The sequence below is a fragment of the Trachinotus anak genome, unplaced genomic scaffold, assembly GCF_046630095.1.
Source record: "Trachinotus anak isolate AG129_WGS33_773 ecotype Australia unplaced genomic scaffold, CSIRO_AGI_Tana_v1 ptg000010l, whole genome shotgun sequence".
Lineage (NCBI taxonomy): Eukaryota > Metazoa > Chordata > Actinopteri > Carangiformes > Carangidae > Trachinotus > Trachinotus anak.
Genome location: NW_027273861.1, coordinates 1,570,484 through 1,641,918, shown reverse-complemented (window position 1 = coordinate 1,641,918; position 71,435 = coordinate 1,570,484). Strand labels below are relative to the sequence as shown.

General features: G+C 41.6%; 4 protein-coding genes across 14 annotated transcripts in view; 2 read left to right on the top strand and 2 right to left on the bottom strand.

Annotated features, from left to right (window-relative positions):
* The window catches only part of LOC139626499 (uncharacterized), a 17,913-nt gene extending 8,675 nt beyond the window's left edge, over positions 1-9,238 (top strand). The window contains exons 4-5 of the mRNA XM_071486828.1: positions 768-1,073; positions 7,653-9,238. Coding sequence (XP_071342929.1) covers positions 768-1,073; positions 7,653-7,802 — 456 coding nt within the window. The 3' untranslated portion in view covers positions 7,803-9,238. The remainder of the gene's footprint in view (positions 1-767; positions 1,074-7,652) is intronic.
* Positions 9,239-10,912: 1,674 nt separating this feature from the next.
* Positions 10,913-36,110, bottom strand: LOC139626476 (transcription initiation factor TFIID subunit 4-like). 4 transcript variants are annotated; one of them, XM_071486792.1, is made up of 15 exons: positions 35,045-36,101; positions 34,587-34,708; positions 33,965-34,075; positions 30,408-30,536; positions 24,408-24,530; positions 22,633-22,722; positions 22,229-22,378; positions 21,015-21,147; positions 19,885-19,969; positions 19,497-19,657; positions 18,942-19,072; positions 18,068-18,193; positions 17,919-17,975; positions 13,674-13,781; positions 10,915-11,419 (listed from the first exon to the last, which is right to left on the bottom strand). In XM_071486792.1, the coding sequence occupies exons 1-15, from the start codon at positions 35,526-35,528 to the stop codon at positions 11,294-11,296; spliced, it is 2,136 nt and encodes a 711-aa protein (XP_071342893.1). In that variant the 5' UTR covers positions 35,529-36,101; the 3' UTR covers positions 10,915-11,293. The 4 variants fall into 4 exon arrangements, with proteins under 4 accessions (XP_071342894.1, XP_071342895.1, XP_071342896.1 ...); XM_071486793.1 differs by lacking the exon at positions 22,229-22,378 and having other exon boundaries at positions 10,913-11,419; positions 35,045-36,108; XM_071486794.1 differs by lacking the exons at positions 22,229-22,378; positions 22,633-22,722 and having other exon boundaries at positions 10,913-11,419; positions 35,045-36,110.
* Positions 36,111-37,396: 1,286 nt separating this feature from the next.
* On the bottom strand, positions 37,397-43,305 carry ddx10 (DEAD (Asp-Glu-Ala-Asp) box polypeptide 10). The gene is made up of 2 exons (XM_071486791.1): positions 41,256-43,305; positions 37,397-40,117 (listed from the first exon to the last, which is right to left on the bottom strand). Exons 1-2 carry the CDS (start codon positions 42,603-42,605, stop codon positions 38,927-38,929), a joined length of 2,541 nt encoding a protein of 846 aa, XP_071342892.1. The 5' UTR covers positions 42,606-43,305; the 3' UTR covers positions 37,397-38,926.
* A 2,093-nt stretch (positions 43,306-45,398) lies between these two features.
* The window catches only part of szt2 (SZT2 subunit of KICSTOR complex), a 114,036-nt gene continuing 87,999 nt past the window's right edge, over positions 45,399-71,435 (top strand). For 4 of the 8 annotated variants that reach the window (XM_071486786.1, XM_071486785.1, XM_071486788.1 and 1 more), the window contains exons 1-23: positions 45,402-45,652; positions 49,168-49,293; positions 53,856-54,029; positions 56,189-56,359; positions 56,440-56,562; positions 57,270-57,432; positions 58,313-58,419; positions 58,850-59,060; positions 61,343-61,513; positions 61,613-61,844; positions 61,955-62,084; positions 62,625-62,770; positions 62,977-63,129; positions 63,790-63,904; positions 64,867-65,072; positions 65,479-65,715; positions 67,129-67,207; positions 67,314-67,402; positions 68,214-68,382; positions 68,524-68,641; positions 69,513-69,626; positions 69,870-70,073; positions 70,215-70,312. In XM_071486786.1, coding sequence (XP_071342887.1) covers positions 45,629-45,652; positions 49,168-49,293; positions 53,856-54,029; positions 56,189-56,359; positions 56,440-56,562; positions 57,270-57,432; positions 58,313-58,419; positions 58,850-59,060; positions 61,343-61,513; positions 61,613-61,844; positions 61,955-62,084; positions 62,625-62,770; positions 62,977-63,129; positions 63,790-63,904; positions 64,867-65,072; positions 65,479-65,715; positions 67,129-67,207; positions 67,314-67,402; positions 68,214-68,382; positions 68,524-68,641; positions 69,513-69,626; positions 69,870-70,073; positions 70,215-70,312 — 3,360 coding nt within the window. In that variant the 5' untranslated portion in view covers positions 45,402-45,628. Of the gene's footprint in view, positions 45,653-49,167; positions 49,294-53,855; positions 54,030-56,188; positions 56,360-56,439; positions 56,563-57,269; positions 57,433-58,312; positions 58,420-58,849; positions 59,061-61,342; positions 61,514-61,612; positions 61,845-61,954; positions 62,085-62,624; positions 62,771-62,976; positions 63,130-63,789; positions 63,905-64,866; positions 65,073-65,478; positions 65,716-67,128; positions 67,208-67,313; positions 67,403-68,213; positions 68,383-68,523; positions 68,642-69,512; positions 69,627-69,869; positions 70,074-70,214; positions 70,313-71,435 lie in introns of all 8 variants that reach the window. The other 4 variants (XM_071486790.1, XM_071486787.1, XR_011692304.1 and 1 more) reach the window with 3 other exon arrangements.

Below are 71,435 nucleotides of genomic sequence, written 5' to 3'. Positions count from 1 at the left end.
ATTAACAGTATTTACAGAAACTGAATAGCTGAATAGTTGCACTAAGGAAATGGTTGTCTACAAGTTCTAGTAATTCACAGACACTGAAAACCACCTCTTTGCTTGTAGAAAAAATGAAAATGACTGCAGGCTATTTTGTTGGTTTCAGCAACTCTTACTTCCACTAAGAGGCACTAAGGTATCCGTAAAGTATTCACAGTGCTTCACTTTTTCCACATTTTGTCATGTTACAGCCTTATTCCAAAATTGATTAAATTCATTTTTTACTTCAAAATTCTACACACAATATCCCATAATGACAAAGTGAAAAAAGTTTGCTTGTAATTTTTGCAATTATATTAAAAATAAAAAACAAAAAAATCACATATACATAAGTATTCACAGCCTTTGCCATGACACTCAAAATTGAGCTCATATGCATCCTGTTTCCACTGATTATCCTTCAGATGTTTCTACAACTTGATTGGAGTCCACCTGTGATAAATTCAGTTGATTGGACATGATTTGGGAAGGCACACACCTGTCTATATAAGGTCCCATAGTTGACAGTGCATGTCAGAGCACAAACCAAGCCATGAAGTCCAAAGAATTGTCTGTAGACCTCCGAGACAGGATTGTATCGAGGCACAGATCTGGGGAAGGGTACAGAAAAATTCCTGCAGCATTGAAGGTCCCAATGAGCACAGTGGCCTCCATCATCCGTAAATGGAAGAAGTTTGGAACCACCAGGATATATATGGTGTGCGTGTGTGTGTGTGTGTTTGCAGGAATACGCCCTGCTATATGAAGAGGCCAGGTTCTTCCAGCTGGCTCCTCTGCAGGCTGAGCTGGAGCGCTGGAGGACTGAGCAGCAATGTGGGAGTGTGTATCAGGAATGTGAGTGTGTCATTGTTCATGTGGCTCCGGAGCTCGGGGAGAGGATCAGTGTGAGCGCCCACCGGGACATTATTGAGGAGGTTTTCCCTGAGGTCAGAGACATCATGTCCAGCTCCCTGAAAACCAGCTGCAACCAGGACTCCACACACATCATTCGCTTCCCACTCAATGGCTACTGCCACCTCAACTCTGTGCAGGTACAACACACACGCAGGATTCAGCTTTAAACTCAAGACCACAATTAACCTGGAAACAGACAAGACTGACCTGTTTTCTTAGCATCACCTCCACATTTTTGTTATTTAGATCTTACATCTTTAGATGTTAGCCCCTCAGTGACATACAAAAAAACATAGGCTCAAGTCACAGTGCAGACAAAACAAGATGGAATAACATTTGCGAGTCATTAGGCTATGCTAGGGACCAGGGTTTGTGTTAAGGAAACATCTAAAAGCCAAGAGGATCTCTGCACTACAGGAGAAAATTAGAAACATTATTGGGATAAGTTACAATATGTAACTTCTCCCGATTAAAATGTATAAAAATAACTAGGGCTGTGACACCTATGTTATACATACAGTATGTTGTTGAGTTGTGTTCTTACATCATCCCAAATGTTTCCATCAATTCTCAAACCAGAGCAATAGTGATTTTAATCACGGTAACAGTCTGTTTCATTTGGTTGCCTGCCAATGATGTCATGTCCCTCATACACATGCATCAGCATTGTAGTTCCAAAAAAAGCATTGTGGTTGCCTGCCAGAAGCTCAAAATGGACTTTTATCCTGTCTTAAGACAAATTTTAAGATCTATTTTAACCAGATGAAGGATTTCTGTACGTCTGGATTTACGTTATCAGAGAAAACAGCCAGGCAAATGGCATCTCAGGTCCCATCCACTCATGGATGTCCATGCAACCACCACAAGATAGTTGGCGAATCACTGATTTCTCTAGTGAAGGTGCTTTATTCAATGTTTCTTTTAACCCCCTAGGCCATTAGTTATGGAAGGGGCGACACCTCGGCTGATTGGCTGCCAGTAAAGATGAGAGATGAGAGAGAGATGTATTGAAGAGTCCCAGCTGGGACTTGCCTGTAAAGTGAATTAGCATCAATGTGGTGTGCATCCTAACCACTCAGCTGTTGGATCAGCTCTCTATTAGATTTAATCCCCTGGTCTGTTTGTTATGATAAGGAAGACTTCTCTGTGGGTAATTCATAAGTTCATTCATAAGTTCATAAATTCATAAATTATCAGTTAGTTAATTAGATTAGCTCCCAACCCTTCACTGATGTCCTGTGTCCACCATACAGCGTCAGCCAAACACTGACTTTAAATGTGAAACTGTTTCAGCGCCTTTAATGGTTATAATAGGTCTGTTTATTGTGGAGAGGAGGAGACCTCTGTAGATAATTCAGCTGTAGGTAAAAACCTCCTGAACCACTAACACTGAAGGAATCCAAACCAGGAGAGCCTTACAACAATGGTGGTGAAAAAAACAACTCCCATGATCCCACGCTATTTCATGACGTCACCCAACACCATCTTTTGTTATTGTTTTGATTGAGAGACCCCTAGCAACAGAAGTTACATACTGTGCATTTAATAGTCATAACATCATAAAATTAAAATATAAAACTCAAGAGTTTGGAGGTTTATTAGTAGTGCCTTTCAACAGCAAGACAGAGAAAGTGTTTTACATGAGACAAAAAGGTAGAAACACAGTCAGACAGTCAGTCAGTCAGTGACAGTGAAAAGAGGCTGGACAGTTTTTTGTACCAGGCTGCAAATTCTGATGATGTTTATTTCTGCTGTAAAGTTTGACATTTTCACATGGGAGTCTATGAGGACTGACTCACTGTTGGAGCCAGACTCTAGTTGTCATTAGAGGAACTGCGGCTTTTAGAACTAAAGTGTTGGCTTCATTTTTCAGCCCTGGGGGTTGATGCTTGGTTCTCCTGCACACTTGAAACGGGAGGGGCGAGGAGAGGGGTAGTCAGTTGCATCCTCACCACTAGATGGTACTAAATTGTCCACACTGGGCCTTTAAGATGCAGTATCAATAATGGCCACCGGCTGTCCACTCCAAACAAAGTTTGTTTCTACACATATCTATTAAAACATGATAACTTCTCTCTTTAAATACAATCCAATAAATCTTTTTCTGTAAAATATTAATCTACATTTGTCTAAAGGGTGTTGAGTTGTGTCAAAACATATATTTTTGAGATCAGTAAACAACAATCCCAGGAACATACTTCAATATCATGATTTATAAGATACTATGACAACATTGTTTGTTTTCAACACCTCCCTTTCACCATCCATGAAATGCTTGATGGGAAAATGTTTTTTGTGTAAAATATTAAGGTAGCTGGCCAAATATACTGAACATGTTGACCGTTTAACAATAACTTTTTTGTGTGGAGACACATTTCATCAGTTTGTCTCAGAGGAAATCTCAAGTGAGACAGAGAGACAGAGGACTCCGGAGGGCAAACTGAGATAATGTCACCATGCTCACTTCAGTAGGAGGGGGAGGGAGAGAGAAACAAATGGACTACTTCTGAAGTAGTTTCTGTGTGTGAGATGGATTTTACCCAGAGAAAAGGAAGACTGAACCTGGGCCCCGGGTCCTTGAGCTCAGCTATTATTAGCAGCACATTTAAATATACACACATAAGAGCTTCAGGGTACCAGGTACATCACAGAAGTTCAATTAATCAATTACTGGGTATTCTTCTTTCTCATGCACATCACACGACACAACCAAAACCATCTGTTTTATTATGCACTGCTGCAGACAGGATCACTGGGGCCAGCCTACCCTCTACCTGTGACATTAACATCTGCAGGTGCAGGAACAAGATTCATGAAGTGGGAATCACCAGAGGCCCCATGATACGATATTATCACAATAGTTAAGTTATGATTTCAGGAGTGGGGACAGGGACAAGTTTAAAGAGTCCAAGTACAGGTTTAGCAAAGCGGTGAGAGAAGCTAAACGACTGTACTCTGAGAAACTTCAGCTCCAGTTCTCAGCCAATGACTCTGCTTCTGTCTGGAAAGGGCTCAGACAGATCACTAACTACAAACCTAAACCCCCCCACTCCATTAATGACTTCCGTCTGGCCAACGATCTGAATGAGTTCTACTGCCGCTTTGAAAGACAGTGGGACAAGCCTGACACTAACCTCCACATCAGAGCCACATCAGAACCCCCCTCCTCCCCTACCAAAGGAACATCTCTCTCTATCCTGGAGAGAGATGTCAACAGGCTTTTTAAGAAGCAGAACCCCCGCAAAGCAGCCGGTCCTGACTCTGTCTCTCCATCATCCCTGAAGCACTGTGCTGATCAGTTGTCTCCAGTGTTCACAGACATCTTCAACACCTCACTGGAGACCTGCCACGTGCCAGCCTGCTTCAAATCCTCCACCATCATCCCTGTCCCCAAAAAACCAAGGCCCACAGGACTAAATGACTATAGACCCATTGCCCTGACCTCTGTGGTCATGAAATCATTTGAGCGTCTTGTCCTGTCCCACCTCAAATCCATCACTGACCCACTCCTGGACCCCCTGCAGTTCGCCTACAGAGCCAACAGGTCTGTAGACGACGCCGTCAACATGGCTCTCCACTTCATCCTCCAGCACCTGGACTCCTCAGGGACCTATGCCAGGATCCTGTTTGTGGACTTCAGCTCTGCCTTCAACACCATCATCCCGGCTCTGCTGCAGGACAAGCTCTCCCAGCTGAGCGTGCCTGACTCCACCTGCAGGTGGATCACCGACTTCCTGTCTGACAGGAGGCAGCACGTGAAGCTAGGAAAGCACGTGTCTGACTCCCAGACCATCAGCACTGGATCCCCACAAGGCTGCGTTCTTTCTCCTCTGCTCTTCTCCCTGTACACCAACACCTGCACCTCCAGCCATCAGTCTGTCAAGCTCCTGAAGTTTGCAGACGACACCACTCTCATTGGACTCATCTCTGATGGCGATGAGTCTGCCTACAGGTGGGAGACTGAGCGTCTGGTGACCTGGTGCAGGCAGAACAACCTAGAGCTAAACGCTCTGAAGACAGTGGAAATGATAGTGGACTTCAGGAAGAGCCCAGCCCCACCCACCCCCATCACCCTGTGTGACTCCCCCGTGGCTACCGTGGAGCATTTTCGCTTCTTGGGAACCACCATCACACAGGATCTCAAATGGGAGCTAAACATCAGCTCCCTCATCAAAAAAGCTCAGCAGAGGATGTATTTCCTGAGGCAATTGAAGAAGTTCAACCTGCCAAGGACTATGATGGTGAACTTCTACACCTCCATCATCGAGTCCATCCTCACCTCCTCCATCACCATCTGGTACGCTGCTGCCACGGAGAGGGACAATAACAGACTGCAGCGTATCATCCACTCTGCTGAGAAGGTGATTGGCTGCAATCTTCCGTCCCTCCAGGACCTGTACGCCTCAAGGGCTCTGAGGCGTGCAGGGAAGATTGTAGCTGACTCCTCCCACCCTGGACACAAACTCTTTGAGACACTCCCCTCTGGCAGGAGGCTGCGGTCCTTCAGGACCAAAACCTCTCGCCACAAAAATAGCTTCTTCCCATCTGCTATTAGCCTCATCAACAAGGCTAGAGAGCCCCACTGTTGCTGATCAATTGCACCAATCACCAGAAAAAATTCCTTGTATGTGAAAACATACTTGGCAATAAAACTGATTCTGATTCTGATTCTGATTCTGATGATATGATATTGGCTTTGCAATAACATATATGAGGGTATATTGTGATTTATTACCTTTTTCCAACTGCAAATTATGTCACCAACAGAAAACCCTGTCTGTTTTCATCTAAGTAGATTAAGTTCTCATCCTGTTTATCTTACTTCAATCAAACTGTACTCTTTGTATTACAATCTAGTGTAATTTAACTGAATGCAAATGTTTGTGGACTTGGACTACAGTACTGTTAGGAGTATTTTGAACAATGCATCTTGTGCAAAGGAAATTTATGCAGCAGTTAGCAGTCACACATGAATCCACTGCCCGTGTCGACCCCGTGTCATAAGGAATACAGCACTTTCTGCAGTACTTAAACTTTCCTCATCGCTAAGCTTCACTTCCCAGCAGACCTTAGGCACAGTTGTGTCCATGAATAAACATCGCAATGGAGTCACATACCTGGGTACCAGTGTAACAAAAGTGTGTACAGTGTTGGTTGGTTTTCGGTGGAGCTGATTTAACGGTATCTCTGGGTGGTGGCTTGTGAGGTGAGCCCTCAAATTCATAGTACTTCCATAGTATTTAACTTTCATTCTACAGTCCCTGTAAATCTCATGTAGCATTTCTATCTCCTTTGTCACTTCTTTGTAAAAGAAATCCAAAATAAGTCCATATATTTCATTTAAACACACACAGCGCTTTTCTTTCTGCAATGCCTCCATATTTATTTTACCAACTTCTCCAGCATGCTGACCATCACCTCTGCTGAACTCACCAGAAAAAATCTCAACATCACCATCTAGTGGACTGAAAAAGCAATTGATTTCATTTTTCTGGTACTAAAAACTAAAATTTATATTTGCAATTTATATAATAAAAGATCGATACATGGCTTCCGTGAATCGATACAATATTGTCTCGCAAAATATCGCAACAGCTGCAGAGCCGCAACAGCTTTGACAAATACTATGCTGAATCAATTTTTCCCCCACCTCTATGCACATCACTGAAAATTTACTGTGCAACACTGAGGAGTTAAAGCAGGGGGTGGGGTGTTCAGGAATTACATTATTCACATTTTGAAAATCATAACAACTTTAGCATCCAAACACAGAGTTTAATTCCTTCCTAATGAAAAATGAAGCTTGAAATATGTTCACGTTTTGGGGAATGTCATTACTGTTTTCCTCATTCATTATATATCATTTCACCTACCTACAACAAATCAGCTGTTAATCAGAATGTTTTTATAACCTGGCCTGCCTGATTCAAAGAAAGGCTACTGTGATTCCTGCTGACTGTCACCTAAAGCCCTGGAAGCTCGATCCTGATGATGCTGCTGCTCCATAAAAAGTCTTTGTTCTTTCTTTTGACAGCTTGTGTTAGTGCCTCCTACACAGAAATTCACTTCCTGTCCATCTGCAGTGGCATGACGTCATATGCAAACTGTTGATTTTGGTTTGGTCCATTCGCAAACTGAAAGTGTTGTCCCTCCATTTCTTTAATCTGAAAGGCTGTTGCTTTGTGAAATGTTGTGTTTTGACCCTCAGGGCCATCGTAGTTAAGTTTCCTATGCTCCTGTATCTGAGCCATTTCTCTTTTCCCAATGTGAAAACTATGAAGGTTTCTGTTTTCTGAACTCTGTGACTTGCTGCTCTGATTAATGACAGACTGAATGAATTTCCTCTGACGTTCTTCACTATGAAACACTGCAGGAACCCAGAACTGTCAGAAATATTTGTCAGCCATTTTTATGAGACTATAACTTATTTAAAGTCACATTGATGGTTCAAGTGTTTTGTTTGTGGAAATATGAGAGCTCCTGTTGAAACAGCCAATGTGTTGCTTTCAGCCTGTTCACAGGCCTCAGTATCTACCACTGACACCAAAGAGCACATTTTTAAAAACCTCCACAGACTGACTTCAAACTGATCATGAATGTTGAACATGCTCCATCTCCTCCCACGTCAACACTCTGCTGGAGAAAGTCTCTAAATATTTAGCTCAAGGGCTCCTTGTCAAATCTCACTCTGGTGTGTTTGGTTTGTGTGACTGCAGGTGTTGGAGCGGTTACAGCACAGAGGCTTCTGGATCACAGCTTCCTGTGGCGGTGGAGTGGACTCTTCTCAGTTCAGTGAATACATTCTATGGAGGGAGGGCAAACACCCCCCAACCCTCACATGGATCAAACAGGAAGTCATAGACTGATCTCTGTCAAACACATATCAACAGCTTCACTTCAGCGTCAACAAAGTGAGCAGACATGAACACTGAATCTCTTACACAAGATGTTGGTGTATCTTCTGTGACAGGAGAATCATTGCAGTAATAATAGATTCATCAGAGCAGAGACTGCAGGGGATCATAGGAAGTGTCCTCGTTCTGATGACATGAAATAGTGGTTAGTCTTTAGGGCTGAACAGTGTGGATACAATCTTTTATACGTCTGAATAAAAACAGACACATTATTCATTACAGTACAGATACTATGTGTTAAAGTGAAATTATGCAGCAGTCAGTCAAAAAACAAGTAAAATCCACTAATAAATCAAGGTGCTTCATGATATTGATGTGAACATCCAGTAAAACAGTCCTGCTCAGTGACTCCCAGCAGGGCCAACATTGGCCCAAACCCTCAGAACTATTAAAGCTAGAGCCACCACAGTATAAACAATAGTCATGCGTACAAAATCTCTAACAATTGACAAATTTCTGTTGCTTAATGCTTCATATATTTTCATATTACCCAACCAGTGTCAACAGATTTTTTTTTACCTAAACTGTCAAGAAAACTGATCATGTGTGTTTGATGCCAAAAACACATGTAGCATATGTGTAATTTTCATGGACAATGACCTCCAGCGTTCATGTGAATTATGACTTGTCTGTCAGAAGCGAAGGGAGCAGTGTGACATTACTGTTCTGCTGACTATGGTTTATTTTAAAAGACAGTGATAAATGACATATTTTGAGTTTGAGTTTAGATTTCAACATACACATTTGAGCTGATATGGATCCACATCAGTGTTCACAGACAACTGCTCTGACTGCTCAGTATCTGCTCTAATGTCCATATTGACAAGGTCAGACTGCTCATCAACAGCACAAAATACTGTTTACATTTCAGACATAAGTGAGGTCTACAAACTGGACTGAAAACAATCTTTTTCAAGTCAAAAGTCCTGGTTGTAATGAACTGTATATATTAAATCCAGCTGTGAATAAGCTGTGGTGTATAAATCATGAGGGGTGAGTCTCCTTTGCATGTACCATTTGTAATATCTACAGAGACCATCGGTTACTTTTACGTGGAGCAAGTGTGAAATATTTGCATTTGGTAAATTGAAACATTCGAGCACAAACACTGAGCTCTCTTGTGAATAAGTACCACTACATAATTAAATATTTGGCATGCATTTTCTTTATTGTGGACACACATTTTCTCTCCTCATTCTGTTTGATAAATAAAGGCAGAAGAAGAATGTAAACTGCAATATTTTACAAACATGTTTTATAGGACCAATTGGAGGTTAGAGTCATGGAGTAGCAACCCCAGTCAGCATTGTTTATTTCTACATCATCTTTTCTTTGTTTTGTATAATTACTGTAAGATAATTTCAGGATGAATAAACAGGAGCTCATGAGCAAGTTTTGTTCAGTCCGTCTCTCAATGCTCTCTGACCTCCCTGCTCTGTTGTGGCTCTCCGCTCCAATCACTACTGAAGATGTAAATGTTTAAACACACCTCACAAATATGTAGTTTTACTTTTTGAAGAAGATTAGTGATTTCCTGAAACAGCTGTTTTTTTAAACAAACAGGAAGAAATAGTGCATTTGTTGGGAACTACTTTCAGTGGTGGATGATTCCATATTTGGTGCTCTTGTGAGTACTTCCAGCTGCAGGGAGTATGTATGTGGTTTTGAGTCAGAATAAATGACTTCTTAAATTAATTATTAGGAAATACCATATATACAGTGCTCCACTGCACATATGTTAATCGTTACAAATTACTAAACAGCATGTGCAGCTCAGCAACTCGGGTCAGGTCTGTGAGGGTTGAGTGATGACGGCCAGTGAGCCCAGGCCAGGCACACGAAGGGGACAGGAAAAAGTTGGAGGGAGTTTTTCACTGTCTTCTAGCCCACCAATCGCAGTGGCCAGCCAATCAATGTGCTATACATAGCTCTTCAATAAATTAAGATTTTACCCTCTTGAAATATTATTCAAATGTATGTGTATGAAAAACACTGTTTGTGTTATTATGGGAAGTGTATAAACACTTTCAGACCATTATGACACTGTGGTGAGACCAAACTTTGGGTCCCTGTGGGTTTTGTTTCTCACTGTTGTTGTGCATCTTCAAGCATCTTCAAGGTAACAAGTTCACAGTCACCTGCAGTGGACAAAACATTACCTTCAACACATAAACAGCAGAGCATTCCCTTTGTACCACAACCACAGGCACTACGTTAGCCATTAGCAGTTATTCTTCTGTACTGGCTGAGTTGGATACTTCCTGCCTGCACCTGCTCTCTCATCAACAGGTGTGTCTTTGTCGAGACTTCTTATTGGCTCCCCCCTCCACCAGCCTCCTCCTCTCTACTTCAATACAGTAGCAGCTGAGTGGATTGTTGGAGCAGGCGGAGCGCAGCCTGTCAGTGTGTTAGTCAGTCTGGATGTCTGTGTTGACAGGTCTCAAATCATAGCTGGTCTCCTCTGAGGATAACTAAAAAAAACTGGAAGAAAACACTTTCTGATAACCTTCTCTCACACAGCCATCACAGTCATGAAATCATGATCTTGTGAACTGTGATGACCTTACAAAGGTGTTAAATCATGAGCCTTATGTGGTTATATGAACCACACCGAGGCTGCTGTTAAAATAATTCAGCTTTTGGTTATTAGCTGTCCTCATCATGTTAAAATGCTAGCAGGAATAATGTTCACCATATTCATGAGCTTAGTTGATTAGCATGCTAACATTCGCTGACTTGCAAATTAGCACGAAACGCAAAGCTGTGGCTGCAGTTGGGTCTCCAGGACGACTGAGGTTCCAGCCTCTGCTGACAGAGCCTGAAACTTCACTCTTTTTACTGCGACCTTGACTGTGCAGAAAGCCCAATGTTTTATTCACTTTTCACCTGGTAATGATGCTACATGAAAACTCATCATTGGCTAAATCCTTAGCCCGGGGGGACCAGTGTGTGTACAACATTTCATGGCACATTCAACAGTGACGCATTTTGGTCCATTGGACAGTCAGGCTGACCAACCACCATCAGCTTCTCTCGTTGTTAAAACAAGCACAAACACTAGGATGTGATGAATTCACAACTTTTTTAATGGTCCAACAAAAATGCAGAATAATGAAAAACTCAAAATCCAGTTGAGAACCAAACCTCAGAACAGTTTCAGAGCTGTTGATAGAGCAGCAAACAGCTGAGTTTCTTCTGTTCTTATCTTTAACATCCTCCTCACAGATTCATTACTTCTGCACAAGAAGATCTTTCTTCTCAAAGAAACACAACCAGCATCAAAACCAAAACTATCAAAGACTCACTGATCAGCAGTATACCACACACAGAGATATTTGATGGAGCTGAAACAAAGTGCAAAAAACTTTAACCAAAAAAAAAAAAAAAAAAAAAAAAAATCCCAAACCTGGAAGACACAAACTGATTCGGATGAATTGCAGTAATCAGAGCATTGCTCTGTACAGAGTGAGTGAGTGACGTAGCAACGGGTCCAGCTCCATACACACCAGCAGATCCCTCAGCATCACCCGAGTGACTCTGTGGAGCCCCATTCTGGACAGCAGTGACACCTGAGAAAGACAGACAGACAGACAGACAGAGTATAAACATGAGACAGTGAGGCACTGTCAGTGTGTGTGCAGGGTGCAGCAGTGAGACTGCTCTGACACTGTTACAGTTTCCTGTGAGGCAGAAACTTGAATGGGTGATGGGTGTTACAGCTGTTTGTGTTCTTGGTGTTGTGTAAGTCCTTTTCCTCTCCTGTATCCTTTATAGCTCCGCCCACCCCTCCATGTGGTTAACCTGTCCTGGGAATGAAGTGCTTCAAAACTCGGGTGCCAGCATCAAAAGGGGGAGGCTTCTAGCATGGGGCATTGTGTTGCTGCTGTGTTCTGATTTTGTGTCTTAAATAGTCTTGATTTGGTGTCATGGTTTGTAGTGTATATTTATGTTAATAAATTCTGTGGTCTTGGTTGTTTCAGAGGTGTCTTCTATGGTTGATTTTGGTCACTGGGCCACCCAAGGGTGGGGGTAACATCAAGTATTACACACTTTTCAACATAAAATCAACCAATTTAGAACCCATCAAACTTTTTTCTCAGTGTAAAGATACAATGTAAGAATAAAAAAAATAATTATTGTGGTTATTGTGTAATTTTACTGCTTAAGCCTAGACAAAGTGTTCAAGCCCAATAACCTGTGTCACTACTTCTCTGGCCGAGTTCCTGTCATTTGCAGTTACACATTGTGAGGAGTTACAAAGACAGATGAGAGGAGCTTTTCTCATACCATCACTCCTTCATCCCTCTGTCATTAGTGTGGGGTACAGCCTGTGAGGAGGCACAGGAAGCCCTGTGGCTGTGAGAGGCAGCCGGCTCTACTGGGTAATGGAGTTCAAAGGCAGTGAGAAATGTACTCAGTTAACATCTTTAAACCTACAGTCCACAGGGCCACGACTTAAACACACATGCATTTATACAGTCAATCAGCTAAACCTACAGTTGTATTACCTCAGGAGTTGGAGCTGGGAATGATGTCACACCTGAGCTGACCTTGTTCCAGTACAAGCTTGTTATTGTTGTTGCTTGTTGTTGCTGCTGTGAGCAACACATTGATGTGTTAGTCACAGGTGACATTGATGACATTGATGATGACTTACTGTAGCAACATGTAGCAACATGTCCAAAGACAGAGGGTGAACAGTTCTGTGTAAGACTGATTATTGAGGCAGAATAAGGCAGAATGAACAGTGTGTTACTAAAGCTTTCGTTGTGTTGATGCACAGAGCGGCCATCTTGATTTTGAGGTCAGGGTTGGTGAGATTCTTCTGACTTTCTGGGGCAGGAGGCGTTCCACTTGAAATTCCTGCCTGGGAAATTGTGACTTTCTAGTTCAAAGTGGTGAGCTGTGGCCTAAGTCAGAGAGGCTGCTCTTTACAGACACTCGTTCTGTCAACTTGTGGTCAGATGAATTCTGATTTCTTTATTTACTGTCCATGGTTGGTGCTGCAAAATCATGTTGTTTTATTTTGCCTCAGTATTCGGTGTTAAGATTGCGTGTGGTGTTTTACATTTTCTTTCTGTACCTGTTGCAGATAAGTTTTTTTATTTATGGCTGTTTTTTTATTTGGAACAGTAATATGTTGGTTTTGTCTGTCAACTGGCTTCATGAGTCTTGGTGAGATCAGTTAACAGTTGCTTGAACAAGCTTATATTAGAAACAGGCCTTTGGTCATAATTTCCCCTGTTTTATATCTGATCTTATTTTCTAATCTGCCCCTATTGTGAATCACAATCTCATCACTTTGCTGACCTGTCGTCCTGATGCACACAGTATACAGCTCTCATTCATCAGGACACCAGAGTCATGTGATCCCCACCACTCTGCTGCGTTAACTGCTTTCACTCACTAACTCCAAACTGTTCTGTTCACTGTGACATATTTTTATTGGGTCGATAAAAAAATACTTCCTGCACAGATGTTTCACATTAAAACCCTCCATGCAGTTCAGCAGACACCATCTCCAGGTAGGGTTTCAATTTGAAATACCTGCTGGAAGCATTGGGTTTCATTGCGGTCCACAGCTGAATCACAGTATGATGATGCTGATGTTAAAAAGTATTTATGAATGGTTTATTACTATTAGGCTTCTCCACCATCAGCTGAATAAGATTAAGGCTTCCTAACAAGATACTGAATATCAACTAAAGACATTAATTTATGAACTTGTCAATTAGAAAAAAAAAAAAAGAAGAAGTACCTGTTTCTCCAGGTGCTTCTCTGGTTGTGTTTTTACCATAGAACTGAGACAGCAGTTGCACCCACCTGGCTTTCAGTCTGCTCCAGAAGTCTCTTTCTGCGAGGCCCAATGGCAGCCAGGGCGGCCAGGTTGGCCTCTCTTTGCTGGAGTTGAGCTTCTTCTATCTGTTGTAACTGTAGAGAAGAAGAATTAGTCTGAATGTTGTGAATGGTGTGAGCTTCACAGATTCTCACACATTTCATTCCTTCACTCATCCTAGAAATCAACCTGAGTGAGTCTTTTATATACTGTGCAGGTTATAGACTGTGCAGGTTAGAGCAACAGACTGAAGTGTGGGGTGGTTAGCTTTGCTTAGTGTAAAGACTGGAAACATTTGGAAACCGTCCTGGTTCTTGGCTTCTCTGGAAGGAGAAGCAGGCCTTTAATTCAAACCGCTTCTAATTTCATGTCTCAGATAGTATGCTCCCTGATTTAATTAGCTGTCCATACTTCCTCCATGTTCACCTTGTCTTGATCAAGTCCATTTTAATGACCATCTTCAGAGTACTGATTCCATTGGTACAACAGAATCATGTCAAACTCACCACTCTGCTGCTCTCAGTTTGTCTTTTTATTGTGAGAAATCTATACATGTATCCCTCAATATATTCATCCCACCCTGACTGCAATTTTAACAAAGAGGATGGTACTGAAGTAGTGATTGTGTTGGGCTGTCTAGATAGACAAGTATATCATCTGTTCATCTTTCTACTCATTTTAAATGCTTTGTTGTGACTTATTCCTTGTGTCAGCACCTCAATAATAACTGCAAAGAAAAGGAGGCTTAAAGGCCAGTCATGTCTGGTGAAAATGAACAGTAACAGCAACAGGAGGTTAGTTATTGCAGTTTGGCTGCTGATCTGGATGCTCCCCGACACATCAGCAGTTGTGAAACACATCATGGAGGAGATTGAGGTACTTAAGATTATTCTTCTGTCAGTCATAACTCAGTCAAATCTATGTACAGAGCCACAACACCTATACTGAATTTTAAGATTCAGTGTAATTTGTCCTGTGGATCATAACATCATCTCCCATCATGAATAAATGTCCAGTACTCTGCTTAGAAATCACAGAAAGAAGATGCTTGTCTGACTGCAGGACTCACCTCACAATCACCAGGTACTAACAGGAAGTGTGAAACAGCTCATTCAACATATTTTAATGGTTGCAACTGAACTTGCCAAAATATAAACACATAAAGGCTAAACAACAGGGCTTAAGCTACAGGCCAGAGCTCAATGTACTGAACCCATGGTCATGTACACATCTGTGTAAATCCCTCAGTCTTCTGCGAGGTGAAGTTCCAAAACCTCAGCATGACAATCCTCTAAACAGAAGTCAGAGGGAAATCCCACTTGAACTAATTCTTACTCATGCACTGCACAGATTTTTTAGGCATCTGCCTTTCTTCAATGTGCAAACTAGCAACAGTGTTACAACCAATCACAGGTTGAATTATCAAGTGCAACAAAGTGGCCTATCAGCGGACTCATATCCCAAATACACAATACCAAGATGATAAGATGAACAAAATTGAACAAAAATTAAATGATGAAACAAAATGTGACAATTTGCGATTTTCTTTCAATTTCACAGGGTTTGCTTGGGGGCTGGTCAGAAATTGTTGGTTGAGGTTCTCTGTTTGGATTCATGACATCAGAATTTCAAAAGCCCCATTCAGAGTTAAAAGAAGTTAACCAGAGTTATCCTTTAACCCTTAAGTCAGAGGATGTGTTCTGCTGTGTGACCCTACATCATAATGTGTTCACAGTTCCGGACCCTTAACACTGCCACAGTTTCCCTAGCATTAGGAGAAAAAGGTTCACTGAATCATCAAGTTTATGTGTTAAAGCTGGTTCTCTTTCCTGAACACACATTTCATTACTGGCTTCAACCTGAGAAACGCAATAAGCACCACACCTACTCAAGATCTGAATGTGTGTGTGTAGGTACAGACTTGGCAGAGTGTAGTGAGTGTATGGTGCAGTGGTTGGAGTGTGTGTGGGTGGCAGCAGCAGCACGGCATGTAAGTGAACAGATTGTTCGTTTGTTGCTGTGGAGAAACTTCTGGGAGCGTGATGGCTGGGAGCCACACAGCAGCCTCAGAGGGAGGACAAGCCCTGCATAGTGGTACCGCCTCCATAAATAGCCACACTGCTTCCACTTCCTTTCATTTCCTCAAACTGGTCTGCCGGCAAAAAACATTACGCACACCATCACATTACTAAGTGAACAATTAGCATGAAAAATAGCAGGGATTTCAAGAATTTCCAAACAACACTTCTTGGGAGTGTACATTGTCCCATAGAAGTGAAAAATGCTACTGCCATTGAAAAATAAATTATGTTTGTGAGGGCCTAATGTTGGTCTATCTGTCTGTGACTACCCATTTCCACTGTGTGAGGTCACTCATACAGACAAGGTACCAAAAATGTCGATACAGATTTGCAACAACGTCTACCTCCTCTCTTCATGAAGGTGCTGATTAAGCTGCGTTCGTGGTGCTGTTGAATTGTATTATTTTATACTCTGTGGTGTTTCTGTTATTTTGTCCACCCCATTCAGATCAATGATGGTCAGCAAGAGACATTCCTCTCTGCTACCTGGAGTTTAGAGATGGAGTTTTTGTTTTGCGTTCTAACTCGTAGGGTTCTCCAATCTCAGTAAAGACAGACCAGTGTTGGCGCCATGGTCTGACTGGGAAAGAAATTCAGATTTAGACTTATCTGCTGTGACTGGCTGAACGAATGACACAGACAGAGCCAGTAAAGACACTGATTGAGTCTGTAAAGACACTGACAGAACCATTAAAGACACTGACACAGCAAATGAGGATCCTGACGGAGCCGGTACAAACTGTATAAACTTTGATGGTGAACCATAATCTTACAGCATTCTGTGCTCAGGACACCATTACTCCACTATATCTACTGTATATACTGACAATAACACACTAATCTGGCTTCCTGGTACAGGTCCCTGTTCAGGCTCCTTTAACTTTCAGGTGTGTTCCAGACCTGAATATTGTAGTGAAGACTGCCCTCATAATGAGTCAATGACGATGGGTTTAAGTACAGTTTAAAAAAAAAAAAAAAAGAGGTTGGAGGAGAACACAGAAAATTAAAGATACTATTGAAGGAATGGAAGTTTATGCAATTGTTGTTATTGTGTGTCAATGTTAATTTGGCATAGTTTACTTGTTATGGTCCGTGATAGATTAGAGGCATGGCAGTCTTGTGCTGCTATAGATCAAAACTGGTGAGAGTCAATCGCTTACAAAAAAGAATGCATCAGGTAGGTATACTCCTGTTGGTATCCTGTGGCATCCTGAGCTGAAATGAAATGCATTCCCTTTTGTGAGAGACTGATGTCAGCCAGTTTAAATAAAAAAATTAAATCAGCACCACGAGCGTATGTTAAGAACAAAGCCAGTTCAACTCTTTATTTTTCCTTCTAATTTTTTTGAGAAATAAATCTGTCACTGAGGAAATAAATATTACTTAAACATTTTTAAGCCCTTGTTATTCAGTTTTTCATTCTAAGGAAAGAACCTAGGCCTAGAACAGATGGTTTTCCTCCCCAAAGGACATCGCTCAGCCCCTGAGAGGTAAACTCCAGTGCATCCACACTATGGCAACACCACTGATGACCTTAGCACACACACACACACACACACACACACACACACACACACACACACACACACACACACACACACACACACACACACACACACACAGAGAGAGCCTGTATAGATATAGGGACCCCTCCCCGGGCCGACCAGGTGCTTGATCCCGGTGAAGGCCTTATAACTGTTAGGTTTCTTTTGGTTAGGGGTACAAATCCTGATAGGGCTCTTGAGAAGGAGGTACAGGGATAGGTTTGTGGGCTTGAAAGGTACTCCCCCACCGACGGAGGGCTTTAAGTGCGAGTAGAGTGACATAAGAGGGCCCTCCTCTGCCCTTTTCCCCTTCCCACATTTGCACGCCTCAGTGCTCATATGTTGTCTCACGTCAGGGACGATGCCAGTGAGCAAGGGTGGCTGCGTAGGGGCCCACAGTCGCAACCGGACAAGGACAGAGAAACTAGCTGCATCCTTCCCTGAGGGCTACAGGCCTACTAGCATAGTCCAAATGATCCGTGAGTGCTATAGGCGGCAGATTAATAAACATGTCAGTGCCAAGTCTCTGTTTTGACACTTCTGTGAGCAGCCTGTTTTCAAAAAAGAGTAAACCATCCTCTCACCTGCCTCTTGCTTCAATACACACCTCTTTGGCTCTTTGCTTGATTTGTTGATGCTGTGGATCCTCAGCGTGTGAGTGGCTCTGTGATCACAATCACACACACACACGAGAAAACAAGAGAAAACAGGTTTAAGTCTTATCAGTCAAACTTTCTTCTTTCTGGATGAACTCACTCTGGCAAAACGCAGCAGTCTCTTTCTCTCCTCCTCATCTTTCTTCTTCTTGTTCAAACGCTCCACTTCCTCCATGAAGCGCAGCTGAGTCCGTACATCACTCACTTTGGCATAGCACAGGTCCTCCTGTTAACACACAAACACACACTTAGGTTAACTAGGCTCAGGGACCCTGTTTTACAACCACCAACCTTAAAAGTCTCTTCGCCTGTCTGTGTGGTATTTTGGTGCACAGGTGGGAGAAAAGCTGACTGAGGTTCTGCCACATTTAAGTCCAACAGACACATGACAACATTATACAACACACAACACGTCACAGAGAATACTCTGACCTTCTGAGGCTGTGACTTATCAAATATCTGAAGCTCATTTTCAGCGCAGTCTGTTTGTGCCTAACAGTGTGTGCACATTGTGCATTGGTCTATGTAGGCACATATTACTATCCTGATAATGTACCTTAAAATAACAGAGAAATACTACAACACTGACGTCAGACCAGGTTTTTGTTTGCAAAGCACTGTCTGCTGCCTCAAGATATCAATGCACCAACAGTGTGCCAGACCACACCTCATTTTAAGACAACACGCCCATGGAAGTTCAGTATATTTGTGATTTAAACAACATGGACGCTGGACAGGAAAATGACAACTGTGTCAGGCTGAAACTAGCAAAGTCACTTGCTGTCATTAGCTAAATGCTACAGCTGTCTGCCACAGCTGTCAGCAGCTGCTGTTTGTTTATATTTTGGAAGTTCTACATTAATGAACAGATATATATAACAGTTCAATCACTGTTACGGAGTGATATATTTATTTAAAGACAAACTGAAGGTTATCCACTGCCACCGCCTTGGCCCAGGATCACACTGCCGTACCTTCAGGACTGCCTTGCGGTGTTCTGCCATCACAATCAGTCTTTCCAACAGTCCACGGAGACACTCTTGAGTAGCATGAGAAACCAGAGCAACCGCATCTGGACCAACATGAGTGACTCCCAGTGGCTGCCCTAACACACAACACAGAAAACATCTGACAGTAATATCAAAACAAGAGTTAAACACAAAAACACAAAAACACATTACAGCTAAACTCATTTGGGGCATTCCTAGAGTCAGGGTAAAAAATGGAAAAGACGCAATACTTTATTAAATGACAGTTAGAAAATGAAAACAAATTATGCAGCTGAATTAGATTTTCAAAAGATTTTGTCAATTCTTGTTAGACTGTGACTTTAATTAATAAATAAAATGCAGTGGCATCTGACATAGTTATTACCATTTTAACTCCACACACAGTTTCTATAAACCAAAAGAAAAACTGCCTGTTTGTGGCTGTTAAACTATTCTGTCAAGTATGAAAGGATAATTAATACTTGATGGTAAAAATGTCCAAATGACACGTTAAGCTCTGCCTCAGTGCGGCTCCTATACCTGTATGAAGGATTCGGCTGAGCACTGTGTTAAGTGAGAGGAAGGGCTGATCCTGACATGACTGCACCACAGAGCCAACCATGGTGGTTAGGATCTGTGCATTCTCCTCCCTGAGGTTGACTCCAGCCATGAAGGCTACATCATTAATGTCATCATCTTCTCTGGGAAACAAACACACACACACGCACGCACCCACGCGCGCACGCGCGCACACACACACACACACACACACACACACACACACACACACACACACACACACACACACACACACTTTGTTCAGGTCAGCCAGCTTTGCATTTTGAGTGCTAATGAGATCCAGTGAACTGTTTAACTTGAAAGCCCTCACATTTAATTTTGAGTCAAAAAAGTCAATTGTATGTGTTACTTGTAAGATCCCGAACAGATGTTGAATGTAGATTTGGTAGAATGAGGTGGATCCTGAGTGAGAGGCAGCTTCATTGAAAAATTTCCTATATAAAAAAAAAAGAGAATCAAAGTTATTTAGAGTGTACACCTACAGAGACTACACCTGGTAAAAACACCTGTATCTGGACATGTTGTGTGAATAATGACATCTGGTCTGGCCTTTGCATCAATGCCTAGTATTAAGTAATGATGGATAAAGTATTCAGATCCTTTAGTTAAGCAAACCTAACAAGGCAGCAATGTAAAATTTCTCAATTACAAGTAAAAGTCCTCCATGAAAAACCTACTAAAGTAAAGGTATTTCAGTACTGGCAACAAAATAAAAAATAAAGTTTAAAAGTAAAAGTACTGGTTTGATCCCTCTGAGTGCCATATTATTATATTTATGACATTATTAGATTATTAAAGGTGGAATACATGATTTTGTTGATATTTGGACTCAACAGCAGAACAAATACACCACTTCATTGCTCCCTCAGAAGCTCCATCCCCCAAATTCACTGCTAAAGGACTGACACAGTGGTGGGATCCAGAGCGTCTTATAGCATGGAAGTGGATACTCTCTCATAGTTGAAGCAACACAAACTTATAATATAAAACATCACCAAACAAATGGCATGCACACAAACACAGCACCATAAACACAATGGAGTAAAAAGTAGCTAGAGTTAGTTTGATTAGATTGGTTTTACAAAACTACAGCAACAGAGGAGAGGACTGTGGGTTGGTAGCTAAGATAACAAGGAAGGTAATGTTACCTGGCATAGCATTTCAAATGCTGTATCCAAACAAATAAATCCAAGGACATGGAGGCAACACTAATGAAGGGTTCCCCTTTCTACAGCATGGCGAAGAGGTGGGCTGCTGAATTCAAACATGGTAGAGAGAGCCTGAAAGCTTACCCCTGTCCTGGAAGACTGGTGACTTGCAATTTTCAATTAGCTGAAACAGCTTGTACCTCAAAAGTTATGAACTTCAAACTTTCTGCATAATCACTCAAGAATTTGAACTGCATGTGCAACTGAGTAATTACACCAAGAACCAGAATCAAATTATGGGTCTCCCATCTCTAATTTTCACAACCGTTACCTGTGAAGTGTTTTCCTGAATGGACCACTGTGTGCTTGGGATTGGGTCTGCTGCTCCTAGGTAAGTAATTTCTGCACTGGGTTAATGTAGTCAAACCAGGTCTCATAATCACTCCTCGGGGTTGCTGAATAACCTGCATTTTAAGAGCAATCATTAAGCATTAAACTAAAATGTGACTTCACTTAAACATCTCAGTCTTTTGACAACAATGATAACACATTTCAGATATGTGTAAATGGACACATCTGAAAATTCTTGTCAATTAAATAAGGACAATATTTGGTAGAGTTAATTATCAAATGTCTTCTTGCAGACAGTGTCACTTAATGTGTTTACATGAACTTAAATACCCAGGTTCCACAGAGAAACTGTAGTAACCTGATTTCTGTAAACCTGCATGTAAGTGCAGAAGGTCAATAATGAAATCCCTCCCCCTTCTGTGCCTGTCTGAAATCTTTGTAATCCACGTGTAGGCTACTAATAATGAATTATTAGAAACATGGTTACTTGTATACATGGCAGAAATCAGGTTTTTCTAATTCCCCACCCCTGATTGCTGTAACCAGGTTTCTTATTTACATGACTTAAGAAAGTTGACTGTAACTCAGTTGCTTGAACCTGCAATAACTCTTTTTTTTTGGTCACTTGGTAGCAGTGGAACCAATTGTGAACACAGTACTGACATATCACCACTATTTATTTTGATATGTTGAACTTGTTAGCAAACAGTTTCCTTTTTACACACCCGACCATTACAGAGCAACATTACCATTCATTTAAAGTGGTGTCTGTGTCCTCCTGATTAAGTCCAACATTCACTGTCTTTTAACTCCGTTTTTCTGTGTGTTGTTTGGTGCAGAGCAGATGGTGTACAGTGGGGTTATTAGAGCCTGCTACAGTCGAAAATGACACTATGAGAGCAGAGAGAGTGAACCTTAGACTAAAGCTGCAGCTGGACAGATAAACACTGATCTGACACAGAGCTAAGGGGAGATCCAGATACAGATGAAAATTCTCATCACTCCAGAAAACCCTTTCATATTTCCACATTGTTTTTTGCATTGTCATGTGACTCAGTGTTAATATAAAAATACTGATTATAGCCACTGTAAGTGCATGTAAACACAGTTTCTGATTCTTGTTGCCTAACATGTTTTTCTGTAGTAAAGTGTGTATTGCTCATCTCATTACACAACCAAACTACACTTCTTTACCTGCTGGCTGGTCTGGTGGTTTTGTCCTGTGTCAGTGATGGACGGTTTCATGCTATAGGACAAGGTATTGGGGTTGCGGGCAGAAACTGAAGCCTGTTGAATAAACAACTGGGGGTCTGCAGTAAGGTGACGCACTGCAGGAATACTTTTCTAGTAGCAATGACAGAGAGATGAGTGGAAAGATCAGAATATCTTCTAAATAATTTTTTTTCTCCAGAATGATGGAGACATTTTATATGAACTACTTGGAGATAAAATTAATTTCATTTAATTCACCAAAACATTGATAAAGTTCCGGTCAAAGATTTGGTGAAAGGATACAACTAATCAATCTAAAAATAGTTCAAGACTTCCTGCAGAAGACTGAGGCAGTAACAATGATGTGTTGTTAAATCTCTGGTCACCTTGAGGAAAGGCACCAAGCAAGGCTGTGGAGTTGACTTCAGCTCATGATACAGCTGCTCTGTAAACTCCTCTGCCTCTAGCTTCCCTTCCTGCAGGGTAAAACAGTACAAATATTTCAGGAAGTACAACTGAACATATTTTGTATTGCCTGGAATTTCATGTTCAAAACAAAATAATGAGATGATAAAGTCAAAACTGAAAATACCTGATGAATATCATGTACTCATGAACATTATATAATACAAATAACCTGAGACCAACAACAGGGTTTGACAAAATAATCTTAATTCAAGGCTTTTTGCAAATGTCTCTTCTTAGGTTGAACTACTTGTAAGACTTTTTAAAAAGTAAGTCTGTAGATCTGATACATGTAGTACTGGCTCTCCTCTAATCCAAGAGACAATAAGAGTAACGGATCTCTAATCCACGTCCCAAAAAGTACTGTGTAAAATGTGAATAAAAACAGAATATGATGATTTGCAAATCATGCAAACTCATATTTAATTGAAAATAGAAGAAAGACTACATATCAAATATCGAAAATGAGAAATATTATTGTTTCTTAAAAAATATCCGCTCAATTTGAATTTGATGCAGCAACACGATTCTGAAAAGTTGGGACAGGGTCATGTTTACCACTGTGTTCATCACCTCTCCTTTTAACAACACTCTGTAAATGATTGGGAGCTGAGGAGATCAGCTGCTGGAGTTTTGAAAGTGAAATGTCCTATTCTTGCCTGATACAGGATTTCAACTGCTCAACAGTTTGGGGTCTCCTTTGTCATATTTTTCGTTTTATGATGATTCAGATGTTTTCAGTGGGTGACAGGCCAGTTTATTGTCGGACTCTTCTACTACAGAGCCATGCTGTTGTAATACACTCAGAATGTGGTTTGGTGTTGTCTTGCTGAAATATGCAAGGCCTTCTCTGAAAAAGACGTTGTCTGGATGGCAGCATATATTGCTCCAAAACCTGTATATACTGTTCAACATTAATGGAGCCTTCCCAGATGTGCAAGCTACCAAAACCATGGGCACTAATGCCCTCCGCACACCATCACAGATGCTGGCTTTTGAACTGTGCACTGATAACAAGCTGGATGTTCCCTCTCCTCTGTAGCCCGGAGTACACAGCGTCCATGGTTTCCAAAAAGAATCTGAAATTTTGATTGGTCAGACCACAGGACAGTTTTCCATTTTACCTCAGACCATATTAAATGAGTTTGGGTCCAGAGAAGTCGGAGTCGTTTCTGGATCATGGTTAGATATGGTTTCTTCTTTGTATGGTAGAATTTCAACCTGTGGACCTTCATTTGTGGATGAAGCGACAAACTGTGTTCACAGACAATGGTTTTCAGAAGTGTTCCTGAGCCCAGTGATTTCCACTATAGAATTGTTTCTGTTTTTAATGCAGTGTCGCCTGAGGACCTGAAGATCACGTCCATCCAATACTGGCTTTCAGCCATGTCCCTTGCTCACAGAGAGTTCTCTGGATTCTCTGAATCTTTTAATGATATTATGAACCGTAGAGGCTGAAATTCATAAATTCTTTGCAATTTTACATTGAGGAACATGATTTGCAAATCATTGCATTCTGTTTTTATTTATATTTTACACTGTCCCAACTTTTTTGGAAATGGTTGTAAAAGGATTTGCCTTCCAGGCCTTAAACCAACAATCTTTTTGTGTATTTTAGACACTAAATGATTTAATTGGTTGACTACTCTACTATGTGAAACCAGATCGTGTGATGATGAACAAGGGGAAAACGTACCAGCAGACTCCTGACCAGCCCCCTGACGTTATTAGCCATGTTGGCAGACCTGGAATCACTGGAGGCAAGCTTGATCAGAGTGACCAGGAAGTTTTTGCACTTTTTCACACTTTCCAGTGTCTCCTGTTGGTAAAATGTCAGTTAATCAGTTTCCACATTGTACTGGAAGAGAGAAAAAAGTAGGATCAAAAGTAGATCCTCAGAAACAATGTACGTCAACCCAATAACTCTACAATCTGTGGCACATCACTGGTTTGAACAGCAAGACATCCACCACAACTTATATAATATTATATAATGTAAGCACACTACTCACAACATATATAACATAGGTCTAGTAGTTTTTAGACATTTTAATGTGGAAAAGTATATAAAATAAATTATAAAAAGACAAAATAAATTAATATTTTCTTTATATATATATATATATATATATATATTTCATTTATAGTAGAAGCAGTAAGAAATATACACAGGCTTTCATGTTGTGGCTCATTGGTATACATCTCAAAAAGTCTGAGAGCACGGGTCAAGATACTTTCAGTTTTCATTTGTTTCATTACATATGATAATATAAGCTTTAACAATCTGAGAGAGAAGTTGAATTTTTGAAAAATGTTCATGACTTCAGCTACATTTGACAAGACCTGATGACCCATGTCCCCCCAGCATGACCTGACAGAGCCCCACAGAGCTTCCTGTGGTGGCTTTCTCAGTGCCCCCTTAAATATTCAGTGGGGCTGAGGTCAGGTGACTGTGGATGAGAGTCCATGACAGTCAGGACTCCTAGTCTTCTCTGGTCTTCAAGTAGTTGTTGCAAAGCTCTGAGCTTTGTTCTGGTCATGATCCTGCTGCAATATGAATCCAGCAAACCAGAAGGTGAAGCATGTCCCTAAATGATGGAGTGGTACTTCACCTCAGGATGACTCCAGAGTAAAAACACCCCCAAACCTGAACAGACTCTGATGAGTTGATCAGATCCACCTGAGTGTCACCTGAACACTTGCTTCAAGAGACACAACTCAAGGAAATCTGAGCTTTTGTAAGAGGGAGGTACAGTGGGGCAAAAAAGTATTTAGTCAGCCACCAATTGTGCAAGTTCTCCTACTTAAAAAGATGAGAGAGGCCTGTAATTTTCATCATAGGTACACTTCAACTATGAGAGACAGAATGGGGGGAAATAATCCAGGAAAACACATTGTAGGATTTTCAATGAATTAATTGGTAAATTCCTCGGTAAAATAAGTATTTGGTCACCTACAAACAAGCAAGATTTCTGGCTTTCACAGACCTGTAACTTCTTCTTTAAGAGGCTCCTCTGTCCTCCACTCGTTACCTCTATTAATGGAACCAGTTTGAACACGTTATCAGTATAAAAGACACCTGTCCACAACCTCAAACAGTCACACTCCAAACTCCACTCTGGCCAAGACCAAAGAGCTGTCAAAGGACACCAGAAACAAAATTGTAGACCTGCACCAGGCTGGGAAGACTGAATCTGCAATAGGTAATTAGCTTGGTGTGAAGAAATCAACTGTGGGAGCAATTATTAGAAAATGGAAGACATACAAGACCACTGATAATCTCCCTCGATCTGTGGCTCCACGCAAGATCTCACCCCGTGGGGTCAAAACGATCACAAGAACGGTGAGCAAAAATCCCAGAGCCACACGGGGGGGACCTAGTGAATGACTTGCAGAGAGCTGGGACCAAAGTAACAAAGGCTACCATCAGTAACACACTACGCCACCAGGGACTCAAATCCTGCAGTGCCAGACGTGTCCCCCTGCTTAAGCCAGTACATGTCCAGGCCCGTCTGAAGTTTGCTAGAGAGCATTTGGATGATCCAGAAGAGGATTGGGAGAATGTCATATGGTCAGATGAAACTTTTTGGTATAAACTCAACTTGTCGTGCTTGGAGGAGAAAGAATGCTGAGTTGCATCCAAAGAACACCATACCTACTGTGAAGCATGAGGGTGGAAACATCGTGCTTTGGGGCTGTTTTTCTGCAAAGGGACCAGGACGACTGATCCGTGTAAAGGAAAGAATGAATGGGGCCATGTATCGTGAGATTTTGAGTGAAAACCTCCTTCCATCAGCAAGGGCATTGAAGATGAAACGTGGCTGGGTCTTTCAGCATGACAATGATCCCAAACGTACCGCCCGGGCAACGAAGGAGTGGCTTCATAAGAAGCATTACAAGGTCCTGGAGTGGCCTAGCCAGTCTCAACCCCAAAGAAAATCTTTAGAGGGAGTTGAAAGTCCGTGTTGCCCAGCGACAGCCCCAAAACATCACTGCTCTAGAGGAGATCTGCATGGAGGAATGGGCCAAAATACCAGCAACAGTGTGTGAAAACCTTGTGAGGACTTACAGAAAACGTTTGACCTCTGTCATTGCCAACAAAGGGTATATAACAAAGTATTGAGATGAACTTTTGTTATTGACCAAATACTTATTTTCTACCATAATTTGCAAATAAATTCTTTAAAAATCAGACAATGTGATTTTCTGGATTTTTTTTTTTTTTCTCATTTTGTCTCTCATAGTTGAAGTGTACCTATGATGAAAATTACAGGCCTCTCTCATCTTTTTAAGTGGGAGAACTTGCACAATTGGTGGCTGACTAAATACTTTTTTGCAGTGGGAAACCTTTGTCTAAGTATTAGGTCCTACATCTATTTAATAAGTGCTGGGAGACTGCATAAGGAAGTGCATCGGAAAGTGCGAAGTAAGTGCTAGTTAGACAGGTTAAGGTTTTAGGAAAGGAGGTGCTCCCAGAAGAGATGAGTTGTAAGAGATTTCCTGAAAACAGAGAGGGATGCCCCTGTTCTCATAGGACTTGGTAGCTCAATCCACCAACTGGGAACCACAGTCTTGACTGAGATTGCCTTGTGTGCAGGGATGGCAATGCCAAACGACATTCCCTGGAGGAACGCAGTGTCCAAGAAGGAGCATAAGGGTGAATGATTGAGTTCAAGTAAATGGGTGCAGACCTGGAGGTCAATCTGAAGGCAAGCATTAGTGATTTGAATTTGATTTGGGCAGTTATGGGTAGCCAGTGTAGGTAAATTAGTGGCGGAGTCACATGTGCCCTTTTGGGCTGATTGAAAACCAGCCAAGCTGCTGCATTCTTGACCATCTGTAAAGGTTTCACTGAGCACAGAAGAAGACCCACCAGGAGGGCATTACAGTAGTCAAGGCGAGATAACCATGGCCTGGACTAAGAGCTGGGTGGTGTACTGAGTCAGGTAAGGCCTGATACTCTTGATGTTGTATAGAGCAAAGTGGCACGACAGAGACGGATGCAATGTGGTCGGAGAAGGATAGTTGGTCATCAAACATGACACCCAGGTTTCTTGCAACCTTAGATGGGGTAAGGGATGTAGAGGTGTTTTTGATATCATCATGATGAACAGACTGATTAGCCAGGATGACTAGGAGTTCTGTCTTTGAGAGGTTTAGTTGAAGGTGGTGTTCCTTCATCCATGCAGGTCTGTCAGAGAGACAAGCTAAGATCCCTGCAGAGACCATGGGGTCGTCTGGTAGGAATGACAGGTATAACTGGGTGTCATAAGTATAGTAGTGATATGAGAAGCCAAGTGAGCGAATAATTGAACCCAAGGAGGTGGTGTATGCAGCAAATAGGATTTCCTCTTCATTTTACAGGACATATTTTCAGTTTGGTGTCAGACTTTCGGACACCTGTGTGTAAACACACACACACACACACACACACACACACACACACACACACACACACACACACACACACACACACACACACACACACACACACACACACACTCCTCATTCCTGTTCAAAATGGTAAAACGTCAAGAGCTCACTGAAAATGAAGCACTTCATGATGCTGGATGGTCTGAGGGAAAGACATAAAGTGTTCTCACAGTGTGCTCAAGTATGCTTTGGAGTCAATTGCCGAGACTGGTACTTACAAAATAGGCCAGGAAGAGGCAAGAAACGAAAGTCAACACTAAACAAGTTTTTGAAAGATTTCTAGAATATTTATGTTTTCTCGTTTTTATGACAGGTGGTCTAATAAATTTGTGAAGTTGTGTGTGTGTGTGTGTATGCTGACAAATTGGTGATTGGCAAACCAACTGGACATCGTGTTGGTCGACAAACAACAGAGGAAGGCAGTGATGATAGATGTAGCAATCCCAAACGACAGCAACATCAAGAAGGAACACGAAAAAAGCTCAGAAAATACCAAGAGCTGAAAGAGGAGCTAGAAAAGATGTGGCTAATTAAAGGCAACAGTGGTGCCAGTAGTATTCAGAGCACTGGGGGCTATGACCCCCTGACAGGGAGAGTGGCTCCAGCAGATGCCAGGTACAACATTTGAAGTCTCTGTCCAGAAAAGCGCTGTCCTAGGAACAGCTAAGATACTGCGCAGAACCCTCAAACTCCCAGGACCCAAGCTTGAGGAAGACACACACACACACACCACATATCACTATATAACACTATATATATATATATATATATATATATATATATATCATATATAGTGATCCTAGCGATGCTGGAGTCTGTATGTCTGACTGCACACTCCCCCCTCGATTAAAAATGAGTACAAAATGCTGTAAAAATATTACAGTTTTGTTTTGGAGCTACGTTATGAGCTACATACAAGTTGTATAGTGTCAAATAAAAAAGTCTATTTTTGCTAATACTAATACTATCTTATTTTATTGTAAAACTAATTTAATTTAAAATTTGAAGTTTATTTTGGTATTTTTGCAAACAGAAACAACAAAATATGGAATTGTGCCCCAATAAAAAAGATATTTAGCAACAATGCTGAATTATTCCTCTTAACTGCTGTTTTTTCAGACCTGGTCACTATTTGGAAACCATCTTTATTAAAGAGATTTTATAGTATCACAAGGATGTTGATGATAAACTAAGATGGTGGACAGGGTTGTTTTAATAAACAAGTGTCTGAAAGCATGTGTTTACGTCCAAGTGTCTTTAACGTAAACACTGGTTGTTAGTGTATTCCATACATCCCGACATCAGATCTTCTCTTTCACTGTGATATGACTGTGGTTGCACCATCTATTGTTCACAAGCAGAAGTAGTTCTCCACCTTGATTCTTTCCACATGCTCTGGTGTCTCTGTCACTCTCACTGAAGTGAAGCCGGTAACTTCCACACAAAGGTCAGGAGTGTTTTCATTTAACCAGGTCTCCATGAAATATGTGACACTACACTCACGATATGCTTGCTGGTTCCAGTTCATCACACTTAGATAGGGAGTTGACATTCCCCATGAGGATTGGTGGTAGAAAAGGCTTATATCTCAATCTCCTAGCCTTTAGCTTAGCCCTAGCTCTGCATCCTTCATACCACACATTCAGTTCAGCCAGTATGGGATGTTTAACTCAATGTCTGGTACGCCGCAACACAAGGAGGTCTTCCCTTGTGTACACTATTTTCTCCATTGTCAGACAAAACAACAATGCAGAATAAAGATGTAAAAATGTACATGCTACAAGGATGTGCTGCCTTTCCTCTAGATGTAGCAATTCCAAGCAACAGCAACATCAAGAAGAAGGAACACGAGAAGCTCGAAAAATACCAAGGGCTGAAACAGGGGCTAGAAAAGATTAAAGATTAATTAATTAGAGTAAAGGCAACAGTGGTGCCGATGGTAATCAGGGCACTGGGGGCTGTGACCCCCAAACTGGGAGAATGGCTCCAGCAGAGCCACTCTCGCAGAAGTCCAGAAGGGAGCAGTCCTAGGAACAGGTAAGATACTGTGCAGAACCATCAAACTTCCATGGTGAGAGGGAGATTTTATATACGTACACACACACAGGCACACCAATCAGCCACAACATGAAAACCAGTAGGTGGTTGTTCATGTTGTGGCTGATTGGTGTGAAGCTACCTGCAGAGAGGATGGTAGGTTTATTGCTCAGTTGGCCAGGTGCAGTGAAGTGAAATCCAAAAGGAGGATTAGAGGTAGACTCACCTGACTAAACGTGGTTGGGGTCTGCTTTCTGGTTTCTGTGACAGCTGCCTGCATGCGAAGCTGGCTTCCCCGCTCAGACACAGCACTCAGGGTCTGGACTACAGCCGGTTTGGGAGCTACACTAATAACCTGGACAACAGAACATATACGTCACCCCAAACTAAACACAGAAGAAGATAAAACTCAGCAGCGCTAAGGTGACAGGCGGACTCAGAGCGTGCACATCTCGATCATACAAACATGACTTGATAATGAAGCCAAAGTCATGATGTCACGTCCTGTTCCACAAGCTTCTGTCTGAACACATGAGCCATGTTGCTGGGTATAACACCCTTATTCAAAGACAAAATAACAGCTGCTTTAAGAAACTACTCATTTAAAAAACTACAGCTTTCATAAAGAAACACCATACCTGTGGCAGTGCAGGTGTTTACGTCACTGTAACATGGCTCCCTCAACCTACACAAAACTCAGCTAGGCTCTTTTCTGAAGTCATTTTTTCTCCTCTCTAGTTGTGATCTCTAAAGTGTCTACAGCAACACTGTATCCGTTTCATTAGTTTCAAAACTCATGCACATAAAAACCACATGTGGTGGTTTTGTGCACATGACATGAGCGCACAGAATAGTACTTAGAAACTACAGTGTATATTATATATATACAGTTAGGCCCAGAAATAAACTGTCCAAATATTCACAGTTTTGTTATTTTAGCTGTTTACGAAAACATATTCAGGATACAATTATGTAATCAATATGGGCTTAAAGTGCAGACTCTCAGCTGTAATTTGAGAGTATTCACATCCAAATTGGAGCAAGGGTTTAGGAATTACAGCTCTTTAATACGTAGCCGCCTCTTTTTCAAGGGACCAAAAGTAATTGGACAATTGACTCAGAAGGCTGCAAAAAAAAAAAAAAACAAGACTGCATGGGCTCTTCCCTCGTTAACCTGTCATCAATTAAGCAGTTAAAAGGTCTGGAGTTGATTCCAGGTGTGGTGTTTGCATTTGGAAGCTGTTGCTGTGAACACACAACATGCGGTCAAAGGAGCTCTCAATGGAGGTGAAACAGACCATCCTGAGGCTGAAAAAAAAGAAGAAATCCATCAGAGAGATAGCAGAAATGTTAGGAGTGGCCAAATCAACAGTTTGGTACATTCTGAGAAAAAAAGAGCTGGTGAGCTTGGAAACTCAAAAAGGCCTGGATGTCCATGGAAGACAACAGTGGTGGATGACTGCAGAATCCTTTCCATGGTGAAGAAAAACCCCTTCACAACATCCACTCAAGTGAAGAACACTCTCCAGGAAGAAGGTGTATCAGTATCTAAGTCTACCATAAAGAGAAGACTTCATGAGAGTAAATACAAGGGATTCACCACAAGGTGCAAACCATTAATCAGCCTCAAAAATAGAAAGGCCAGAATTGACTTTGCCAAAAAACACCTGAAGAAGCCAGCCCAGTTCTGGAACAGCATTCTTTGGACAGATGAGACTAAGATCAACCTGTACCAGAATGATGGGAAGAAGAAAGTTTGGAGAAGAATTGGAACAGCTCATGATCCAAAGCACACCACATCTTCTGTAAAACATGGTGGAGGCAGTGTGATGGCATGGGCATGCATGGCTTCCAATGGCACTGGATCACTTGTGTTTATTGATGATGTGACAAAAGACAGAAGCAGCCGGATGAATTCTGAAGTGTATAGGGATATACTTTCTGCTCAGATTCAGCCAAATGCAGCAAAGTTGATTGGACGGCGCTTCACAGTACAGATGGACAATGATCCAAAACATACTGCAAAAACAAAACCAGGAGTTTTTTTAAAGCAAAGAAGTGGAATATTCTGCAATGGCCGAGTCAATCACCAGATCTCAAGCCAATCGAGCATGCATTTCACATGCTTGACAAAACTTGACAAAAGACCCACAAACAAGCAACAACTGAAGACAGCTGCAGTAATGGCCTGGCAAAGCATCACAAAGGAGGAAACCCAGGGTTTGGTGATGTCCATGGGTTCCAGACTTCAGGCAGTCATTGCCTGCAAAGGATTCTCAACAAAATATTGAAAATTGTTAGGGTTATGTTTATTTGTCCAATTACTTTTGAGCCCCTGAAATGAGGAGCGTTTGTATAAAAATAGCTACAATTCCTACATGTTTAATCATATATTTTTGTTCAACCCCTTGAATTAAACCTTAAAGTCTGCACTTCAATTCCATTGTAGTTGTTTCATTTCAAATCCAATGTGGTGGCATGCAGAGCCCAAATCATGAAGATTGTGTCACTGTCCAAATATTTCTGGGCCTAACTATATATACACACACACACACACACACACACACACACACACACACACACACACACACACACACACACACACACACACACACACACACACACACACACACACCCTTTTACTAGGTACACCTTACTTGTACCGGGTTGGACCCCTTTTGCCTTCAGAACTGCCTCAATTGTTCATCGCATAGATTCAACAAGGTGCTGGAAACATTCCTCAGAGATCTTGGTCCATATGAGGCCATGTGAGTACAGTGAACTCACTGTCATTTTCAAGAAACCAGTTCGAGATGATTTGAGCTTTGTGACATGGTGCATCATCCCATCAGAAGATGGTACACTGTGGTCATAAAGGGATGGACATGGTCAGCAACAATACTCAGGTAGGCTGTGACCTTTAAACGATTCTCAGTTGGTACTGAGGGGCCCAAAGTGTGCCAAGAAAATATCCCCTCACATCATTACACCACCACCACAAGCCTGAACCATTGAGCTGACAGGAGTGGCCCCCGGTGTGGTCTTCTGCTGCTGTAGCCCATCTGATTCCAGGTTCGACATGTTGTGTGTTCAGAGATGCTCTTCTGCAGACCTTGGTTGTAACGAGTGGTTATTTGAGTTACTGTTGTCTTCCTATCAGCTCGAAGCAGTCTGGCCATTCTCCTCTGACCTCTGGCATCAACAAGGCATTTTCACCCAGAGAACTGCTGCTCACTGGATATTTTCTCTTTTTCATACCATTCTCTGTAAACCCTAGAGATGGTTGTGCGGTCTAATACTGCAATAAATCCATGAAGGTTATGATGTTCAGTTTGTGCTGAAACTGTGACTCTCTTCCCCACAAACATTTAGGGCTTGTGGGAAATGGTGTTTGTTAAAGGCCTCTATAAAACAGAAATATCGCATAAACAACAATTTTTAGATCATTTTTCAAAAAGTTATTGTTCTTATCTAAACATGTTTACAGAGGCTCTGCTCTGTTAGTTATGAGCACTGTTACTAACATCAGTGGAGCTTTGAATGAAGTTTTCTTATTCCTAAAACAGAGTCCAGAAGACCCAGTTTTACCGTGCTAATGACCGTGTTGTGTTGCTCCATGTATTTTGGCAAATCCAATATACAAACATATTCTTCATTTTACAGCAGGTTCTCTAAATTATTAACAACAGGTGAAGTGTTATCATTATTAACGACAGGTGAGTTTGATTTGCAGTAACAATGCTCTGCTGTCAGTGACTGTTAAGTGTAAACAGGCTCTTGTACCTTAACAACAGCTGTCTGGATTGGCACTGGCTGGAGACTGGGATGGGCTGCCATCCTGATCACCGTCACCTTCTCATTACTTTTACTTCCAGCTGCTGCAGATACCTGGGGCTAAGTTGTATAAAACAACTTAAGTTAAGATTTTCCTTTACGGTTTCCTTAAAATAAAAACAGTTGCACAAAACATGCACAACAACTAAAATGTTCACTCAAGTACTTAAGGTTTTTCTCCTTATCCTAGTCTTCTACTTCAGGAATTACTTAGTGTCAGTTATTTCAACTGTTGCACAAAAGACCTCAGTGACCAAAGTAAGGAAAAAATTAAAGGTACCTCTAGTAGTAGACAGGCTACTCTCTACTTTCCACAGTTGTACTCTTCCAGCTTCTTTGTCAGTAATGATTGATCTGTAGTTTAATGCTGTGGAATCTCTCCAGTCAGTTACAAGTACGGTATTTCACATTCAATTAATTCACTGAGTTCCCATCAAAACTTAAGTAGATACTTAAGGTGTTTTGTGCAACTGGCCCCTGAACCCCAGACATGACCACTAGTGAAGACCACAGGAGAACTAATGTGATGGTACTACATTCTCACACTACACACACACAAACACACATGCACCTTATGGGTCAATATTCTGGCTGCTTGACCACTGGCAACTCTTGGCCCCTGCTGAGCTTGTGCCAAAGCCTGCTGGGATACAAGCATCAGCTGTCCACTGTCACTGCGGATCAACATCATACCTGCAACAAGTACAGTCCTAAATCACTTACTGCTCTAATTAACTGATGTTTTGTCCTGAAAGGAAGAGGATGGTGGTTAAAGAGTGTATATGAACATTGTGGACCAATCACAGCTCAGACCTGTTGTCAGTGACTCGGGGCAGAGATATGAACAGACTACACATACACTTTATTTAATATTTTTAAAAAATCAAGCTTTATCAGTGGCTGAGTCTGTAAACATGAGTTACATGAATACATGAGGACTCATCAGTCAGTCCTGGCTGGTGGGTGGTTTTTATGTGCATGAGTTTTGAGACTAATAAAAAACAGGACAGAGGCCTGCTAGAAACTCACCTGGGGGTATCTGAATATTGGCTGGGAGTGGTGAGGCAGCTGTCTGTGGCAGACAAGGGGCCACAGCGACTGGCTGTGGAGCTGCTGTCCTGGGTACAGTTATCACCACCGTCCTCCCTGGGGTTGTGGCCTGGTTCGTTGAGGTCATCTGGCTCAGGGCTGGTTTTGTTACCTGTGGCTGGCTCTTAGCAGTCACTCCTCCTGGGATGGTCACCTTTGCTACCACCATGACAGAGGGAGAGGATGTTTGAGGCCCTGGAACTGGAACTTCAGCTGTAAAGGATGTAGGCTGGTGGCCCTGGCCAAAGGGGGGAACTTTAGGTGGGGCAGGGACAGAGTCAGTCTTTGAGACAGCAGCAGCAGTGATGGCTCCACGTTTGTCTGGGTCCTGCACTGTGTTGACTTGAGCAGAGGAAGCTCCATCCCCTGCTGCCCTGCAAGACTCCAGCTGCTGGGCCTCAGTAACCAGGTTATTTGTAGCCATAATTATTCCCGAAGAGAATAACAATGTGATTTTATACACAAACAAAAAACATAAAAAGCAAAATCAAGAGTTTGGTTGTTCTACCTGCTGTAAAGTTGAGTTGTGAATCACACAAACTGAAAAACCTCAACTCCCCAACAGGTGTTGCCAAGTTAACGAGCCAACATGTTTAATAATTTGTTGTTGAGTCTAAGTCTGTTTCGTCTACATGAACAGACCGGGTCAGTGAACCCTCCGTGTTTCTGCTCTGACGTCCTCAGACAACATGAACAGTACCGGGCTGAGTGAAGCGTCTCTCTGCTGCTGAACACAGCCGCTTCTGAGAAATTGTCGCCAGAGACAGACCTGTCCGGAGTCACCTACACCAGTCAGGACCACGAGCAGAGCAACGTGCTTGAGCCCAGCTGTTGGAGGTGTGTGAGTGGGAGCCGCTGCTGCCTCCTTCTCCTTGTTGTCCTCCACCTGCTCCTCCTCCTTTTCCTCTCGAATGACCAAGCCACGGCCGAGAAAACACTGATTAAATGCTGATTTTAGTGTTTTTGTGTTGAAAATGTGTGACATCGACGCTGTGAGCTGGAAGATAATTTAAAAACATTAGTAACACACTTGACTCGTAAAGTGAAATCTATCAGGAGTATCCTGTCAGAAGATGGCGCCGTCTCACCGCCCAGCACAACATCTTTGACAATGTTGAGCTTTTTCGTAGTGTTGTTTCGTGATATGTAGTTAGTAAGATTTTAAATATAAAAGGCTTCACATGTTCACACAATGAAAAACTACGTTTTCGTTTGCGTTAAGTTAATTTAATGATCGATTTGATCATGTATGATTTTATATGTATTTTCCATGTGTATGAAACAATTCTCATTTAACTCTTTAACTGTCACCACCAGCCGCAGTCCTCCTCAACACATCATGTAATGTTACCTGAGAACAGCTGTGAGTATCAGTGAGAATGATACAGCTTTAAAGTTTAAGTTATTACAAACAATAATCATCATATTCATGACAGAATATAAACCACAGCTCTGAGCTTTGCTGAATAACGAGCTGCTGCTGCTGTTACCATCACTTCTGTTTGACAAACCGACATTCACGCTCTCTGTTGATCCTGTGGGATACATATGTCATACAGGATGTATTGGGACAGTTTGGAGAGGCAGGGGTCCTCATGGTGATGATACAGTACGTGATCAAAATCTGTCAAGGATTTTTTGTCATGATGCCTATGTCTGCCTGACGTTTATGGAAGTGGAGATTTTGGAATTTGTACATTGTTATTTTCTTATCGCAGTAGAAATGTGTTTTTATCAAGACGGCCCATCCAATGTTGTGAAATGGAAAATCATCTTAACTTAAAGCCAAAGGACCAAGAACCAAAGCCCTTTACAGAGTTTTTGATGCACGTTTCCTAAGGAAACACAGCTGTTTCATGAATGTCTCAAACCTGGAGAACAGATAAATCTAATCAAAGCCTCTATTGTGACTCATTGAGCAGAGAAGTGCCAACCTTCATCTCAACAGACTATCACTGCAGGAGCAACAGGCTATGCTGACGCTGGGATGAGACTTTATGAAGAAAGAAATGCAATACAAGGGAAACATTTTATTTTCTTTCTATATATTTTTCTTCCCATTTTGTCTAAATATTCTGATTTTATAATGGTGAGAATCACTCATAATGGAGCCACCATGTAATATACTGCCTTTTGTACTTAAATGTGCTGGTTTGCGTTGCTAGTCTGTCGTTGCTCATTTACTGGTTTTGTTCCACTTTTGTATAACCTGCTGACTGGGCTTCTGACCTCATGGAAAGATGTTCACCTCAAACTTTTCAGGCTGCTAATAAAACAAATGGAACCATGAGACAATTTGTTACTTTTTAAAATTGTATTTGTAATATTTCCTTTAGTCACAAGAATAAAATCACACCTGTACTTTACACATATGGTTTAAGTGGTATACACAAACACCACACTGTGATCATCTGGAGAATGATCTGACCAGTGAATTCACAGAAAACATTAAGTGATTCAGAGTAAGAGTTCTTCTTCTCCTCCTCCTCTGTGTGTGATGGCAGTTACCAGAGTGTTTGTTGGATCATAATGGTGTGTGAAGAATAGGGTGGAGACTGCATCTCAACTTTACACAAGCATCTGACCACCAGGACCACGTTGAGCTGTGATTGGTCTGGTGTGAAAGTGAGCATCTCTCTGAAGCTCTATTGCTACCTGTCACTCACCCTGTGAACAGCTGAGTGCAGCTGGCTTTTCAGCAGTTCATTAGAGGCAAACTGTGACTTTGACTCATGATGGTGGTTGACAGTCAGTGTCCAACCCATGGTCAAATTCAAACCACTGAACTGAACATTGAAATGAGCAACACAAATTCTTTGACAGAATAACTCAACATCCAAATTAAGTATTTAATACATGTCACTAGTACAAAGACCTTGAGTCCCTCTCATGATGAAGGGTTGATAAGAGAGAGGATCAGGAAGCTCTTGACAGTGGATTCATACAGAAGAAATCTGACTCCATTATAACCAAAACCTGTGAGCTAAAAATAAATAAGGTCAACAACACTTATATTAAATAACCCACTTCTCAGTCTTTGTTGGTGAGTGACAGTGTCTCATCACTAATCACATATCACTCATCACATATTTACACATCTAACTGACATGAAAGTGAAAACCGTGACAACAGCTGCTGGGTCACATTTAATAATGTTAAGTGGTTTTCTCACATGGGAAATACAAAACATTCCAACCTTTGTCTGTGGAGGGCAGTATTTCATGTTACAGTGTGTAGCCTGCATGAAGAAGAACAGTCGTTCCTTTAAACTCAAAGCTGCAGGAATGATTTTATGCCCTTTTGAGGTCAGAAGACAAAACACAACATCTCACATCATGACCTTAGAGATTAGCCTGTTGTTAGCCCGTCATTGTGAGTTTGAATCCATGTTTAAACACTGTCCAAACAAATTACTTTACATTACAAATGTCTGCAGTTGCCTTCATAATGGTTTGCTATGAATGTCTGTGAGCCAATTGGAATGACATGACAGTAGGTGGGTTGTGAGGGAATGGTCAGTCAAATCACACCCACAGTGCGAGTGTGAATCTTAAATCTTTGGTTGTGTCTATTTAATGTTACAGACAAAGTGGCTTTAATGAAAAGATCTCGTCTGGTTTGAGTCCTCCAGCAATCAACTGCTGACGCACCTCTTTAATGTTGTCACTGCACACACTGCAGACAAAACCCTGGGTGAAACTGACATGTGGTCAGTGACTGGAACACAGATTCTGTGTTTGGACATGTCATTTAACCACTGACTTTGCTCTTCAAACTTTGTTTATGACATTAGTAAAGCCTCCCCGACTCCTCCCGTTTTCTCTACCTCCGTCCTCCTAGCAGATGCAAGACTAACTCTTCGTCTTCAACCAGAGAGAGACCAGTGTCCACAGCTGTGTGCTCATCATCCTGCTGTCTCACTTTCTTCCTCCTCCCTCCTGTGAGCTCCTCATCTTCCTTGTCACTGCTTTCACTCCTGCACTCCCGTTTAGCAGACCTTATCTGATCTTCCTCCTCCTCCTCCAGGCACAGTTTGTCGGGGTCTGGCAGGGTGCTAGGGTCAAACTCATCTTCGCTATGATTGGCCAGGTATGCCACCACCTCATCCTCGTCCTCCTCATCAGGCTGCTGTCCATGCTGCTTGCTGGCCTCCCTCTTGGCTGCCTTTGCCTTCAGCCTCTTCTCTCTGTGTTTGGCTTTCACTTTGCGGCTATACTCCTGCTTGTCAAACTCCTGGTCTTCACGTTTCAGTCTCTCCTTCGCCTTCTCCACGTTGATACCTGAAACCTCTTCCTCCTCCTCCTCTTCACCAGTCACTGCCTGTTGAACTGGTGGCCACAGCTGCACAGCGTCTCCCTCTTCATTAAACGTCACTTTGGTGTTGACTTGGAAGTTTCTCTTGAGGACCTTTTTAGCCTCTTTGAACTTTGTCTCTTTTTCCATTTTCTTTTTGGAGGCATTTGAAGGTTCCTCTAGACCCTCCTGGTCCCCTGTTAGACTGAAAACATCCTTTCTTTTGACTGTCAACAGCTCCAGGTCTCTTAGATCATCATCATCATCATCATCATCATCGTTGTTGCCTTCTGAACCTAGAAGTAGAACCCTGGACTGATCTACATCTTGTTCATCGCCACTTTCCTCGTCCTCACCTGAGTCTTCTGACTCTGAGTTTTGACCTTCCTCACGAGGAATATTTCCTTTCAGCTGGGCCTTAAAGGTCCTCAGCTCCTCCTCTTCTTCAAGCTGCTCCTCCTCTCTCCGCCTACCGCTCTCAGCTCTTTGTGCCTGAACTTTACTTAAGAAGCGTACCCTTGGAGCCACGGCAAGGCCCAGAGAAACCGCATACTCTTGAATCTTGAGTTTAAGGACATCAAACACCTCTTTGTTCTTCATCAGGTAGATGGAGCGCAGGTAGGAAACAAAACACCTCTGGGCTCTCTCCTTCTGCTGCTTCTCCTGGGCCAGGAAAGCCTCCAGCTTCTGCTGGATGTTCTGCAATTTGTCCGGGTTCACCTGTAATTCATCACACAATGAAATGGGCCAATACAGTAACACTCTGCATGTTTGTATTGTTTATGTTGCAATTAAAGGTACCTGAGGAATGTATGACCACTAATGTCACTATAGAACAGAATTTTGATGGGGGCACACATGTTGTTTGGAGCTGTTATGTTGTTTTCTACACAGGTACCTTTGAGATAACTTTCTCCATTCAGTTATCTGGTAACTGAGAGAGGCTTATCTGTCAGTGTTGAGTCTAACACATCAAACAGCTCTTACTTCACTGTAATTTCAATATTGAACATACATTTGCTTCCATCAAGACACACTGTTGTAGGCAAAAGCTGGTAGAATTCAGTGAGAACAAAATCTATATTAATAGGTCCACTGACATCTCAAAGTGAAACTTGTCTTTGCCTCTGACAGAAGTGAAAAAAGTCATGTTACAGTTATCATTGGAATGTTGGGGGGTTGGGGGAGAGGGGGGTGGGGGTCTTTGTTTAGCTTTTGGAATTTTTATTGTTTCTTTATGAATTTGAGTCAACTGGCCCTTTACTGACATCTATCATAGGGACAGAAGACCCTAGAGTATGAACAAGAGAAGGCCTTGAACCCCACCCACTCAAAAACATGTTTTGTGTGGAGAGAAAAGTCTTATTAAAAACGCTGCATCACTGTTCACAAATGTGAAAACTGAGTTGCACTTAAACACACTGTTTTCTGCTGGAGCTACACTGATATTGTATTTAGGCTGATATTAGCTTATCACAGATAAATTGGTGTAAAAGTTACAGCTGATAAATGTCAGTACAGAGGTGTCAGATGTTTGAACTTTTTCACTGTGAACCATGTCTCAATACAGATCTTATCACACTGTTTAAAAGTCAAATTTAAAGAAGGCTTTTAAAAGATATTTATGTTAATCGTCAACAGTAACAATCAATTTTTAAAACTCAATTTTTGAATCCAAATGTTCAAGCTATAAGTTTAAGTTATACTGTCCTGTTTTTTGGTTTTAAACTTAACATGAAGTGTAATCCATGTTCCACAACATCACTACAAACTGACCACAGAGTGGTGCTGTCCTGGGTCACATTACATTGTATACTGGTTTCTGTTTTTCTGATGTAGCGTATGAACAGGGTCTCACCTGGATCTTATTGATGGGAACCTTCTTCTCCTGCAGCTGGCCGACCATACCCTTCTCCTCTGAAGGGAGCAGCAGCAGCAGGGCCTCTCCACCCTCCTTATACCGGGCAGTCCGACCCACTCTGTGGATGTATGTGTCTGCATCCTCTGGACAGTCAAACTGCAGCACCCAATTGACGGCAGGGAAGTCCAGGCCTCTGGCAGCGATGTCAGTGGCGAAGAGCACAGCATTCTGCTTTCTGAGGAAGTCATTGTAGACCTCCACCCTCTTCATCTGCTGCTGCTTGCCATGTAAAGCCAGGATGGGAATGCCGGGTCTTAGGCGGCAGAAGGCCCGGAACAGATACTGTACCTCCTTGCAGCATGCAAAGAAGACTATGACCTTCTTCTTCAGGTGGCTCCTGATGAAGGAGTAGAGCATGTTGACCTTTTGGTGGAGCTCACACACCACGTAGCTCTGCTCCAGAGTGGCTGGTGTGCTGAACTTAGCCTTCTCATGAACCCACACGTACTCTGGGTCTTTGAGGCTGAGCCGGGCCAGGTCTTTGACTGACTTGGTCTGCGTGGCGGAAAACAGCAGTGTCTGTCGGGTCTTAGGAAGATTCTCCAGGATGGCGTTGAGTGTATCGGCGAAGCCCATGTCCAGGATGCGGTCCGCCTCGTCCAGGACTAGCATGTGGAGGTCGGAGGCATGGAAGGTGGCTGTCTCGTCCATGTGCTGGAGCAGCCGGCCCGGTGTGCAGATGACGATGTTGGTACGGTGGATCCTCTCCGACTCGGTTTTCAGCTCCTTCCCGCCGATAATGAGCCCCGCAGAGAACTCGTGGTTCTTGCCCACCTTACGCAGGACTTCGAAGGTCTGGTAAGCGAGTTCCCTGGTGGGGGATATGATGAGTGCGCCGAGGCCATCCATGGAGCTCCACTGCTGTCGGTACAGACACTCCAGCACCGGGATGAGAAAGGCTAACGTCTTCCCGGAGCCAGTCTTAGCCGCGCCGAGGACATCTTTCCCCTGCAAAGCGGGGGCGACAGTCTGCCTCTGGATCTCTGTGGGCTGTCGGTACTGAGCCTCCTGCAACCCCAGCAGGGTTTTCTTTGATATGGGGAAGTCTGAAAACTTGACGACCTCTTTGGTGTTGATGTGTCCGTACCTGCTGACTAGCCTGTGGATGTACTCTCGCTCGACCTGCCACTCGGGCTTCTTCTTCTGCGCTTTCTCTCGTTTCACTCGCGCCTGCGTCTTCTTGTATTTTTTCTTCCATTTCTCGAAGTTTTTCACAGGATCGTCGCCGTGCTCCCTCTTCGTGAGTTTAGATTTCTTCCCAAACGAATCTGAGCGTTTGTTCTCCATGATTTAAACCAGGCAAAACAAGACTACAGAGTCTGAACCACATGAGCTGTACCCACCACTGAACAGCGTGGAGAAGACAGCTTTCCGTCGCGTTTAGCGTGACGTCATGACGTGTCATCACGCAACGTCTGTCTTCTTTTTCTTCGTTTTAATGACGGATTACAACCAGACGGAGCATGATCGCCACCTACTGTAGTTTTATAGAGTCCTTATTGTTATCAGTCCAGTATCCTGCAGATATGTGAAGATATGTTTCAGAACATCATTCCCATAATTCTGTTGTGACGATCGTTTTAAGATCCACGTGTTTACATTTTTTGTTCCTTCATAAGTGTCCACATTCTCTGTTTGACTGCACATTTTACAGTTTCCATTTGGATGCAGTGATGAGTTTAGTTTGATGTGACCCGATCTAATGCGGCTGATCAGGCTCTCTTCTCTCTTCAAATACGACCAATATATAAATAATATCTTGCATACATTTTGAAGATGCATGTTTCAGACAAATCAAGGCTGTACTTGTTTCTGAACAAATTAGCACTAACATGGGTTTGATATCCTCTGCCCTCTGAGGAGCTAATGAAATAGGTCTATCATTTCCACTGTATATACTGTTATGTGACCATTTGCTCGCTTTGCCATTCCAACTATCAACATGAAATGCACAACTAGTTCTTCCATTATCTAAGTTTTTAGATCCATCAGTAAATATATGTATATTGTTCATACATTCCGTGTAGGTTTTGCCCTGATAATCACCTGCCAGGCACTACTTTATCCCCCTGCATCAGGCTGCTGCAAATCACATCCCCAGGCCATTTATTTTACTCACTCGCTGTCTTTTTCTCTATCATCATTGTTTTATTCATGAGCCTACACTGCCTCCTCTGGCTGGACGTTAGACTTGCACGATCAGACAGAAAACTTTTTGATTAATAGTGTTGATTTTTTAAAATTTATTCAGAAAAATTGAATATTTTCTGGAGCATTTTCCTTGGTCTTCTGTTGTAGTCAGCTGAACATATTTGGGTTCTGAATTGTTGGTTGGACAAAACAAGAAATTTGAAGACGTCACCTTGAGCTTTGGGAAATATTAATGGACAAACCTCAAAACGGCACATTAGGTCAGAACTCTATCAATAAATAGTGTAACGGACTCGGTGACTTGTTATTGTAACGGTTAAGTTATAGTGTTACTTTGTTAAGACTGTTCAGCTTAGTTAAGGTTGACACGATTATTGCAGTTCTGAGTTTTCCGGGTTGTCATGAATGTGTTATTCTTAAAGGCTGTGAAGCCTGTCAGTCACCACAGCCGCCTATGACAGTGATTTGTGTGAGATAACTTATCTGTGATTGGCAGAGAGAGAAAGGAGGACAGGTTGTTGTTTTTCCTGCTAGTTGAGGAGCGGGAGTTAGTCAATGGCAGGAGTTGTGACGGCCGGTCATTAGCGCTGATCTTACGCTGTGAAACCAGTTAGGTTTGTTGTTGTGGTGTTAGCTACGGCCCACAGTAGCCTGTGTAAGTGAACGAAAGTGCCAAGAAAAAAAGCTCATGACCCATAGCTACATTATTGAGGGACGCTACAATACTTTATGTAATATTTTAAAGTTGAAATTTAATGAATTAATGTTTCTGTAATGTCATTTTATCACAGTCTCTAATGCACATTAGCCAAACAGTGAACAAATAAACTGTATTATTGTATTATTTTTTTATTTATATAGTTTACTATTTTATATGTACATGTTCAAGCTTTGGCTAATGTAAACTGTATAAATAACTGTTGTAGTGTCTCTTTCCTTTTTTAGTCTTTTCACATTTCAGCAGAGATGTCACTTCACCGACTGTCTGACGTTAAATCACTGGCTCTTCATCGTTAGTTGTTTAAACCTTCCTGCTGTTTCTCGCGGACATAAAACATGGATGTATGATAAGACCTTCTTATCATACATCCATGACATAAAAGGGAAGCGCCGACACTTCCGGATCACATGCCGCTCAAAAACAACATCCACGGAAGTTTATTGAAAATTATTTCAAGGTAAAAGCGTATAAATAGTTTTTAAGACTAAAATGTTTTTACCAATAGATGCATTGAAATCCGTGAAGTTAAACGGGAGACTAGAAGGAAAAACATAATTTACCGTTTTATTGGTGTGAAAGAGAGGTGTTGTAGAATACCTTAAAATGTTTAAAAATATGTAGAAAATATTACCATAACAAAAACCTTGGTTAGTTGCTTAATTGTGTACTTTTATTAGCTGAATAATGTATATTTTAGGGCTGAACAGCAATTGCTGAAATAATGAAATAATACTCTCGAGACGTAAAGGGTTAGATGATGATATGATTTTTAACCCCAGTCAAAATCACACGATCATCATTTTTTCATTGAAAGTCAAATTCAAAAATATCCATTTTAAATGAAATTATATGCCAAATGAATCGCAATATGATTTTTTGCATGTTCATTCCTAATTCCTTTGAACCAAGGCTTAGCAATGTTTAAACTATAGAATACAGGAGCCTTCTAGGGGCTGTGAGTTCCATCCTGGTTTCCATAAACTGCTAGAATCCACAGGTTACTCGCCTCATATGAGAGATACCTTCATTTTCACAGGCCTCTCCCCCAACCAGTCTCGTCATTGTAGGAAAAGTATAGGTGTTAGTAGATCAATCAGCTCTATTCAAGTGTCTCAGTACGGCATGCCAGTGCATTTGGGGTTGCATTGATAGTAATTACTTATTACATTTACCAAGTATATGTTAAGTGACATTTTGGAGAGAACGATATCATAGAAACGTGATTCGATGGTCGGCAAACACGTTTTATTTTGAAAGATTTGACCGGAAACCTCTGTATTGTTACCCTGTCTGAACTGACACTGGTGTACAGAGACCATATCAATAGACCAGACAGGTGATAAACAAGTATTAGGGCAGATTATTTGGCACAAACCAAAGTGAATACTCGTCAGCTGAAGCTCGTTGACATCCCTGCAGTCCGTATGCTACACAAGGCATGGCCGAGAGGCAGGACAATGAGGTAATATCAGCTTTAATCTGCAGTAAGAGGCACAGGGGTGTTTGGTGGGGAAATCGTGCAAATTTTCTCTTTGGTTATTTGTCCTAACAGTCAGAAGTCGACAAAGTCCCATTTAAAGTGAACCGCAACCAGAACAGTCACCAAACAGCTGTGCTGACACATATGAACGGACAGAAACTTCTGTTAGCAGCACGTTAGCTCAGCAGCTAGCTAGCCGTACCGGCTAAAGTGTAAATTAACGTGATTAGTCAGGTTAGGTCCGTAACTACATAAAGTTTGGACATGTCCCGTGGCTCTGGCCTGTGCTCTGAGCGCTTAGATCGCAGATGAGAGGCGGTCGTCTGGTTGACGTAGACCAGCCGGGACACTTCTCGCTGCTCAGAACCAAATTAGCAGAGTTCATGGAGAAATTTAGCGTTGTTTTTCAACAGTAAACGTGTTACAGCTGGAACACTATGTTTGACGTTCTGTGAAGTACAGATATATTCTGATCTTTTTTATATTCGGTTCTCAAATAACTCGTAATGGCGTTATGGCAGCTTTCACTGAAACTCCGGGGGAGCCAACGGTGTAACTGTTTTATGGAAGTGGACATTTGACCGAAGAAGATGCTGCTTGGTGAACTGTAGTAGCTGCATAGACTTATGCAGTGAACCCCAATATGAACGAAAGCTCTTAAACATATACAGCTCTGGAAAAATTCAGAGACCACTACAATATTTTCTGAAATCAGCATCTTTACATGTATGACAGCGATTCCATTCCAGTGTCTGTTGAATTCCAACACAAGCACACCTCATTCTACTTAATGAGGTACTGATTAGGTGATCACCTGAACCAGATCTTATTTAACGAGGAAAAGTATAAAAACCACTGCTGTGGTCATCACTATCCTCTTGCAATAGGACCAATTGGATGGCAAAAACAGTGCTAGTAGTACCTCAAAAGTAATTGGAATCACAAAATAACTATTGACCATGCCAAAAGAGTTGAAAAGAAAAGTTTTGAGTGAGGAAACGAAGGGTTTAATTCTGGCTTTACTGGCAGAGGGATACAGTGAGCGTCAGGTTGTTTCCATTCTTAAAATTTCTAAGACGGTGGTTCATAAGAATAAGGTCAAGCAGCAGACATTGGAGAGAACAAAGCTACAGACTGGCAGAGGGTGAAAACAACTCTCCACAGACTGGGATGACCGTCACCTGATTCGAATGTCACTCAGCAACTGTAGGATGACATCAAGTGACCTACAAAAAGAATGGCAAATGGCAGCTGGGGTGAAGTGCACGGCGAGAATGGTTCGAAACAGGCTCCTAGGGGCAGGGCTCAAGATGTGTAAAGCTAGAATAAAGCCCTTCATCAATAAGAAGCAAAAAGAGCCAGGCTGAGGTTTGCAAAAGACCATCAGGATTTGACCATAGAGGACTACAGTAAGGTCATCTTCTCTGATGGGTCCAATTTTCAACTTTGCCCAACACCTGGTCGTCTAATGGTTAGACAGAGACCTGAAGAGGCCTACAAGCCACAGTGTCTCGCACCCACTGTTAAATTTGGTGGAGGATCAGTGACAATCTGGGGGTGCTTCAGCAAGGCTGGAATCTGCCAAATTTGTCTTTGCGAAGGACATATGAATCAAGCCACGTACAAGGTTATCCTGGAATAAAACTTCCTTCTGCTCTGCGACAATGTTCCCGAACTCTGAGGATTGGTTTTTCCAGCAGGACAATGCTCCATGCCACACAGCTAGGTCAATCAAGGTGTGGATGAAGGACCAACAGATCAAGACCCTGTCATGGCCAGCTCAATCTCCAGACCTGAACCCCATTGAAAACCTCTGGAATGTGATCAAGAGGAAGATGGATGGTCACAAGACATCGAACATAGCTGAGCTGCTTGAATTTTTGTGCCAGGAGTGGCATGAAGTCACCCCACAGCAATGTGAAAGACTGGTGGAGAGCATGCCAAGACACATGAAAGCTGTGATTGAAAATCAGGGTTATTCCACCAAATATTGATTTCTGAACTCTTCCTAATTTAAAACATTAGTACTGTGTTGTTTAAAAATGAATATGAACTTTGTGTTTTGTGTTATTTGAGGTCTGAAAACTGTCTGAATCTCTTTTATTTTGACCATTTGTCATTTTCTGCAAATAAATGCTCTAAATGACAATATTTTTATTTGGAATTTGGGAGAAATGTTGTCAGTAGTTTATAGAATAAAACAAAAATGTTCATTTTACTCAAACACATACCTATAAATAGTAAAATCAGAGAAACTGAGAATTTTGCAGTGGTCTCTTCATTTTTCCAGAGCTATATATGGCAGCTGGAAGGAAAATCTGTAGATTTTAAACTGCCTTTTAAATCAAGCTTGGTGTTAACATCTGCAGAGACTAAATCAGATGTTGTGTATTGAAGCCATTAACAAATTCACCAGTTCAGATTAGTTTGTGTGCTCATGTGACTATTTGTATGAGTCCATGCATCTCTTGTCAGGTCTTTGCACTTTGACCAGTGACTCTGTACCTGCTTCAGAGAGTTTTCAAGTTTAAATGAATAAAATGGCCATTATTGCTCATTGGTCTTCAATCAATATCCTATAATGACAAAGTGAAAAAATGTTTTTAGTAATTTTTTACAAATTTTATCAAAAACTACCAACTGAAATCTGTCATTTACAGTAATCAGACTGTTGGCAGTAGCACTCTAAACTGTGATCCTGCAGTTTTATCCATTAATTTCCCAGACTCTGGTGGTCCACCAGTTTCATAATGACTCGAAAATATTTGTACACTTAATAATATAATAATAATAATAATAATAAGAAGAAGAATAAGAATAATAACATGAAAGATGTCTAATGTTGTAGAACTGTGTGTACAGACACGTCTGTCATAGTCAGATGGTACTACTGAGAAATTCCACCTCATCATTGGGCTGGTGAGCTGTCACGGTCTCTTTAGTGGCCCTCCCTGTGTGCCTGTCAGTCGGGGCACCAGGAGTGGACTGCCTGCATGTGCGTCAGCACAACCCCTATGTATATTAGTTTCCACAATTCACACTACATGTCAGAACAAAAACCAAGCCATGAAGTCTAAAGAACTTTGTAGACCTCTGCGATAAAAGCATGGCAAGGCATTGACCAGGGGAGGGTATAAAACCCAGAACCAAATGGTCACTGTAACAGCTTCAGAAGTCCTGCAGAGATGGAGAACCTGCTGGAAGGACAACCATCTCAGCAGCTCTCCATCAGTCAGGGTTATGGTAGAGAGACGAGACAGGGGACACTGTGACTAAAAGACATGGGACAACCTACCGGAGTTTGACTGACAGCATTTAAAGACTCTGAGAGCCAGAAGAACACTGGTCTGATGAGACAAAAATTGAAGTCTTGTCTTGGATAATATCACCCATTCAGTGAAGTATGGTGTGGCAGTGGGGAGGAGAGGGGGCTTCTCAGCAGCAGGGACAGGGAGAGTCTGAATACTGAAACCTCTGTGTATGTTTCTCATCCTGAGGTGGAGGAGGCTGACCAGATCTACTTGCTGATGAAGGAGGAGTATCGGATCTCTAGGAATGTGCGTCTGGCTTGGTTTCTTGGTAAACTCAACCAAGTCATCTGGCCAGCCTCAGTACCTGAACTGGTGAGTTAGTCCTACTTCCTACTTCCTCTTTCTGTCCTCATGGTGGCCGAGCAGCACCAACATTGTAAAGTGGCTCATGGTATGCCACACAGGTTTGAACTGGCACATGGAAATTCTCAGTGGCATGTCACTGTTGACTGTCAGTATACTACTGCTCTTTCACTGGCGTTTCTCACCTCTGGTTGTGGTGTGTTGCTGCTGTGTCACTTGTATTCTGTTATACTGCTCTCCACTCTTTGTTTACTAAGAAAAGTCAATTAAGTTTATGTCTTAATGATTTGTGTGCTAGTTAAAATAGATTGTTTGTTCATTACTGTAACAGATGAAGATCAGATCATATTTTGTTGTGTTGTTCTTGTCCATATTGAAACATTCACAGTGTAACTCAAACAGTGTATTACCCTCGACTAATGACATGAGCAGAAGCTGATTGGAGTCAGGAGTTATCAGTACTGGAGTCAGTCACTGAAACCAGACTGGAGGTTGGATTTGGGGTGGGTGACGGGTGCAGTAGATCGCTCACTAGGGAGGGAAATGAAGGGTTGCTAATTGTTAGCATTTAGTTGTGTCTCTCTATGTGTATGCATGTGTATTTGGGTGTATATGCACACAAGGAGGAATATGAATTAAGACGATGCAGGTTAACTTGTACATACATCCCAAGATATAGTATACAGTATGCATGCTTGCATATTATATTCATTTGCACAGTAGTTTATTTTACAGATAGGTGCAATACACCATGAATGAATTTTATCTTTATTTATTTTTAGAAGCATATGTATATGCACACATGCTCTTTTTCTCTCTATTTTTGTTCATTTTGTCAGCCTGATTCAATAAAAGATAGAATAAAAGAAAGAAAAAAAAAAACTGGAGCTCAGGGCCTGTATTCACAAACCATTCTAAGGTTAAAATTAGCTCCTAACCAGCCGATTTAGGAGAAACTCCTAAAAATAATGGGCATGTCAGTCCTAACTTTAAAACTCTAATTCACAAAGCCACTTAGTGCTAAAAGTGGCACCTGAGTCTTGGAGAAGTTAGAAGTAGTGGAGGGGACTCCTGACTCGATAAGACCAAACATGAAGATCGCCTAGCCATCTGTGGGCTGATCGATTCACAAAAACATTAAATGTGCTCTGTAGACCCCACATCATAGGGCAATTGATATGATTCCCTTTAGATATTCGCCAACTACAGAGAAATAAAGCAACCTCATGGCAATTGCCGGTCTACCCGGTGTGATCGGTGCCAAATGGAACAGGATTATTATTATTATTATTATTATTATTTGTAAAAGGAAAAAAAATCACACCAACAACGCATGTATTGTATAAGATGCTACCACAATTGTAGACATTGTTGCAATGTGGAAAGGATCTACACGCGATTAATGGATCTAAATGCAGAGTGGCCTGAGGCAGCTGTTTGAAAGGATCATATTCATCATGTTTGTCATGTCACTTGGTGAGGGACAGTGGATATCACACCCTACCTCAACCTACAGCCAGGACCAAAGCTATATTACAACAGGTACAACAGGTGGCTAATAGGCTCTCAGTAAGTTTTAAGTGAGTTTTCAGTTTTTCTTATTATTTTTTAATAAAACAATTCATTCCATTGAGTGAACTGAGTTTTTATTGTAAAATTAAATTCTCCCAGGTTTACACAAACCTTATTATACAGATTTATTTTTCTTATATATTATATATTTTCATTTGTGAACAGCACATAATCTGTAGTTATTTAATTTGTTTTTGTTTATTTCTGTTTTCTTTATTATGACTGTGGGATGTTGTACATAGGTTTTCACCAGCACAAACCAGTCTTTTATCAACCAATCACTATGGTTCTTCCATGGCAACACAGTTGCACTCTTAGCTTAGGAGTTTTTGCTTATTGTGAGAGTTCCGGGAACATGCAGATGAAGTCCTGATGTAAGATACTTTGAAGGTGAAATCTCCTCTGCTACGTTTTATTCTGAACTCAGGCTACAACATGATACAAAATAAGAAGCTTCCAATACCTAAAACCCTCCCGCTCAAGCATTGAAGAAGAAGAAGAAGAAGAAGAAGAAGAAGAGAATAGCTATGCTACACCTATGGAGACTTCTAGCTCCAACAAGTTGGACAGAGGAAACGCAATGCTGACAAACACTGATTCCAAGTTCATATGGAAAAGTAAGCAAAAGGCACGCCCTCAGAGGGGCTCACAAACACGTCAATGCACACCATATTGAATGCCATCAACTCTCTGAGAAAACATGTAGACCACCGCATGGAGGAAAATAGCAGTCAGATGTAGCAACATAGCACAATTCTAGCTGCTATAGCTAAAACGATGCAGGTCAACTCAGAAGAGCTAAAAGATTGCAAGATGAAGATTAGAGAAACCGAAAGAAATGCTCAAAAAAGAAACTGAGGACATGAAAGGTCGCATACTCGACCAAGAAAGATACAAAATACGATGGGGTCTTCACATAAAAGGCAAAAAAGAAAAAGCTAATGAGAATGTGAAAGTGGAGGTAGCGAACCTCCTGTGCAAAATTGCACCTGAACTGACGGCAGATGGGAAGATGGAAGAAGCTGTTGATGTCCACAGAGTTGGTAGGATGTGAGAGAAAATAAGCATTGGCAAATCATTATCCTCTTTGCTAAATGAGAGGTAAGAGATGGCATCTGGAACAAACAAAAACATCACTAGTCTGCAAAAAAGAAGGAATCTGGCAAAGCAGTGGGATTTAGAGGACCTTTTGGCTTCATCGAAGGTAAACACATCGTGGAAGTGTTTGGGATGAAATAAATAAATATGAACTGAACCATTACAGGGGAAAACTTCAATTATGGGACTTAATCTCACAGGCTTCAACTTCACCTCCTTAAAACTCTTCTTTAAAGTTCGTAGTGTTCCTTAATTTGTTCTATGTTCCAGTTAAAAACAAACGTTTCTTTTTCTTCTTTTAATACATGGGGACTTAAGACAGATAATGATGGACATTAGGTAGCATGTGTTTTGGAGATTGACAACACTTATTATTTTGATTAACCTTTATGGCAGTGGTTGGCAACTGGTGGCCCACGGGCCAGTTGCAATAATATCTGGCCCGCCAGATTATTTTGATTAAATGATAATTTTTTTTTAAATCTTACAGTATCGAACTGGCAGCCTCACATTAAGCTGTAGCTAATGTTGAAACAGAGAATCTCCTCCCACCTGAAGACGCTTATTATACTTTTATCCAACAGCCTCACATCAGGAGCAGTGCACAGCGCCTGGTTCTACAATAGATCTCTGTCATAGCCGTAACAATTACCCACAGAATCACTTCCTCTTTAGCGATTTTGTCTACAAAATGAGACAGGAAGTTCCAAAGGTTCTGTCACTTGCTTGATAGACCTCTGAAATAGCAGAGAAATGATGTGATATGAAAAAATAACACCAGTTCAACTAATCACTCAAACGTATATATATGAGACTGTGGCCACACAATAGTAAATTTAAGTTGCATTTTTATCAATCAGTTTCTTAATATTAACCTTTGATTATATTTTGGCCGCCATGTAATGTGTGGCCCAAGGCCAAACGTACTTGCCAACCCCTGCTTTATGGGTATAATAATGATCAGAAAAACAGAAACTTGTTACATCAAGTGACAACAGTTATTGAGGAGCTAATCACAAATTTCCACATTTATATACATGTATATGCATATATATATACACATACTCATGTTGATCTGTAATCTTTCTTCTCATGATTTTCTCTTATCTCTCAAAGATGTAGTATTTTGATATTTGATTGTTTCAGTGTACACTATGAATAACGTGTAAATTACCTTATTAGGAAGTGTGATATTTTCTTTAAAACCTTAAAACTACAACAATGAGGTTGTCATTATGTACAATGTTTATACAATGTACATTGTTTATACAATAAAAGTTTATTTAAAAAAAAAAAAGAAAAAAAAGATTTTGCTTTTCCTAAGTAAAAGTACGTCTCGGCATCTTTGTGAAAAGGATTTAGGAGAAAACTTTTAGTGCGACATAGTGTGTAAGGTAAATGGTTTGTGAATATGGGCCCAGATCTTCATCAGTCCACAGTCAGATAAACTGTCTATAGATGGAGATGATTCAGGTCTAGAAGAGGACTATGTTCAGCTGAGAGACTCTAGCAGCTCACCACAGATGATCAGTGACAAAGAAGCTCATAGTCACAGCTGAAGGTTGAAAGGAATCATTGGAGGTGGTTCTTCCTGTGTGGAAGACTGGAAGAGTTTGTTTTCATGGTTGTTACTGCAAAAAAAGGTTTAACCAGTTATTACTTACAAGGGTTAATTTACTTTTCACACAAACACTGTGAATGTTTAATGGTGTGGCTCAATAAAGACATGAAACATTATAACTGATTGTGTGCTGTTAGCTTAAGCACATTGTGTTAATCTACACTTGAGACCAATGGCATGAGTCCACCACACACATTTCATGGAGCATGGATTCCTGTTGCCTTGGACCTCATTAATGCTGTGAGTGATTAGTCACTGATGTCATGTTTGTCATTTACAGCTGAACTCAGAGAATGAACTGGACCTGTTGAGCATCTTACCAAAAGGGTGGCAGTTGGATTTCCCCCCCACCTTGTGCCCCTACATGTTGATGCCGTCCACTCGGGCCACCTTCCTGGCCCGGAGGTACCGCTTCATCATCGAGCTGGACCTCAGCCCTTCCACTGGGATTGTGGTAAGACTTCAGCACAATGTGGTTGTGCCCTTTTCCCAGCAAACACAAATCATCATCAATTTCATGTCAATTATTTGCTTTGTTAATTGTTCATGGTGAAAAATATTTCTTTAATATCTAAAGTATATCTAGTGTAAAGCCTTACTTGGCTCACCTCAAGTACATGATCTCTGCTGAACTGCCCATAGATTCTTGGTGTTTAGAATTAAAATCTAAGGGGCTCAGTAAATTGCCATTTTGTGCTTAAGTTGTAGTTGTATAGTTATAGTTTGTATGTATTATTCTACATTTCTTTTAACCATGCTAGCAGCGTGACCACTTTGGTCCAGGGTAAAATGTTGGATTTTGTGCGGGGTGAACTTGGATATATTATCTGGTGCCATCATCAGGACATACACTCACTGGCCACTTTATTAGGTACACCTGTTCAACTGCTTATTAACACAAATATCTAATCAGCCAATCACATGGCAGCAACTCAATGCATTTAGGCATGTAGACATGGTTAAGACGCCCTGCTGAAGTTCAAACCCTGCATGGCCTCCACAGTCACTCGATCTCAATCCAATGGAGCACCTCTTGGATATGGTGGAACAGGAGATTTGCATCATGGATGTGCAACCAACATGCCAATATGGACCAAAATCTCTGAGGAATGTTTCCAGCACCTTGTTGAATCTGTGCCACGAAGAATTAAGGCAGTTCTGGAGGCAAAGGGGTCTAACCCGGTATTAGCAAGGTGTACCTCATGAGATGGCTGGAGAGTGTATTTTCAAATGTCAAATGCTGAGAAGTCAAAGCGTTGGCTTTGCAGTGGGACAGTGATGAAAATGAGCCCCAGAGTCAAGACGTACATAGCTGATCACTTAGTGGATGAGTAGAATTGTGTATTGAGAGCAGTCTGTTGTCCAGCAGAAATAAGTCTATTCTCAAATACAACTGATACACTGGGAAAAAGGGAAAATTGTGAATCTTTATGGGTCCCTCCAGAGTGTCGCTGAGGTTAGGGATAAAATCTCCTCCAGTATTAGGGGAGTGTTCAGAACTGGAAAATTAGCATCATCACCACAGAATGACCATTTCCATCAGATATGGATTAGAGGCTGACATCCAATTGGGTTTACATCATTGCGCCAAGAGTCTTTTTTAAGCCTTGTGATGTTACATGTGCCTACAAGATTTTCTATGTCTAGGTGAAACATACCACAAGGGCTATTTTGTTGAAGGTATGTAGGGGGCGCTATTGAACCAGTTTGCCACACCAAGTCCTGAGACCCATATGAGATGACATGCCATCCAACGAAAACTCAAAAGCTTTGCAATTTAGCATCACTGAGGTTTTAAGATTATACTGACCAAGTATGATGTCAATCTGATTAATTCTCTAGGAGGAGTTTGTTAAAGTTAAAAAAAAAAAAAAAAAAAAAAAAAAAGTGTCAAAATTGCACATTCACTTTAAAATGATCTAAAAAAAAGTCTGTGGATGTTAAATGTACTTACTGTATTTCATACATATAGGTGAAACGTACTCAGAGGGCTGCTTTGTCAAATTTTTGGGGGGGACACTTGGGCCCTAATAATGACAATAGTTAACATAGTTTCAATAGGGTCCTCAAATCAGGGGTGCTTGGGCCCTAACAAGAGACCTGCAGCAGATGGTCTGGCCCCCACAGAGCCCTGATCTTAGCATCATGGAGTCAGACTGGGATCACATGAATAGACAGAGACACTGAGTCAGAAAAAGACGCAGGAACCAGGTGTACCGAGGAGAACCTGGTTTAAAGTCAAAGGGGGGTCACAGCTAATACTGATCTGATTCGGGTTTTTTCTCTTTAATGCACTTTAATAAGAAGTAAAAACTATTCATAGCATTATTCTGAAAGCATCTACACTTTGCCTTCATTGCCTGGAGCCTTTGCTCAGTGTGTGTGTGTCAGCAAGTAAGTAGCAAGAAATTTCAGAACATAAATGCCAGATATGTTTGAGGTAATTTAGAAGAAGTTTCAGAGTGATAAAGTTTGTCCATCACAGAAAACTGATCAGTCAGTGTTTTTCAACCATTGTACGCTCATATGGTCGTATGCTCTAACTAACAGATGCTTTAGAAATTAGTGAGAATGTAAATTACTTGAAGATGTGTTTTTTTTGTTGTTGGGCAGGATGACAGCACAGGAGAGATGATCTTCGATGAGGTTTTTCATGCCCTGTCCAAGTGTCTGGCTGGCCTGGCTCTACCATTCAAAGTCCCTGGAACTGATCAGCTTTTCAAGCCCAAGATCTTCATCACCATCTTGGCATATTCGTCAATTATTGGCCTCACTTCGCATCAGGTCTTAAGACAGTAACATTTATGTCATCCTGTTTTTGCTTATGATATTCCAGTCCTCTGACTGCCTGGATTCCCCTGCAGGTTTTGGTACAAGGCTGTCAGTTGGATAGAACAGATCTGGATGAGTTCCTGCACCACATCTATCAGAAGCTCAGAGCAGTGGAGAGCAACATTGCAGAAGTCCTACATCAGCAGCATGAACAGGCAAGTGCACATCCACAGTGTCTACATTGTCTTTTAAAATGTCTGATGGAGATGAGAAAATAACGAAACATCAGATCTCATTAAAAAATATACAATCACATTTTTTTTACAAAAGTAATGTAATCATGTAAAATGAATCCTTTCTTATCAGTATTAGTATTAGAAACATCAGCCATCTCCAAAATCTTCATCAATAGACCTGGTGATATTTTACATTTTTATAATGTCAGCAGATCCCAGACTAAAACCATCTCAAATTCCTACTAACAAGTATTGTGTGTATCAGAGCCTGATGTTATTATTTATATATATATATATATATATATATATATATATATATATATATTATATATTTATTTGTCACAAGGTACTTGGCAATTCAAATATTTGCAACTGCAATTGTTGAGAGACAGACGAGGTCATTGTTGATTTTGGTTTTGCAATTAGCATTTTTTGACATTAAGAAAAATATATAATTCCCACCTGATCCTTTAATGTTTTTTCATGTCTAGGGAGTTGAGAAAATACCCAGTACCAATGAGAAGAAAAAGTCTAAGGGATAAAACTTAAGTAGATGAGCTGACATAGTGCCTGTTGCTGTCTGTGAAATGTCCTGTTATTAGGTTGTGCCTGAGACCCTGCTGACTGACAGCCTCACCATTCAAGACATTCAGTACATCAATGTACTTTTTTTTCTGTGCCTTTAGTCTGTGGAGCCAATCCAAAACTCAGATCTCCACAGCAACAAACTGGAGGACCAGCCCCACAGGAAACAGGGCATTTCCATGGTGTCAGCTGATATGGGTCTGGTCAGCATGGTACGCCAGGGCATCCTGGCCCTTCAGTTGCTGCCTCCGAACTCCAGTGCAGGTAGGTTTGCTTTAAATACCAAGGTTGTGATTCAGGTTCTGGGTCAAGGGTCTGTCTAAAGAGTTAGAGTCCCTCTCTAGAACCTTTTTGAACAGGTTCAGACATCCTCTTCAAACAGCCAGATCTTTGACTTGGCAGCTCCCACTGTGTCATTTCTCACCTTGCCAGCTGAAATTGCCCAACAGCACAGTTGCCATGACAGTCACACCTACATGTTCTGTCTACAGCCGTTTAAAGCTGCTTCTATAGTGGAAATTTAGAAAAACCTTTATTACAACTTCAAACCCACTATACTAGAGGATATGTATAGAGATGACCTTGGGAACTCCTGTGGAGACTGGAGTGTCATTTCTAAATGCTGTTTTCTTCATTTGTTTGTGTTTTGTCTTCTTGTGATTTATGAAGTTGCAATGTGTTGAACTCTCAGGGCCACAGTGTGACAGTAGCATCTGTATTGTTCATGATGATGGCGTCTTTGTCATTACTGAGTGAGGTATGACCAAGAGCATAAAGGCCTCAGAATGCTTCGAATGACCTAGGTCATATGACGTGTTGTCCAGCCACTTAGTGATGAAAAGCCTGTCAAATCAGTGGGGTGCTGTCTAAACCCAAGAACACTGGCTTGTGCATGTTGTTGTAGTGTTGATGTGATGAATAGTACAGGCGGAGATAACGGTGCACACTCTCAGACAGTCTCTCTTTGAGCACAGTCATGTTGATGTGCTTGTTCTCATGAGGAGTGACAAAAGTGTCATGGAAGAAGAATGAAAATGTGGAGCTTTAGAGAGAAGTTCAAACCCAGCTTACATTCACTCAACAGAAGCACATTGTCCCTTTATCAATAGAAAATAGAAGTATTGATTCAATGTGTGTGTTCCAGGTATCATCATAATCACAGACGGAGTGGCCAGTGTTCCTGATGTAGCAGTGTGTGAAACCCTGCTGAACCAGCTCAGGAGTGGAACCATTGCCTGCTCCTTTGTGCAGGTAAAGACAATAACATTGTGATGTTTGCAGATGACACTTTGTTAATAATTAAGAGGAATGTTAAAATACTCATGAGGGACTGTTGTCACTTTCATTCCTGTAGGTGTATACTGTATTTGTGGAGTTGTATTTGTATTGGTATCTTAAGACATCTTAGGAATGAAAAGAAATGCTTGCACACCAATATTGCAGTTGTAAGTGAGGCATTGGGTCAATTCTCAAACAGAAATGACAGAGAGGCTGAGGTGCTGAGGATAATATTAGAATTGGTCATATGAATAAGCAGGTCAGTAATTCATAACGGTGTACTCAATATTCTGTTCTGTTATTGAAGCAGGATTCTGTGATGAAAATGATTCTGTAACCTGGATCCAGCGTGGAGGAGACATTATGAGCTGCAACACTCTGAACTGTCTTTGTCCTTTTCTAGGTTGGCGGTGCATACTCCTATGACTGCAGCTTTGGATACATACCCAATGTGGAGCTGATGAAGTTCATCTCTTTGGCTACCTTTGGCTCATACCTGCCAAGCTGCCCTGAAGTGGACCTGAACAGCCAGGAGATGAATGCCTACCACAAGGCGTTCTTAACTTACTCCTTCCTCAAGACCCCTGAGTCCATGAATTCAGAGTACTTCTGTGGTGAGACAGCTACACACAATATAAGTTGTGAAATGGAGTTTGCAGTTGGAGTTTGAAGTCTGTTTGTAGGTTTGACTGACACACTCCCCCCTTGATTAAAAATGAGTACAAATGCTGTAAAAATATCACGGTTTTGCTTATACTAATACTATCTTATTTTATTATAAAACTAATTTAATTTAAAATTTGAAGTTCATTTTGGTATTTTTCCAAACAGAAACAACAACTTAGGGAATTGTGTCCAAAAAAAAAAAAAGAAAAAATACAATCCAATTTTAATTGAGTAATCAATTTATTATGAAGCAAAATAAATAAGTATCATCTGCAAATAAAATATATTTCAAATTTTGGAAAACAAATACAATAATAATGGGGATAACACTCAGCCTTGGGGAATTACAAAGCCTTCAGTGCTTTTGAATTAAATTTAGCTATTTAAACATGCTACCTAATTCTCAGGTGCACATTAATTAGGGGTCCAAGCCTGAGGCGGGCTGGGGACCACGCAGGAAAGGTAGCAGTGCTGGGAACCCTGTTGTACTTTGTACTGATTTTTAGTATTATTATTATTATTATTATTATTATTATTATTATTATTATTATTATTATTATTATTATTGTTATTGTTATTGTTATTATTATTAATATTAATAGAGATCCTGCCATGAAATTTGGAGGGCTGGTATAGAGTGGTGTACCTCAGGCACCAAATATGACACCTGTGAACAAATAGATGGCACTATAATCAAGGAAGAAGTGTTTTGGCCTATAACTCCCACAATTTAAATTGCACATTCACAAATCTTATCTCTTGGATGTATTCACTGAAACTAGCTGAATCTACTTGTAGAGGCCATGCCCATTTCTGTCTATAATTATTTTTTGCAAAATTGTGAAAAATATGGACGTATTGACTAAAAGTTATTGAATCTAATAATATAGGACATGCCTATTTCTGTCTATAATAGTTTTTTGCAAAATTGTGAAAACCACAAAACATACTTTTTGGAACTCCTACTTGGCATTGAGTCCATTCTGCATGAAACTTTGCACACAGTGTCTATGTTCGCTGCTGACCTTAAGTTATCAATGGCCTTGCATTTTTCCAAAGAATGAAAAATTTGCAATGGAACAACTTCCTGCAGCTAGCGGTCAAAACAGAAAGTGTTGCATATCTTTGTAAAAATTACTTTCAGACAGTAGTCTGGCATAACACCCAATTTGTTGGTAATCAGGCAATGTGTAAAAATTGCTAATGAATGACTAAAATGAGTGTGGCCTATCACGGAAAATCTAAATTCCTGACATGTTTCACCACCCAAACTTCGAAAATTCAAAATGAATCACCTGTATATCCTACAGAGCTGATTCTTCTCAGCACATCCACACAATTGTGACAAAACTTTTCCTCAGACTTGCTTAGCACTGATGGAGTGCGGGTGTGACTAGTGTGGCCTAGATGGGCTGCCAGGGACAAATGGCACAGGGGGCTTGGGCCCCGTTGATACCTGCTCACAGGTCTATTTACCATTGCCATTGATTAATTGATTAATTGATTAATGATTAATGACTATGTGAATGTGAAATAAGATCTTTTTGCATTGTAAAATTCTTCAGATACGACCTTTTTAGATCAATTGAACAGAAGGAAGAATTTATGACTTAGACCTTCAATATTATACTCAGGAGCCTACTGGAGAAGATGGAGATGCACCAATCGATCAGCTTGCCGTTTTCACTTTGATCGGCCATGACCGGTGACTGCCTGATCAGTCTCATATACTGTATATCTGGTTCGGTGTCAGTCTCCTTTATACTCCTGCAGCGCATGACAGTTCATGTCATAACACAGCTACACGCACACACTATTACAACACGAGTAACCACAAAACAAAACATTGAGGGCAATCTGAATGAGATACTCAAACACCATCAGCCTGGTGAACATGTCCAATTTCAAGAAGGTTGCAAAGGCGAAGCTGCTAAAACTAGAGGCCACACCACTGACCTCACCTGTGCATGACGGCTACCTGCTGAACTGCTGCTGCAGCTCGCACATGTGTCAACGCTGCCAGTGTTGGATAAATCAGAACCACATGGAATGGCTCAGAAAATTGAAATGACTGCAAAAGTTTTTTCACAAAGATTTTGTACAATTTAAAAAAAAAAAAAAAAAAAAAAAAAAAAAAAAAAATTATTTCTGTTTTTTGTAGATGATGATGATAATAATGATGATGATGCTGATGCTAAATAGGTCTCCTAAGTATTTCACTGTTTTGTAGTTTCCCAGCACAAACTGTTTAATGAGCATTTGGTGTCGGCCAGTGGGAACCCAGCCTTGGTGATGAGGAGGAAGAAGCACACAGAAAAAGAAGTCAATGCTCATTTAATCAGCATAGTGTCTGTGCGACTGAGAGAAGGCTACACCATCAGAGAGATCAGCCTCACCAAAGGTAAACACCTGTCTTTAGTCCAAGACCAATCAGCTCAACAAGATGACACAGTGTTAGAGCTTTTATTCATGTTGAGAATGAGGCTTCCTATCTCTTAAGGTGGTACTCAGCTGGAGGTGAAGCTGGTGTTGTTATGGAAACACAACATGCATATAGAGTACCTGGCCGCTGCCTGCTGGCCTCTAGATCCTGCCAAGAGAACCACAAGGGTGGAGGTGACAATGGAGGGAAGCTATGACATCCTGCATGACATCAGCTGCACCCAGAGGAAACCCATCACCAGCCCTTACCGCACCTCGGTCATCCGCCGCTTCTGGAACACACTGCAGAGGTACAGCATCTGTCTGTGCGCAGTAAATCCAGGAGATTTTGTGTCTGCATTTTCACAACCATGTTTAAATGGTGGATGTATTGTCTACTAACTAATGTGTGTCCCTCTAGCATCAACCAGACTGATCAGATGTTGGTGCATCTCCAGGCTTTTAATTCAATTCCTGAGAATTACATGATCCCTGAGAGCACAAAAAATGGAGTTCCTCTGTTCTACATCCCCCCTGGCTCCACTACTCCGGTACTGTGCAGACATTTACTCATCATACTTCACCAGAATGTTGAGAACATGTGACCTTGGCTGTCTGGTCTTATTTTGTATGACCATCAGGATATAACAGGAATTCTGCACAGAATAACTTTAAACTTTAGTGCAGAATCTAGCAGAAATGGTCTAAAGCAGCTGCCACTTCAGGTCTATGAAACTGGACTCCAAATCAGTATATTTCAGTAGGTGTCAAAAGAGAGTGTCAGTGGTTGCTGTTGTTATTATAGTCTTAAAATATAGAGGATGTGTTATCTGAAATTCATGTTCCAACTCAGAAAGGAATCTCTTTCCTAGAGACAGTTACCTATTAATTACTTGGTTAGAAAGTAATTGATATGAATGGATATTGTCTTACTGTCAAAAAATAAAGTTGAGTCAAACCAACAGTGTATATCTCCTCCCACTGTGTCTATCACAGCCTGATCTATCTCAGTAATTAAATGAGGACCACTGCGGCTCTCTGCTTCTCTTCTATTTTCAAACCTCCTTCAACTGCATAACCTCTGCTTCCAGGTCCTGTCCCTGCAGCACAGTGGATCCAAAGACTCCCCTCAGTCCCAGTTTGCCTCCTACTGGAAGCCCATCCTTTCCATGGACGCCAACTTCTGGCAGAGATGGCTGCACATGCATCGCATCACTATCATCCTCGAACATGACATGTGAGAAATATGTACTGTAGTTGTGCTTTACTGTGAAAAGGCAACGTGCACAGCCTGGACCATGTGTTTATGTGGATGTATCAAGTAACAATCTTTCTGTCTCTTGTACAGACTCATGGTGTTTATCTTGTTATCTGCTACATATGTTTGGCTCTTTTTTTTTGGTTTGTCAGTCCGTCATCACATTAAGAACTTTGTCCCTCAAGGCCTGTCCCCAAACACCTGCACACAGCTGGAAACAACGGACGTTACAGCACCATTCAGTGTCGTATCTCCCACACTGCCCTTACATCACTGCTGAGGGACTGGAGCAGCTTCGTGCTGGTGGAGGGTTACTCATATGTTAAACTCATATACAGGTGGGACTACAGAAACACCAGCATCATTTTCATGCTCAAAATAAATTCCCATAAACTGGAAAGGTTTCCCACATAATTCTGTTCTCATCAGGGTGTAGGCCCTTAGGTCAGTGGTTCCCAACTTGGGGAGATCTAGAAATCCTATGATCAATCTGAGGGGGAAACAACATGATTAGAAGGGCTGTATGTAAGTTTTTGTTATTTCTACATTGCTAACGTTACCATGAACAGCTCTTTGCTTACCAGTCAGCATCAGACCTCATTCCTTTACGCAGCTATCTCAAGAGGTGGAAAGAAACATCAATGTTAAGTCTTGTTTTGCTTCATTTCTTCCACTGGAGTGAGCATGCTAACCAGCTAGCCCTGGCCATGCCGGCCCGTCTCCTCACTTTCCGATAGTGAGTCACTGTAGAACTGTTCTTGTCTTGTCATCATCATCACCACCACCCGTTCCCAGCAAGAAACCACATTCAGCAGCAGAGAAGAATTACATGTATTAGCTAATGTGCACAGTAAAGCTGAGGGCAGGATGTTGATAACTTTTTATGGGGCATCACAAGCCAGAAAGATGCTACTGTCTAAGGTTACAGCACTTTTTCTAATTTAAAATTTAAAATTCATGTTGGAAATAACTAAATGCTATTACTTCTGTCTCCACAGTTCATCTGACCAGCCACCCACATCCTTCTACCTGGTCCGCCTCATCTCCAAGACGCCCTGCATGGTGCTGCGCCTCGGTTTCCCCATTGGTACTCCAGCCCATGTTAGAAACAAGGTACTGGGAGTGAATATAGTCTCAGGAACACTTTTGTGAACATGGTACTGTTCAGTGTTTACTGAAGACTGTGTCAGAGAGTTGCTGGTGCCGCCCTGTGGGTCATGTAGTAATTTGTGCTGATGATGTATCGGATTGCATTAGATGTTAACACGATGTTTCTACAGGTTTGTGTGTTGCATTGTGTTTGTATTTTGTTTGGCTGACAGACTTAATATTGTCTTTTTTAGTAGATAGTGTTTTAAACATCCATCCATCCATCCATCCATCCATCCATTTTCTAACCGCTTATCCGTACAGGGACGCAGGGTGGCTGAGCCAATCCCAGCTGACATTGGGTGAGGGTGGGGTACACCCTGGACAGGTCACCACTCTATCACAGGGCTGACATATAGAGACAAACAACCATTCACGCTCACATTTACACCTTAGGGCAATTCAGAGTCAACAATCAACCTAATGTGCATGTCTTTGGACTGTTGGAGGAAACTGGAGTACCGAGAACCCACGCAGACACGGGGAGAACATGCAAACTCCACACAGAAAGGCTCCAGAACCTTCTTGCTGTGAGGCAACAGCACTAACGTGTATTAAACATGGAAGATAATACAGCAGCAGACAGACATGTTTTGAGATGAAAACAAAATAAGAACTTAACTCAAGGGTGACTTACTAGATTTTTTTTGTTTTTGAGGCTTTCACAGTCTTTAGCAGACTCGTGGTTTCCACGTTTGCCAACTCCATCTGCTGGGGAAGACCATGAAGAAGATGCAGCTGAGAGCTCTGAGAAAAGTTAGCAAGTGCCCCTTGAGATAAGATTATTGTGTCAAACTGCTGTTTACAAGTGTGAACCTTGACAGTCAACATCAGGTGCATTTGACTGTACATGCTTTTTAAAATGAGTCCACATGAATGATTTTGTCCCATGGTAACCCATTGTGATGTTTGTGATTTATCATCAGATTGTGGATGAGCTGCGAGAGCAGATCCTCAAACTTCGCTTCCCTCACCGTGTTCAGAACAAAGAGGCGACCCCCAAGACCAAGAGGAAGAATGTTGGCCATCCATCACCATCCAAATCTCCCACCATCCCTGCTCCCAAACTTGCGCTGTCAGACAGACCCTGCGTGGTGGTCCTCAATAAGCCCCTGGAGAAGCTGCTCATAAGGTCAGGTCATCATATCTGCACAACATGGAATCAAATAAAGACCTGGCCTGTGCAAGACATTTGGTATATTGTCAGTTTGTGCTCTGCCACCATTCCTCTCTCTTTTTTTTAAATTTGCTTGCAAATGTCAGTAACAGATACTTAAGAAAAAGATAAATAATAGATAAGAAAATAATATTATATACAATTAGATATTTACAAAACTATACAACAGTAGTAGCAGATTGTGAATATTGGAATGGGATAAAATTCCCAAAATAAAATATTGGCAAAAGGTGCCTGTTACTTCAGATGAGTCCAACTGTGATGTGTAAATTGACCAAACAGCTCCACAGTGTGTCCTCTGTGTGAGAGGAGGCTCCAACCAGAACCAGTTGTAATGAAATAAAATGTGTATGCTTTGCAGGTATGAGAAGTTGCCCCTGGACTTTAGGACTCCATTCATTTTGAACATGGAGAACTTTCTGCAGCCCTCCAACAGTACCGTGCCCCTCAGCATGGCAGCCAACCGGACAGCTTCCTCCACGCTGGCCTCTCTGTCCCGCTACTTCTTGCACCAACGCTGGGTGTGGGCCGTGCAGAGCAGCCAAGGACCAGCTGTGGCCATGCAGGCTGTCGCTCACATCCTGTCCATGCTCTCTGAGTGAGTTCACACCTGATTTGCCTCATGTTCATATCAATGTAGTACTTTCAGTTTGTTCAGAAAAAGAACAACTTTGCTTCTCAGTGTTTTGCCTTTTGTTTCATTATCTGAATCTGAATAAAATACAGACCACTTTGTTAGGTACACCTGTTCAACTGCTCCTGAACACAAATATCTAATCAGCCAATCACATGGCAGCAACTCAATGCATTTAGGCATGTAGGCATGGTCAAGGCTGGTCTGACTATTTCAGAAACTGCTGATCTACTGGGATTTTCCTGCACAACCATCTCTAGAGTTTACAGAGAATGGTCCAAAAAAGAAAAAAAATCCAGTAAGCAGCAGTTCTCTGGGTGAAAATGCCTTGTTGATGCCAGAGGTCAGAGGAGAATGGTCAGACTGCTTCGAACTGATAGGAAGACAACAGTAACTCAAACAACCACTCGTTACAACAGGAGTATGTTGTATCCAGAAGAGCATCTCTGAACGCACAACATGTTGAACCTTGAAGGAGATGGGTCATAGCAGCAGAAGACCACACAGGGTGTCACTGCTGTCATCTAAGAACAAGAAACTGAGGCTAAAGTTCATACAGACTCACCAAAACTGCACAATAGAAGATTGGAAAAACTTTGCCTGGTCTGATGAGTCTCGATTTCTGCTGCAACGTTCAGATGGTAGGGTCAGAGGTCAACAACATGAAAGCATGGATCCATCCTGCCTTGTATCAACAGTTCAGGTTGGTGGTGGTGGTGTAATGGTGTGGGGGATATTTTCTTGGCACACTTTGGGCCCCTCAGTACCAACTGAGCATCGTTTAAACGCCACAGCCTACCTGAGTATTGTTGCTGACCATGTCCATCCCTTTATGACCACAGTGAACCATCTTCTGATGCTGCTTCCAGCAGGATAACGCACCATGTCACAAAGCTCAAATCATCTCAAACTGGTTTCTTCAACATGACAATGAGTTCACTGTACTCACATGGCCTCCACAGTCATCAGATCTTTATCCAATAGAACACCTTTGGGATGTGGTGGATCAGGAGATTCGCATAATGGATGTGCAGCTGACAAATCTGCAGGTGTACCTAATAAAGTGGCTGTTTGTCTTTGATGTGGCTCATGATAAATTAAGATGGAGGACAGGGTTGTTTTAATGAACGAGTGTCTGAAAGCATTTAACATAAACACTGGTTGTTAGTGTGTGTGTGTGTTAGTGCATTGCAACAGGCATATAAGCAGTTCAACAGTAAATAAGTAAATTGTTCACAACATTTGTTAGGTTTCTTAATTCATTAGTGCAGAATAAAAGATGTTAAGATCATATATGCCTAAAGACAAACAGCTGTGTTGGTTTCATGTGAGATAAGCAGTTTTGTGGAACGTGTTGCTCTCTTGATGTGTGTGCAGCATCCGGATATCAGAAGGCTTTCACTTTGCTGCCAGTGGAGAGGGCATCGTGAACATGGTGATCGAGCTGCCTATGAAGGTGAAGAACAGCACAACATCAAATCTCTTTTGAAGTTTTACTGTCATGTATCTGTACGTTTTCTAGTGGTTGTTTAGTTTCTACTGAATGTGATTTCAATCCTCAGGGAATATCTGGAGACACGGACAGAGAGAATCACTCTTGTATTGTTCAGTACATCTTGTTTCCACCTCACTCCACCTCTACTAAGGACAGGTGAGACCAGTACCTGTAGAAAACACCTGTTTTAAAGACTTCTCAGACTGAATGTGTCAGTTTGCATCACTTAGCCTTATAATAGGAATCAACTGCTGTTTGGTTTCACTTCATTTGTTCAGCCTGACATTGTGTTTGCTCATTTTCTGGGTTGGCTTTTGGTCTACCCAGTCAGCAGTGTGTGATCTGTCAGTCCTGCTCTGTCAGTTTCAGGTGAAGCAGTTCACAGTCTTCACCTTATTTAGCATTTATATCTAAAAGTTACTCACAACAACCTGAGCAACTATGTCCACGTTAGTCATGCTCTTCTCTCTTCTGGCATTTTGGCCGCCATTGGTCTGTTATGTTCAATGTTAGTGACATTGGAGGAAGACACCCCCTTCTTAACTCCATCATTAGCTGGGGTTGGTTGACAACACAGCATCAGATCTGTTTGAGTCGCTGAAGAAATTAAAGATGTGGGCTGTGATTCAGGGGTCTGGAGTCGGACTGTCTGCCAGACTCACACCAATGTGGCCAAACCATAAACAATAGAGGCTCAAGAATAAGCAGGTTTTCATTACAACCAAAGACCCACTTACTGATTAGCAGTTCTTCCAGAGGAGGCAGGAGCCAATGGAACTCAGCTGCAGAGCTGAACACCTCCAGACTGTTGGTCTACAAAGCCTGACATTCACACTGACCCTCCCTCATGAGTGCTGGCATTGCAAAGTTCCAAAGGACTAGAAACATATTAAATTGCTAAACATTTCATGCAGGTTACATTTTATACATTTGTTCACCTCGCTGTCTTTTGTTCATGGCACTGTAGCTTCTCCACTGATGATGACAATGACACCGAGGTGGAGGCTGTAGATATGGACACAGAGCTGAACCTGGTGACAGAGTGCTGGGTGGAGCCACAGAGTGGCACAGTGATGAACTGCATGGACCAGCAACGCCACTTCCAGGGCCTCAAGTACCAGGAGATCTCTCAAGCAGTGTGTATAACTCATACAGAAGCAGAGTGATAGTCTGTCCACAGTCTGAGCGCAATGGTGCATGTGAAGATCCATGTTTACCGTTGTGCTGTCAGAACAGGTTATCTACATGTTTAATAGTGACCTGCTGTGTTATTCTAGATCTTCCCAAGGGATCTGACCTGTATGTCCACCATGATGACCTTTGAGTATCTGAGCCAGCTGTGTCAGAATAAGGACCAGGTCTGCTCACTGCCTGCTGGACACAAGGGTGTGAGAGGTAATACGGCACTCTACATTTCATACATAGTAAGCAGTAACTGTCCAGACATCCTCAGATGGTGTGGTGGAAATATTGACATGAAAGCAGAAAATACCACTCTGTAAAAATACTGTAAAAAAAACTTCAACCACACTTTGGAATTTGGATTCTTGGCACTGATGTGTTAATACATAAGAAGCATTAAAATGTGGAAGTTGTTTGAGGTGAAGCTGAATTTGACTACTCTTAATGTAGTGTTGTATAATGTAGAAGAAGAGAGGTGCAGAGAGAACCAGCTTTATTTCAAACAGGCTCATACTGCAGACAGGTCTTTATTCCCTGTTTACTGCCTCAGTTAACACTAAATGTCTCTGTTGTCTCAGTAAATTCAGTGTAATGTCAGTGTCATTGTCACACCCACCACTCCACTGTTATTCTCTTTGACTTTAGTTTTATGTGCTTCCAGTTTGTTGAATGCTGTTAAGCTGCTGACAGTGAAACACAACCCTTCTTCACTGATGCTTTGCATTAAAGTCTTCAGGCAGCATGGAGGGTGTAATGCGCCTTTTTTCTTGACAGGCTTTTAATGTGAGACAATCATCAGGAGACATGTCATAAAGGTGATGGTGTGAGGTGTAATTACTTGCCAGCTGAAGTGTCATAAAGTTGAAGTTTAATTTGAAACATCTGTACAGGAAGTGTTGAGGTTTAGTAATTGTAACTTAACAGAAACTGCAAAACAGCAAAATGGAAGCGACTGGAAATAACTTTCTGCAAATTTACCAGTAGATATGTGTTTACCTATATATGTCCCCTGCTGCTGCTGGCTTTGTCAGATGGTGATTGCTCTGTTTGAAAGTCTTTGTCTTTCTGTGTCCTGTGTGTGCAGCTGAAGCTCTGGCCTCTGAGGACAGCATCCACATCGTTCCTTTTCAGTTTGACCTCATTCAGTTACTCCCCAAATGTCAGCAGGTTGAACTCTTCTTCCTCACATTCAGCACAGGTACTGTTCTCGTTCAGTTCCTCTGTCATACTGTTCTCATACGGTTCACCTGTCACACTGTTCTCATACACCTCATATATGGTTCCTCTGCTCAGTTTACTGCAGCTTTTAAAATGATACACATCGACCATGACATAAATACTTTTTGTGAATGACAATGAAATAAAAAATAAATACCAGGGTGTACTTCACCGTGTGTTTGTTAAACGAAGTGAGTCTTCCCTGTTACCTTGTTTTTCTCAGTGGTGGAGAATGAAGAGCAGGTTCACAGCTCCTCCTGTCTGCCCAACGAGCTCCTGCTCAGCCTCTTCCACAGCAGCCTGGAGCATGAGCTCAGTGACAGGGAGATTCCATTAGCTGACAGCGACCATGTTGCCTTCATGCAGCACATCTTAGAGCGAGAGCGAGACGGCCACGTGGCTCCTTTCTCCTTACCTGTTATTAAAGGTCAGTATCTTGTCTCTTCTCAATGTTAACTGCACCCATAGGTGATGACAGATATCTTGTGGTGTCCATGTTTATCAGATACAGAAAGACTCCTCCTGATGAGTCACTGTCTCCTCTAATCTATGTGTTGTGTTTTGTCAGAGGAATATGTGAAGCCTCCAGACAGACAGGACACAGTGCCGTCATTCCACACCACCGGGAACAGCAAAGAGGTGATGGGGTCTACTAGCACTTTACAGGTAATCCCAAAGTTTAATGCAAACTCAAGTGTCAAACCATACTAGCAAGTCAGTATTACAAGTTTTCATAGATATTATATACAGTACTATATCAGTACAGTTCTATATAGTCATGATTATACTGCATATATTTTATATTGCAATAGGTGGTCAGCCCCATCTCGCACAGTCTGCTTTTTTTTTATTGTTTTCCCACTGGGGGCTCTTGACATTGGCAACGTGCGGGTCCACATAGATGTTATGGCAGAACTAAACACATTGACCTGAGCATCTAACTCCTCAGGAATCTGGGTCTTATATCATGTCACGAATAAACCCTCTGTCCTACTTCACATCTTCATATTGGTCTATTTACAGAATCTCCCTCCTCCAGATCTGGATTCACTGTAAAGATCTGAATTAAAATGATCCTATCCTGAGGTGCAGACGTATTTTAGTCTTGTGATCTCTGCCTGTTTGCTGTCTGTTTTATGTGACATATGAATCTTCTGTAAGTTACCTTGTGTGTGTAACACCCTGGAAAAATTGTAAAACATTTTGATTTGTGTATCATTTCTCTAACTGGAATTGAAATAATGGGCCAGAGGCTGATGAACACTGGGTCAAACATTGTTGGGGGGTCAGTAACTGAATGACAGGATGCATTTAGTACATTTTCACAGCATCAATTCAGTTCAGAATCAGAATCAGAATCAGAATCAGAATCAGTTTTATTGCCAAGTATGTTTTCACATACAAGGAATTTTTTCTGGTGATTGGTGCAATTGATCAGCAACAGTGGGGCTCTCTAGCCTTGTTGATGAGGCTAATAGCAGATGGGAAGAAGCTATTTTTGTGGCGAGAGGTTTTGGTCCTGAAGGACCGCAGCCTCCTGCCAGAGGGGAGTGTCTCAAAGAGTTTGTGTCCAGGGTGGGAGGAGTCAGCTACAATCTTCCCTGCACGCCTCAGAGTCCTTGAGGCGTACAGGTCCTGGAGGGACGGAAGATTGCAGCCAATCACCTTCTCAGCAGAGTGGATGATACGCTGCAGTCTGTTATTGTCCCTCTCCGTGGCAGCAGCGTACCAGATGGTGATGGAGGAGGTGAGGATGGACTCGATGATGGAGGTGTAGAAGTTCACCATC

Coding starts and splice junctions, on each gene's coding strand:
- LOC139626476 (XM_071486792.1), bottom strand. CDS start 35,528: ATGGCTACAAATAACCTGGTTACTGAGGCCCAGCAGCTGGAGTCTTGC. Junction 19,658..19,884: donor ATCTGTTCGGGATCTTACAA/GTAACACATACA, acceptor TTTGTTTCCCAG/AGAAGATGATGACATTAATG. Junction 11,420..13,673: donor TGGAGCAGACTGAAAGCCAG/GTGGGTGCAACT, acceptor TGTCTTTCTCAG/GTGTCACTGCTGTCCAGAAT.
- ddx10 (XM_071486791.1), bottom strand. CDS start 42,605: ATGGAGAACAAACGCTCAGATTCGTTTGGGAAGAAATCTAAACTCACG. Junction 40,118..41,255: donor TTCCCATCAATAAGATCCAG/GTGAGACCCTGT, acceptor GATGAATTACAG/GTGAACCCGGACAAATTGCA.